The sequence below is a fragment of the Sapajus apella genome, unplaced genomic scaffold (genome assembly GCF_009761245.1).
Source record: "Sapajus apella isolate SASKATOON/1434 unplaced genomic scaffold, GSC_monkey_1.0 scaffold8, whole genome shotgun sequence".
NCBI lineage: Eukaryota > Metazoa > Chordata > Mammalia > Primates > Cebidae > Sapajus > Sapajus apella.
This window is the reverse complement of record NW_022436948.1, coordinates 39,420,115-39,492,203: the sequence shown is the minus strand read 5'-3', so window position 1 is coordinate 39,492,203 and position 72,089 is coordinate 39,420,115. Positions and strand designations below refer to the sequence as shown.

Below are 72,089 nucleotides of genomic sequence, written 5' to 3'. Positions count from 1 at the left end.
AGATGAAAAGAAACAGAGTTGACAAGAGACTGAAATATATGCTGGAAATCCTGAAACAAGGAGTATACCCATACAATTCGAAGAGTGTTAATTCAATAGAGAAATGGAAGATGGTTGCAGTGGAAGAAGTGGCAGGGAAGGCAGTTCAGAAACCAACTGAATGACCTTGTTAACGAAGATGAGATGGTCAGATTAACTTTATAAGTAATGAGTAGTTACTAATGATGTTTAGTAGAAACACAATATAAGGCAAATATTGTTTTTTAAATTTCATCTAATATCACAAATACATAGTCCAAGCTAGAAGATTATAGATTCAAAATTATAAAACTAATTAAACATTTAGTACAATACAATTAGTGTGTGTAGGTAAAAGTAAGATTTACAGATTTAGTTTTTTGAGAATGGTAGTAGAAAGAAAATCCAATGAAAATAAGAATGAAAGGAGCAAAGAAGAAGTTAGAAAAAAAAAAAAAAAGTCATATACCAAGTTAAAGGGACTAAAGAAAGAAGTTCAAGGAACCAGGCTTCAAATGACACATGAAGTTAAACGGAGTAGAAAGGAGCTTCCAAAGTTCATCGATCAGCTTTGGCTAGGTTACGGTGAGTAACAAACTCAAAGGCTCGGTTTCATACAGTGGCAGATGTTTGTTTCTCACTCAGGTTACATGGAGGCTGTGGGTTAATTGTGGCTCTGCTTCATCTGTCATCTTCATTCCTAGATCCAGGATGAAAGAGAAACTTGATGAGGGACCTGTGGTTCTCTCAGTAGAGAAAAAAGCATGAGGAAGAATCATGCATTATTTTTACCTTGCTTTGTTTTTGGTTTTTGATTTTAATAGACTTTATTCTTTAGAACAATTGTAGCACCACAGCAAAATTGAGAGCAAAGTACAGAGACTTCCCATGTATCCCCTTCCTTTTATGTGCATAACCTCCTCCATTATCAACATCATCCACATAATGGTATATTTCTTACAATTGTTGAACCTACAATGGCACATCGTATTCGTCAATGTCCATAGTTTACATCAGGGTACACTTCCGGTGTTGTGCAATCTCCACGTTTGGACAAATTTATAATAGCATTTATGCACCATTGTAGTATCATACAGAGTATTTTCTCTGCCATAAAAATCCTCTATGGTCTGTCTATTCATCCTCTGCCCCTGTATTCCCCCCAGACCCTGGCAACAACTGATCTTCTTCTGTCTCTGTATTTTTCCCATTTTCAGAATGTCATGAAGTTGGGATCATACGGTATGTAGGGTTTTCAGACTAACTTCTTTCACTTAGCATATGCACATAAGTTTTCTCCAAGTATTTTGATGGCTTGATAGCTCATATCTTTTTAGGGCTGATGGTATTTTCTTCTCTGGATGTATCACAGTTTATTTATTCATTTCTACTAAAGGACGTTTTGGTTGCTTCAAAGTTTTGGCAACATAATTAAAGCTGCCGTTAACATCTATTTGTAGGTTTCCGTGTGGACGTACGTTTTTAACTCAGTATATACCAAATAATAGGATTGTTGGATCACATGCTAAGAGTATATTTAGTTTTATAATAAACTCTCAACATGTCTTTGAAAGTGGCTGTACCATTGTGCATTCCCACCAGCAATGATTGACAGTTCCTGTTGCTCTACATCCTTGCCAGTATTTGGTGTCGTCAGTTCTTCAGATTTCTGCCCTTCTAACAGCTGCAGTTGTGCAGTGGTTTCTCACTGTTGTTTTAATTTGCATTTCTGATGATATGTGATGTGAAGCATCTTTTCATATGCTTATTTGTCACCTGCATATCTCCTTTGGTGAGGTATCTTTTAAGGTATCTTCCTATTCAGGTTGTTTGTATTTTTTATTGTTGAATTTTAAGAGTTCCTTGTATATTTTGGGTAACCGATTTTATCTAAAATAAAATAATTCTGCTCTGTGAAAGATGCTGTCAAGAAAATAAGACAAACCACAGACTAGTAAAAGATATTTGCCAAAGACACATGCTTTGTTTCTTAAAGCTTTTACTCTGAAGCTGCACAGATATATTTACTCACATTTTATTCACTGAAGCAAGTTACATGAAAACCCTTAATATCAAAGGAAGAATTATACAATCCTCTTGAAGGGTAATACAGTAAGTAAAGTTAAATATATGCAAATAATTATGACTCAGCAATCCCACTCTTACATATTTGCCTCACGTGAAAGAAAACAGGCTACACTAAACCCATATGCTAATGTTTACAGCAGCTTTATACAGAAACCAGCTGAATGTGTATCACGTAGAGAGTAGAAAAGCAAATTGTGGCACATTCAAAAAATGAAATACTATTTAGTCACAGAAAGCAGCAAACTATTAATGATACATGTAAAAACATGGATGAATTACAAAAGCATTATGCTAAGTGAAAGACCAGACTTAAATCGTGACATAATTTATTATTCCATTTGTATTACATTCTGGAAAAGAGGGACATATAGATAGAAAACAGACCTGTGGCTGGTGGAAGATGGTGGTTGGGGAGGGCATTGACTATAAGTGGGAACAAGGGAATTTTGGGAGGATGGTGGAAATATTCTATAACAACTGTGATGGTGGCTACAAAACTGTATTTATTTGTCGAAACTCATAAAACTGTACTCCAAAAGGGGCAAATTTACTATATGCAAATTAACCTCAATATGCATTATTTTAAAATACAAAATTATATTTACTGCCATAAATAGTTCATACTTTAAAATTTTAATTCATATTATTAAAACAAAAAAAACCCACTATGTACCAACAAATTGGAAAACACAGAAGATAATTTCTGGACATATACAACCTACCAAGAGTGAACCAGGAAGAAACAGAAAACCTGAACAGATCAATAGCAAGTAATAAGATTAAAGCAGTAGTAAAATGTCTCCCATCAAAGAAAAATCAGGACCTGATGGCTTCACTGCTAAATTCTACCAACTGTTTAAAGGTGAACTATTACCATTATATTCAAATTATTCCAAAAAATTAAAGGGGAGAGAATACTTCCAAACTCATTATATGAGTCCAGCATTACTCTGATATCAAAACCAAAGATACAACAACAACAACAAACTATAGACCAATATCCCTGATTAACACAGATGCAAAAATTCTTAAGAAAATACCAGCAAATTGAATTCAGCAACACATTTAAAAGATCATTCACCATAATCAAGTGATATTTATTCCAGAGATTTAAGGATACATATACAACATATAAAAATCAATAAGCACGATACATCACATCAACAGAATCAAGTTCGGAACCATACAATCATTTCAATTGATGCTGAAAATGTAGTTGATATAATACAACATCCCTTCATGATAAAAATTCTGAACAAACTGAGCATAGGAGGAGCATTCCTCAAAACAACAGGTCGTATATGACAAAGCCACAACTAATATCATACTGAACAAAAAAGAAAATATGAAAACCTTTCTACTAAGACCTGGAATAAGACAAAGATGCTAGCTTTCATCACTTTATTTAACATAGTTCTGGAAATCCAAGCTAGAGCAATTAGGCAACAGAAAGCAATAGAGGTATACAAATTGGAAAGAAAGAAGTTGAATTGGCCGGGCGCGGTGGCTCAAGCCTGTAATCCCAGCACTTTGGGAGGCCGAGGCGGGTGGATCACGAGGTCAAGAGATCGAGACCATCCTGGTCAACATGGTGAAACCCCGTCTCTACTAAAAATACAAAAAATTAGCTGGGCATGGTGGCGTGTGCCTGTAATCCCAGCTACTCAGGAGGTTGAGGCAGGAGAATTGCCTGAACCCAGGAGGCGGAGGTTGCGGTGAGCCGAGATCGCGCCATTGCACTCCAGCCTGGGTAACAAGAGCAAAACTCCGTCTCAAAAAAAAAAAAAAAAAAAAAAGAAGTTGAATTATTCCTGTTTGCAGACAAGACATAATCTTATATTCAGAAAATCCTAAAGATGCCAACAAAAACTCATACAACTGATAAATTCAGTAAAGTTTCAGAATCCATTATCAACATGCAAAAATCAGTAGTGTTTCTGTTCACTAATAGCAATCAACCTGAAAACAAAATCAAGAAAGAAATCCCATTTACAATAGCTACAAAAAAAAAAAAAAATCTAGGAATAAATTTAACCAAAGAAATGAAAGATTTCCACAAGGAAAACTGTAAAACACTTATAAAAGAAACTGAAGAACACACAAAAATGAAAAATATATCTTATGCTTATGGATTAGAAGAATTAATATTGTAAAAATTTCCACACTACCCAATGCAATCTACAGATTCAATGTAACCCCTATCAAAATGCCAATGACGTTATTCACAGAGTTAGAAAAAACAATCCTGAACTCTGTATGGAAATTTAAAAGACCCTAAGTGGCTAAAGTAATCCTGACCCAAGAAACAAAGCTGGAGGCATTGTACTACCTAACTTCACATTATGCTACAAAACCTATAGTAATCAAAACATCATAGGACTGGCGTAATAACAGATGTGTAGACCAGTGAAACAGAATACATAAATTCATACATTTACAGCCAACTCTTTTTTAACAAAAGCCCAAAGAACATACACTGAGCAAAGGACAGTCCCTTTAATAAATGGTACTGGGAAAACTGTATGTCCATATGCAGAAAAATTAAGCTAGATCCTATCTTTCACCATATCAAAAATAGTTTAAAAGCGATAAAGACTTAAATGTAAGGCCTAAAACTATGAAACTACTAGTAAACCACTTTGAGGAAACATTACAGATTTTTTTGGATAAGACCTCAAAAGCCCAGGTAACAACAGCAAAAAATAGACAAATGATTACATAAAGCTGAAAATCTTCTCCACAGCAAAAGAAACAATCAACAATGTGAAGAGATGGCTTACAGAATGGGAGAGAATATTTGCAAGCCACCTATCTGACAAAGAATTGATATGTAGAGTATATATATAATGTGCTCAAATAACTCAATATCAGTAAAACCAAATAATCCCATTTAAAAATGGTCAAAGGATCTGAACAGACATTTCTCAAAAGAAGACATACAAATAGTCAATGAGTTAAAAAAAAAAAATCAACACCGCTAATAATCAGGGACATACAAATCAAAATCACAATGAGATACTCTAACACCCAGTTAACATGGCTATGATCAAAAGGACAAAAAATACAAAAAGAAAATAAAAATAATAGGTGAGTGAGAGGGGGAGAAAGGAGAATGCTCTCATACACTCTTGGTACAAATTTAAAGTAGTATAGCCACTTGGAAGAACAGTATGGAGGTCCTCAAAAAACTAAAAGTAGAACTGCTATATGATTCAGCAATTTTACTGCTGGGTGTATGTCCCCAAAAAAGGAAACCAGTACATTGAAGAGATATCTGCATGCTCATGTTTATTGTAGCACTAGTCACAATAGCTAAGATACGGAATCAGCCTTCATGTCTATCAATGGATAAATGGATACAGAAAATGTGATATATATACCAAATCGAAGACTATTCTGCTGTAAAAAAGAATGCAATTCTGTCATTTGCAGCAACATGGATAGAACTGGAAATCATTATGTTAAATAAAATTAGTCAGGCACGGGAAGACACATACTGCATATTTTTGCTCGTACGTGGGAGCTAAACAAGTAGATTTCATGTAAGTAGAGATGAGAAGAATGGTTACCAGCGATAGGGTAGAGAGGAGTGGTGATGAAGAGAAGTTGGTTAATAGGTACAAAATCACAGTTAGAAAGAAGAAATAAATTCTAGTATTCAGTAGTATAGTAGGGAGATTAATGGTTAAACATTTATTGTATTTTTCAAAATAGCTAGAAGAGAAGGATTGCAATGTTCCCAACAGGAAGGAAAGAGATGGTAGATATCCCAGTTACCCTGATTTGATCATTATACATTATATACATGTATCAAAGTATCACATGTACCTCAAAGATATATACAATTGTTATACATCAATTAAAAACAAGTAAAAAAACCTAATAGATTCTTTAAAATATGTAACCAAACTAATAAAGACAAAGCAAAGTATTCATTTATATATTGTTTTGGAGAAGCAGTAATTTATGAATCTAAATATAGCCTCTGATAACTACCACCTAGACATGAAATTTTACAATTAAAAATTAATTTTTATTTTCTTTTTAAAGAAATAATATTTAGCATTTAATACCGATTATAGATTTTATGGCCTGCATGTTTTACAAAAGTAGGCCTCAGTAAATAATTACAAAATGCTTTTGAATCATTTCCATTCCTTAAGAAATATTGCATAACCTAAATAAGGAATGCTACACTTCAATAGGCATAATATTTTAATTTTGTGGTTTTACAAAACTGTGTTCTGGCAGTTTATAAATTATATGAGCATATGCAAATTCAACTGGCATGAATTATTCAAGAACAAATAACTGTCCATAAATATGAGTGGAGAAAAAAATGAAATATAACCTGTCTCCCTCGCTCTCTAAGATAGTATAGTAAATGTGAAAAAAATGGGGAAATATTATTGATTTATTTCAACTAGCAATCCAGTAAACAATAAAAATAAGCATTAACAAACAATTGAGGAAAAATAATTCAGATCTTCATTTATGTTTAAAGTAGAACCATAAAGTGTCTTAGTCCATTCTGATTACTATAACAAAATACCACAAACTGGGTGGCTTGGAAACAACAAACATTTATTTCTCACAGTTCTGGAGGCTGGGAAGTCCAAGATCAAAGTGCTGGCAAAGTCATGGTCTGGTGAGGGCCTGCTCTGGTTCACAGATGGCATTGTCTAGCTTTGTCCTAATGTGGTTGAAGGGGCAAGGAAGCTTTCTGGGGCCCCTTCCGTATTGGCACTGATCCCATTCACAAGGGCTCCACCATCTAACTACTAATTACACCCCCCACAAAGCCCTCACCTCCCAACACCAGTACATTGGTGATTAAATTACAACATATGGATTTTGGCGGCATACAAACACTTAGACTCTAACATGGAGTAAGCAAATTTGTTTCCCAAAATGATTGAAATAATATCAGAGCAAGTCACTGATTCCAATCATCTGAAGCCTAAAATGAGAGCAGGGTAGAGACATATTTCCATTATGTAATGACTGGAGAGTTGACTGAAATTGAGTTTCTTTTGTCCAGCACAGCTCCTGGACATTAGAATAGTGCTTTTTACAAGGGCTTTATCACCACTTCCTTGCCCAAGGCATTTCAGATGGGTAGCTTCACTACAGGACTACATTTAGAAGCATTTGACATCTGGTTTCTACACTCCTCTAACTAGTTTTCCAACTTCCAGTTTCCAATAATTTTCACTTACACCCTTTTGCCTCCTTATAAATATAAAGATTATTTTTCTACCTTTTTTTCTACCATATTAAGATGGACAGATTCTTAGAATTAGAGAGGAGCATAATCACCTGTTAGAATAAAGCCCAAATCCATTAGCGATTTAAAACAAGTATTTATTCTTCCTTAAAGATAGAGAGAACCTTGTTTTGAGAAAATTGATTCCCATGCTTAGCTCAAGTCCTTACAGGAAAAAAAAAAAAAAATAGATGCTTCATTTTATCAAAGTTGAGACTGAATGGCTCCTTCTAGTGGAATACAAGGAAAACTGGAAATTTTATATGGAAAATACATGTTGAAGTTTTGTATATTATTAGGAGAAAGTCTGAATTTATTCAATTTACTTTAAAATTGTTGCTTCATTCTTCTTTTTCTTTTTTCTCTTTTTCCTTTCTATTGCATATTTTCATGAAGTGTGTCCACAAAGCAGTTTAGAAAGATTATTGAGATTCCAGGTGAAAATGAAAAATACAATTAAAAAAGAGCATCTACTGATATCCTCTTTCCTTCAAAAACCTGAAAAAGCTGAGTTTTTGAAAGGCCATTATAAAACGTCCAAATGCTCATTAAAGTATAACGGCAGTAAACAAAAGCTGAAAGAATACTGGAATTGAAATATTGTTCTACTTTTATGACTTAGGTCTCTCAGTTTCTTTAATTCTCGGCTTCTCCATTTGAAAATCAAATAAGTATACTAGAAGAGCATATAGTGCTAACAATCTATGAGCCTACCCCATTCCCAGCTTATTCTGATCCTTAATCATTATTATAGTCTGACAATATATAAAATCCCTCCTATTTATTGACTCTAGACAATAAAACATTGCACTAATGAGATTCACGCCTGATCCCTTTACCCAGCCAATTACACACATGCTTACACTTGGACAGATTTTCTTAATGTCAGATAATCTCACACTAGGTATTTCATAGCAACGATGAAACAAGAAGTGGCCTTCATATATACACAAATAAAAATGAACTTGCGGCCAGTCCGGCCCCGTCCCGCCGCGCGCGCCAGCATGAGCTCCACGCAGTTCAACAAGGGCCCCGCGTACGGGCTGTCGGTCGAGGTCAAGAACCGGCTCCTGTCCAAGTATGACCCGCAGAAGGAGGCAGAGCTCCGAAGCTGGATCGAGGGGCTCACCGGCCTCTCCATTGGCCCCGACTTCCAGAAGGGCCTGAAGGACGGGATCATCTTATGCACACTCATGAACAAGCTACAGCCAGGCTCAGTCCCCAAGATCAACCGCTCCATGCAGAACTGGCACCAGCTGGAAAACCTTTCCAACTTCATCAAGGCCATGGTCAGCTACGGCATGAACCCCGTGGACCTGTTCGAGGCCAACGACCTCTTTGAGAGCGGGAACCTGACGCAGGTGCAGATGTCTCTTCTCGCCCTGGCTGGGAAGGCCAAGACTAAGGGGCTGCAGAGCGGGGTGGACATCTGCGTCAAGTACTCGGAGAAGCAGGAGCGGAACTTCGATGATGCCACCATGAAGGCCGGCCAGTGCGTCATCGGGCTGCAGATGGGCACCAACAAATGTGCCAGCCAGTCAGGCATGACCGCGTACGGCACGAGGAGGCATCTCTACGACCCCAAGAACCACATCCTGCCCCCCATGGAACACTCCACCATCAGCCTCCAGATGGGCACCAACAAGTGTGCCAGCCAGGTGGGCATGACGGCTCCCGGGACGCGGCGGCACATCTATGACACCAAACTGGGAACCGACAAGTGTGATGACTCCTCCGTGTCCCTGCAGATGGGCTACACGCAGGGCGCCAACCAGAGCGGCCAGGTCTTCGGTCTGGGCCGGCAGATATACGACCCCAAGTACTGCCCGCAAGGCACCGTGGCCGACGGGGCTCCCTCCGATGCTGGCGACTGCCCGGGTCCCGGGGAGGCCCCTGAATATCCCCCTGACTACCAGGAGGAGGCGGGCTACTGAGGCTCCCAGCGCGCTCTCTCCCCACGCCGTCTGCCCGTCTGGGTTTCTGGGTTTTTCTGTGTTTTCATCTTTTTTTTATTAACCTGTTCAGTGCTGCCAATCAGCTGAGGGTCTGTGAGTGGCTTTCTCCCCCTTGCCTTGGTCCTTTGCAGGACTGAGCCACCAGGCTGGGGGGGGGGAGGGGTCAAGGCCGTATCCTGATGCCTGTAGGGTCAGGGTCCCTGCTGCCCATCCAGGCTGTGGGCCGGGCTGTGCTGGGGAGAAGAGGCCTGGGCTTGGAGGGAACGGGTCCCTGAAGACTTCCGGTTGCCTCGTCTCTTCTCATTTTGTCACCCGATCAGTTTGTGGTTTCTGTACCCACAAAAGTTTCAGGAAGTAGTAACAAAAGAAAAATACTTCCCCCCCGACAAGGAATGGGGCGGGGACAGTGGAGATGGTGCTGGGCAATGAGTCCCCTGGAAAGGGGGCCTGGCCACGATGCTGAGTGTCTCAGGCTCCCAAGTGGCTGGGTTTCCCTCCGACCCTCAGACCTGCCCCGGGGCCTGGTGGGGAAAGCGAGGCCTGCACAAGGAAGCGGAATTCTGAGTTGCTGGGGCCAAGCCTGACCCTGTCTCCATGCGACCCCGCCCTCCCCGTAGCCTCAGTGGGTTTTTTTTTAGTGTTGCTGTTGCACAGGCTGGAGTGCCGCCGGGCAATCTTTGCTCACTGCACCTCCACCTCCCAAGCTCAACGGATTCCCCGGCCTCAGCCTCCCAAGCAGCTGGGACTGCAGGTGCTCCACCACGCTGGCTAATTTTTGTATTTTTGGTAGAGACAGGGTTTCACCATGGTGGCCAGGCTGGTCTCAAACTCCTGGCCTCAGGCGATCCCCGCCCCCCCCCCACCTCGGCCTCCCCAAGTGCTAGGATTACAGGCGTGAGCCACCGCGCCCGGCCCTTCAGTAGGTTTTCAGGAGCCCCAGCCCTCCTCCTCCCCTTCTGGGCCTGACCAGCTATACTGCTCCATCTCGGGGAACACGCCCCACCAAGTACTGCAAGGAACCCTCACCCGGGGGCCCTGCTCCATGAGATAATGTGAAACCCAACTGTGGACCAAACGCAATAAAACCTCTGTTTGTAGGAAGAAAAAAAAAAAAAAAAATGAACTTGCCTGAATCTTATTCATGGGGCAAAATGGGCACCATTGGCCTTTTGCTTTCTTCTTCTGCCCTATCAAATTTGCTCCTTCTTTTTTGTTCTTATAAATGCATAGATGATTGTAACAAAGCTAATTTTTAGTATTGCAGTAGTATGCACATTTCGAAAGAGGATAAATGTGAAACTCTAAACTTAAAATTTCAAAACTCGACCATGGATAAAAAAAATCCCAGGAGAATCATTCTTTGGTACCTCTGGAATTATTCAATGACAATTCTGCTGATAGAGAGTTCGATGTGTTAACATTTGGGCTCTGTAATGTGACTATTGCCCAAAAAGAGAAGAGCATCTAGAGGCAGCATGCACAGGTCCAGAGGAAACGTGAGCTGAAAGAACACACTTGCATGAAATACAGAGAAAAAAGCAGTCTGACAATATGTTCATTATCAGGCCATTTGCTAAAAATTATTCTTAAATAAAAAAAGAAGGAAAGAAGGAAGGAAAGAAGAAAAGGAGATGGAAAACAACAAATCTGACAACCATAAAAAAGTTGTTGAAATCATGGGCTATTTTGTTAAGATCATGCCATTTTTAAAAATGATGGTTATGAAAACCAGAGAGTAACCTGGGAAAGTAATTAAAAGTTTAAAAGGTAGTATTCAAAATTTTATACAATATATGCGGAAAAGCTCTCTCTACAATATATGCGAATATTTCTTTCATTTTATATACTGCTATTTGCCCAGCACCTTCAACAGTATCTGACATATAGTAGGTTCTTCTTAAATATGTGTTGTGTGAATTTGTTGATGAATTCCTTAAATATTGGAGGAAACTATACAAATTAATGTGATAGTGATTCTACATTGGGATGTGGAATTGTGTGTACGTTTATTTAATTTCCTGATTTTCTGAACCCTTTACTCTCTTTTCCCACCTTTCTCTTCATTATATTGCTGCTGATATGCAGTAATATATATTTTCCAGCCTCCTTCTACTCAATTGCATGTCACTATATATTTACAACCTGGAAAAAAGAGATCATTCTATGAAAAGGGAGACTAGAAATGAACAGATTGCAATTCCTGAAAAACAAAAATCTAGACATAGAGCAGTATATACTTTGTGTAGCTGTAGTCATGTCTATATCCAGGGACAGCTACATAGCACAGAAATGACTTCTCTCTATTTTAGTCATGAGCTGGTTTTTCCATTGTACATTTATTCCACAGCTAATAAAACAGAGCCATTCTTCTTGTTTTTTAATGTTCTGCCAATAGACACACTACTAAGAACAATCAGTATGAAATAAATTCTCATATTTTTAAGATAGAATTAGTCTTTCACCATGAAGTTTGGCCAAATCAGACAAATTAAACCTAGACACTAAAACTTCCATTAGATATGTCACAGCACAGGCATCCTTGTAGATTCCCTGAGTAGACTGTAGTTACAGAAATCAACAAATAGTAAAACAATATGCATTAGCCTCTGGTTTTAGTCTGTTTTTAGTAGTATGTGAGGTCGAGAGACAGAACTGTACTGTTAAAACTCATAATTGCAGCTTCATACATAGCTTGATGCATACAATCACAGAGACTTCTGTTTCATAGTTTTTTAGCCATCTATTAATCCAATTTACTTCTTCTAGAAATATATAATTAGGTTCCAACACTTGTTAGTTGTTTCTAAATTCTTTTGACATAAGTTTTCTCAGGTGCTAAATAAAGATAGTATTTGTAACTATATGATAGTAGTTAGAATTGAGTTCATATACACAGTGTTTGAAAAGTCATGACATATGATAAGACCTCAGTAAGTCTTAGCTCCTTATGCTGTGGACTAGGCACTAGGGAAGGAATTGAATATTGTGATGAAGAAGATAAGATCTGGTTTATGGTAGCTTGAAATCTAGTATGCATCATTATTGCAAGACAATTTAATGGATCTCTAGCATTTCTGTGTATTTTGACAATGGAAGTACTGACAGCCTTGTGTTCTATCTTTTCAGGTAAGTTTCAGGTTTGTATAGAAGACACCCTTGGAAGACAGAGAGTGTCTTCTTTGAGGACAGAGACCAGGCTTGTTTGCTGTCCATTATGAAAACAAGTAATGTCTTCCTCTGGGACAATGTTTGGGCAGGCTTGCCTGCAGCCCATTCTAAAAGCCCGAGATTTCCTAAATGTGGTATTTCTTCCTTGTAATCTAATGCAACCCTTTGCATGTGCAGGGGCCACTTCACCCTCATCACGTAGGTTTATAAGGATTGGGACTCAGGCAACTAATGTAGATGCTGATATTTTGGTTACTGCTATTGATGTAAGCGATAAACTGTCCTTTGTTTCTGATTCGGGAGTCTTTTGCCTTCTCTTAGCATCCACGAAACTAGGACAAACTAACTTGTTAACATACAAGTAGGGTAAAAGTCTCAGGTTCTTCACGATGCTTAAAAATCATTAGGCAGGGTCGGGCGTAGTGGCTCACGCCTGTAATCCCAGCATTTTGGGAGCCTGAGGCGTGTGGATCATGAGGTCAAGAGATCAAGACCATCCTGGTCAACATGGTGAAACCCCGTCTCTACTAAAAATACAAAAATTAGCTGGGCATGGTGGCGCGTGCCTGTAATCCCATCTACTCCAGAGGCTGAGGCAGGAGAATTGCTTGAACCTAGGAGGCAGAGGTTGTGGTGAGCCGAGATCATGCCATTGCACTCCAGCCTGGGTAATAAGAGCGAAACTCCGTCAAAAAAAAAAAAAAAAAAACATTACGCAAATTATCAGAAGTCTAAAACTGTCTACATAAATAAAAATGCATAAATACGCATATACCCTAATGTATATGGAAAAAATAAGATGGCTGAATTTTATAGAAACTTTAATGTGCAGTAGGATGTAGGAGTAGTAGTATCCTATTAAATTATTAAATTGACCCTAAAACGTCAAAAAATCAGAAGCAAACATAAAAATCACCTAATCAAAACAACCATTCAATTTTGAGAGACTCTGCCGATCCTGCCTACCAATTTTTCTTCATTGCATGCAAGGATACCTGGCACATTTGTACTCAATGAAAATACATATTTTAAGAAATCTAAAAATAAATTTAAGGAAACATTTATTGAACAGGTGTATTCTTTTTACTGCTCAATAATTTTCATAATAGAATAGGTAATTCTGCATGGGGAATCCAGTTCATTGCTAAATATCTGTCCCAGGAAATTTTTCCTTACTATATGATTCAAAGTAGGAGAATATGCTGTGATAAAATAAAAATCACAAATATTAGTGATGGCATTACATAATAAAAATTTTATTTCTCCCTCATATAACCATTTGATATGTGTCAAAATGCCTGCTTTCCTCATGGCTTTTCCCTTCAAATTGTGTCTCAGGAATTGGGCTTTTCTATAATGTTGCTGTATCCAGAAATAAAATGAAAATGGCAATGTTTTCTCTGCCATACTTAATTTGAAGTAAAGTTAGATTTCTTAAATTTAATTCACTGATTCTCATTCATTCTGCTCTTGGAACAAGCAACAACAATAGCAAAATCTTACTTACTTTTCCCCATAATATGATAGATGTTTAAATATTTATTTCCTCTTAGTCTATTTTTTTCCTTCTAGGCTAAATAATCATACTTCATATAATCAGACCTCACAGGAAATCATCCCCAGATGCCTTTCCATTTTGATTCTTTGCCTAAGCCCATCCCTTAAGTTGACAATGACACTTAGAGAGTACTAAGAACTGAATTCAGCATCTCATATATTCTCAGACGAACAGATTAGATGAGCTTACGTTTCCATGGCTTAAACCCTAGAAAGTCCAGTGCCTCTAGACTTTCATATTATCTCATAAGAATTGTAGGACACCAGAAAGGACATTTTTAAAAATATGAACCGATGCTTGCCATACCTCATTCCATTTCACCCTGTTACCTCTCCTCCATTTAGGTCATCAGAGAGACCCCAGGCAGGCGTTGCCTTAAGGGGAAGTGGCAGCTATGGAAACTGGAAAACAAAACCATGCAACTCCTGACTTTTAAGTTGTAAATTAAAAGCCACATAAGAATACTCGAAGATCTTGTTTTTCTTGCCTTTGAAGAGATAAGAACTCTCTAAGCTAGAAGAAATAGGGAAGAGTTGTAAGGAAACGGAAAAGTATAGATATTGGTGAAGACATAGCAGAGGGGGTACCTCTGGCCTGTCCACTCTTCTCCTGTCCCCACCCTTGGAGATGGATCCTAAAATGGAAGAGGAGAAATAGAAATCTGTCATAAGAGCAATTTTAAAGGATGGAATGCCTATGCTTCTGCTCTCTGCCTAGCATGCCAAGAGGCAGCAACCTCCCAAGAATGTCACCATGGCAACAGGAAAGAGTAGAGATGGCAATGTGGTTGTCAGGACTCACAACCTGTGGCAACCACAGCATCTCCTCCATATCACGGCCCCACGCATGCAATTCCCTTCACCCACATCAAATATCCTAATCACATTACAGGCAGGAGGAGAAGGGAAACATCTGAAATGTCTAGTTTAACCTCAAATCGTATGTTTATCCAGAAAAAGTCAAGAAAATCTTAGAGTGACATAGTTTACTTATGCTTGACTAAGTCACGTTTTCTACCTTCATGAAGACTGGGAATTGTATTGGGAAAACGTTGTGTCTTAGAAAAATTGGCTGTCAATCCTTCAGCATTTCCAGGACAGGACTTAATAATGTTCTGACAACTATAGATGCTTGTCTTGGGAGTGGAAAAGGTCTCACTATGTCTCAAAGGTGAGGGTGTTAAAATGGATTTGGACACTGAATTTGAACTTAGTATATAACAGTTTAAACGACCACCTCTATGTATTTGTCTTCCTGATAGTTTCTCTCTTAGCAACAATTTATCATTAAAAACATGTACATATCCTGAATTTCTCAAAGGCAGAATAAGGATTTTACATGAAGTAAATGCCTGGGAAAGGGCTTTGTATATTTAATTGCCATACATACATCACAACGAGTCTATTTTTTTAAGGTGGCTGTGGTCTAAAAATGAGGCTAAAAGGTAATGTAAGTGAAGTGATGTTACATTTTGATACTGGGTATAGAGAGACACTTAAGTCCAGTGAATCTCAAATTTTAGTGTGTGTGGGAATCCCTTGGAAGATCTTATCAAAATGCAGATTCGGATTCAGCAGATTTGGGCTGGAGCCCTGAGATTATTCATTTCTAACTCAGTTAATAACAATCTTGCTGGACCATAGACCACACCTTGAGTAGCGGCACTCTAGTTAATGACTGATTTTTGCACATTTCCTGAGCTTGATGTAATAATTAACATTTAACATCGTGTCTCACATTGTCCAAGAACAGCTCCCACATTTCTTTATCTCTCCCTTTTGTTCACAGTGAGTTCCTCATATTCTCATCATATCTGAAGTTGATGATGTCATGACCTGATTATCAAATGCTCTGAAATTACTTTTAGGTTTTCTTTTTAAATTGTTGTTATCCACATAGAACACGGTGTGCTCCCAGGGAAAATATAAACAAGCAGTTCAGTCTTTGAGAATTTATAAGATTTAATTCCACAAAATTGGCAGCAGGCATACCATTATTTCGGTTATTCACTTTTACGAAATAGCAAAATTTATATTTGGATACTATAAATAAGAAAGCTGGGCGAGGATTATATTAAGGCATTAGGTGCTATTTTATTTTAGTTGGTTTGTTTACTTTCACTCTCCCTGTCCCCTTGAGATTCCAAGAAGGTGGTGCATGTAGGGGACAGGTTAGTATCACCCACAGTTTTTCCTTCTAGTGAAGACCATTGTTGTCTAGAGTACAGAACGTCATCTTAGACTTCAGAGATTATGTTGTCTGTTCAGTTTCTAAGAACAACTTGTAGACAAGAGACTATGACTTCTTATAATAGAATGGCTAAAATTATCTAGAACTGGCAAAATTACATACCAACTTTCTTCAACACCCTCACCTTTGAGACACAGTTGTACACCCGTCAATAGCTGAACTGTGGAAACAGATTGCCTGGATGGATAACGTTGAGAAAAGTACTTAATCACTTCGTGCCTCAGTTTCCTAATTTGTATAATGGGGAAAATTATTGTTCTTACCTCATGAGGCTGTCTTGAGGAATAAATGAGTTAGTAGGTGCAAAGCACTTAAGACCTGCCTACAATATTGTTGGCATTCTAAAGATTAAATATTATAATTACTATTCCTATTATTACTGTTACTTTATCTTCATCAAGTTTATGTCATGGTTAGATAATTTCAGGAAGTCTGCCACTTCCTATACCACCAAGATGAATTTGATTTTGCAATGTCTCAAGATACAAACATATGAAGATAAGCTACTAATATTTATAGTTACTAAAGATGATGCATATCTTCTGAAATGATTGATTTTATATTTTTCAGTTGCACTATAATTGTACTATACTAAAGAAACTGCTGTAGTTAAAATCCTTAGAAAATAAAAAAAAAAAACTTTAAAAGTATTGCCCATCACATTCAACATTTGACATTATTCTGTACATAATTTTTTTCAAAAGAGACATCTACTTGAAGACATAGTTTACACATAAATTAGGTAATCAAGCTAAAACATAATGCAACATATATTTCTTGTATAATATTCACATAAAAGTTCTTAGCATCTCTGTTCTTCTGATTTGGTGTTGAAAGAAACCAAGCAAGAATATTTGCAGATTAACAATCCCACAATATTCAAAGATCACAGGAATAATTGTTAAATTCAAATTAAATTCAGCGGGTATAAACTTTGTGCCTACCTTTTGTGCTGTGTGAGCCATCAAAGAGGTATCTAACTCTGCCTTTTCCCTTAAGAAATTTGTCTTTTCATTAGGGAGACAATTATGATAATGGAATTGATTGGAGCACAATAAAGAGTAATAATAAGAATTACATACAATCAAGTCTCCAAATATAAGGTGCAGGCAACACAAATTTTAACAGTATAAAGGAAGTCAATTTTCAAATGTTAAGATACACTTCCTAAAAGAGGTGCTACTTATAATGGGCTTTGGAAATAGATAGGATTTTGAATACCTTCCAGGAATGAAAATCCACAGGGACAATAATGTTAAGATACCCTCTCCAGTGACCTATTTATACAATGAGAATAAACTGGGCAGTTGGGATGCAACTAAGTTACTTTTAAGATGTGAAGATACATGCCTAACTCAATTTTGGATCAAACACAAAACTGAAAATCTGGAAACAGCAACAGAACAGAAAAATTTGGTTTTCTTAACAAACATTTTTTTTTTCGTAAAAGTTATTGACCTTCAAAGCGGTTCAAAAAAGGTTTCCTTAAATACAAAGCCTCTTTTGTGCTTCTTAAACATAAATTACTTAAAATATTTGTGATTTTTCTCTCAATATTCTCAGCTGCCACCTCTCATACAAAGTGAGAGCACATCACATAGTTTGACTTTGTACTGGGAATTTGTGTGAGATAGCTTTTCCTCCCTGCTTTCTCTCTTATGAATGACACTGATATTGCCTTTGGCTTCATTTCTTCCAAAGTTTTTTTTTTTTCTCTTTTTCTTTTTTTATCTCTTATTTAAAAATATTTAGATCAAATTATAAAAATAATGTATTAAAAATGAGATATAAATGCAAACCAGATACTTCCGGCCTCTGTGATTTATTAGTCCAATTGGTCTTTGACTGTGGCCAGTTAGCCTGGTTGTTAGAACACAGTGCTAATGACGCCAAGATCAAGGGTTTAATCCCCCTGGCCTACTTAGCTTAGTTCCATTCCATGGACAGAACTTTACTCATACCCAGCCCAAACTTGGTGTGAATGTATTCCTCTTGTCAGAGGCTGACGGAGACAATGTCATTAACATTGGCCCAGATTTGTCACTACCTTGAGGAAAACTAGTAAAGAAACAACAACAAACTCAAGGTACGCATTGAACTCATGGTATGTCATTTGTGAAGACAGGTAACCCTATTATATAATTAAGTACATATTCTTTGCTGATATTTTGAAAAATAATTACAGTTTTAACAGCACATAGTTAAATGATGAAGTCATGTTATCTGAAAATTTGTTAGACTAACCTATAGTTTTTAAATTTCATCTTAATTGACAAATAATAATGGTATACACTTAATGGTGTGCAATGTGATGTTGTGATATATTGTAGAACATAGAATGTGCATATATTGTGGAATGATTAAATCAGGTTAATTACCATATCCATCACCTCACTCTGCTGATAGAGCCTAAGTGTCTCGACATCTTTTCATCTCACCTCACTATTTCTTATCTTGGATTCTTCTATGTTTAAGTATCTATAAAATATACGAGTAATATAGTATCATACATGTTTATTTGCATATGTGTGTGTGTATACATTCTAGTGAAATCCTGTAACTAGCTAAATTCATAAAAAATTTTATTATAAAATTATGAAAAGAAATATTTAACAGAAAGAGTGTGCTGACTCTTTCAGGAATACGTGCTATTGGTAGACAGAGGTGCTAAGAGAGGGTCCTGGCCAACCCTGGCTGGGTTCCCAGCAAATAAAAACCTTGTGTGAAGCAGATGCTACCATTTGCTGTGTGTCTCTGCTGAGTCAACCAGAAATATATAAAGCCTCACTTTTCATTACATAAATCAAACCATGAAGATTGAAAATAGTCCATTATTACTTGCTACAGTTGAAACCCCAGCCTCAGGTCTTTGTATGTGGTGTACTCTAACAACCTCATAAGAGTCGTTAATAAGAGAAGGGAGTACTTCACTAGATGTTGTAAACTCATCAGGAAAAAAAAAAAACCACCACCTTGAATTAGAATACGAATAAAATCTCTTCAAGAGAAGTATTGCCTATGGACCAGGAAAGGGCACAGGAGCAAACACTGAGACACTCAGTGTTTAACGGTTAGGTAGAGGAGGATGTAGCAAACCAAAGAGGAAGAACAGCCAACTTATAAAGAAACAGATTAAGACAGGAGGATACCGTGTAAGGAGGTCAATAGAAGAGAAGGGATGTATTCCCAATGGCAAAATTAATAAAGAGTCAATTAGGGTGAGGTTTAAACAGTTACCTTTGAATTGAGCAACGTGTTAATTACTGCTGACCTTAATACATTTTGGGAGTTGATGGAGCAGAATAGAGAATAGAAACGGAGAGGGCGGATACAATGGAATAGGAGAGATTTGAGGATGGTGGACAAGACAGGAAGCAATAGTTGCAAGAGGACATGAGTAAGCACATTTAGAGAAACACAGTAAAGCTGCAGGGCCATTGAGGAGGGCAGGTCATCCTGAAGGACAACTGGTTAAAATGATCTTCATGCTTACCTGCGAGTTTTGATCTGTTTTTACTTCTGGCCCATGGCTCTATTGGTATCACTCTGTGATCCAGGCGACTAGAGTTCCTCCCCGGCCCTGAGCTTTAGAGTACCCCTCACTGGCCCTCTTCCTCCTGTGCCTTTCCCCATAGGAAATCATAGGGCAAAGGGGACTTGCTCACCTAAAATCTCTTCTAGCACCCCCTTCCCCATCATACCATTGTATTTGTGTTCTATTATTGCCATAACCAATTAGCACAAACTTAATGGTTTAAAGTAAGGTAAATTTATTTTCTTATGGTTCTGGAAATCAGAAGTACAAAAACAGGGCTCACATGTATCAGCAGGGCTGTGTTCTTTCTGGAGACTTTAGGAAAACCCATTTTCTCGCCTTTCTCGGCTTCTAAAGGCTGCCTGCATTCCTTGGCTCATGATTTGATTCCCTTCCGTCTTCAAAACTAGCAATGGCCTGTAGAGTCTTTTTTCTTTCTTTGCATCACTATGAGAGACTCTTCTCTGTCCCTTGCTTCTCTCATATGAGGAGGCCCACCTCATAATTATTACATTGGGCCCATCAGAGAATCAGGTTTATCTTCTTAAAACCCACTAATTAGCAAGCCTTAATTCCATCTGCAATCTTAACTCTCCTTTTCTAAGTAACAGAACACATTCAAGAGTTCCAGGAATTAGAATGTGGACATCTTTCGGGAGGGGCATAATTCTGCCTAGAACAACTATGCTTCTTTAGTCAGGACCTGACAATTTCCTGCACAGATGACGCAGGCCCATTTCCTCAGAGCCATGGTTCCTACAGCAGGCTGCATGATCAATGGGCTCAGCTTAGGGTGAAGGGCTGGTCAAAACTCAGCTGTTTGGTAGCTGTGGGCAGGTAGGGAAGAGATTTAAACACACAGGTTGAGATATCGACATGTGTGTACTGCAGGACCCAGGGGGTTTCTTACATTGGGACCTCAAGTTAAAGGCAGGCATGGCTGTCACCACTCAAAAAATAAGCTGCCCCTACTTTTTTACCCTATCTTTTCCAAAAATATATTAGGAAAACCCACTTCCAGTTATCCCTCCAAATAAAACTAGTTTAGTGGGCCCACCTCACTAAATTCCACCTGGATAATTTGGAAACAAACGTTTTGAGAAATCTATTGCTGGCGGGAGGAGGAAATGTAGTGACTGAAGACCCATGATTCAGAAGAATTGGGAATGTTTAAGTTCATTCAGCTCAGGTTCCACATCAGAATTGAACTAGAAAAGTGTGAAAGGAGAAAACATAGAAGGGTAAACTTTGAGGAACTTTAGCTCAGAACTACATAGAATTAAATTCCATACCCTTGCTGCTTTTCCAAGTAATTGTGACACCCTTACATAGTAGAGATGACAATGAGTACACCAGCGGTCAGATCACATTCCCTGATCTGAGTGACTCACTCTTGCTGAATGGAATTGACCTGCATCCCCACCCCATATACACAATCCTCTTCTGCAACTCCAGCTTGGCTTGAGGATAATATGATCAAAAACTTCTTTTGTGTATGTATATATATGCATAAGTAAACATCTAGGAATATGTACACATATGTATAATGTATGTATGCATATCCATATGCATATGTATTTGTTTATATATCCTTACTGCGGGTTTAAGAAAGAGAACTAAATCAAGAGTCAAGATAAATGGGACTTTGGTTGTACTTCTGCCACAGTTCCCAAGAAGACATCAATCAGACTACATATTTACTTATTTATGAAAGAAGATGTTTTAAACTAGATGATCCTTTCCATTATTTTCCATTCTAAAACCCTAAATCGCTACCTACGGAAAGTGAGATACATCTACTTTCCAACTAGAACTCAAATGTAGATTTTGTTAACATGAATTATTTGAATTTGTATTAATGACCTCACTAAGACTGCAGCCTTTGACAAGCTATTTTCTCTCTGTGTCCATTTTTCTAGATTCTAAGCCTAGGTAGAATAAATCTTTACTCTCTTATTTTCTTCCGTCAGTACAATACAGAAACAAAGAGAGGTATCCAAAAAAAATACTACATTGTGGGAGATTTTGCCAAACACCTACAGACTTTCATGTCTATGACTTATTAGTACCAAAGGACTTTTCTTTGTCATGGAATAAATATTCGCAACACCCCAGAGGCCATGTGTGGCCTGGAAGATGCAGAAATGAGGGGTATGGACATGTTGAACCATGCTTTGGCTTTATTTTATCATTCAGAAAATGTATATAGAATGTTTTCTAAGTGTTAGATATGGAGATGAACAAGATATAAGTGACGTCTGCCAAAGTCTAGCTAAAGAGACAGATGTTGAACTCACAATTGCACAAAAAATAATCAATTACAGATATAAGTTATTTGAAAAAAAGTTGGAGCAATTAAACGTTTGAACAGGGGTTCTTGTATTGAGAAGTGGCTGTCCTCACACACTTGCTCTGTGGCCTAATTCAGTCACTTTATATTCTATTTATATTCTATCTTTTTTAACATCATAAGGATTTTCTCAATCTAACATACAACAGAAAGCTGAAAACAGAGTTTGAAATGATATTCTGCATTATAGCCTTCACTGATTTCATATGTGTTCAGATCCCCCCCATAAATTTGTAAGCTTTTCTAATAATTTTTGCTTCTCCTCCTATTATACTTTATTTATTCAGAGAATGTTTATTAAGCCAGGCATAATGTGATTGAAATTTAGAGATAAAAGTCATAGCCTCTCCTCTCAAGCAGCCATGGTCGTATAGGGGTGACAGGCAAATAAGCAACTGCAAATCAAGTAGTTATTATTAGTATGATGCGAGCAGTATTCATAAAAGTATGAGAGCTGATGAAAAGAGGGGCATTAAAGCTGATCCTCATCGGATGTTTTGGAAGACAATTACCTGAAGAGCAAGAAGGAGTTAACAAGTGAAGAAGGTGGGGGATGTGTCGGTGTAGACGTCCTGCGCATATGTAAAATGACATGCTGGTAGAAAGTACCACAGCTTCTTTGCAGAATGCAGATCTCCATTGAGATAACTGGTAAACATTCGCAGGAAGTAGTGACATAGGCAGGGGCCAGAATCTGAAGCTTTAAATTGTTGTTTCTACAGACTGTGGGATGTGACTGTGAAATTTTAAAAAGAAGAATGAATCATCATTGCACAGTTGGATTTGCAGTGGCTGGGACATTAAAGAGTAGTAGCATAAACTATGAAGAATGGGGAGAAGGCCGACCTTGGGGCCTGGAAATCACTAGGGGTCTCTTGTAGGAGTCTGAGTGAGAGACGACCAGTGATAAGGAGTCAGTAAAAATGTAAAATTTTGGGTCAACTTGACTCCAAGACCAGGTGTGGGGACTGTGAGGAGACGGAAGGAGTGCCAGAAGATTCCCACACTTGTAGCTGAGGCAACTTGTAGGTGGAGAGTTTCAGTAGAGATGAAGATTAAAAAAGAGGATCAAACTGGGGACATGAGATGATCGGTGCTATTGGGATCAAGGTCCTGATGTGACACCTATGCGGAGCTACCTAGGAAGAACTGAATAGATAAGTCTGAAACATAGGAAAGGGGTCTGATCAAAGGATGTCAATTTGGGAAAAGATAATAATAAACATTTAAAGTAAATCATGAAACATATTATTGCTAGAAATACTCTTGCACTATAAAGAGCACAATTTAAAGTCCAAACTGTGCAAGCCCTTAATAAATATGCTTTTAATTTTCAGTGGATAAAATAATGAGTGAATAGAAACTGTTATGGTGTAGCAAAAAGTTTCTATCCAATTTTTTTTTTTTTTTTTTGAGACAGAATCTCACTCTGTCACCCAGGCTGGAGTACAGTAGCTCAATCTCGGCTTACTGAAACCTCTACCTCCTGGGTTCAAGCAATACTCCTGCCTCAGCCTCCCGAGTTGCTAGGACTACAGGCGTGTGCCACCATGCCCTGCTAATTGTTTGTATTTTTAGTAGAGATGGGGTTTCACCATGTTAGCCAGGATAGTCTCGATCTCCTGACCTCGTGATCCACCCACCTTGTGGATCCCAAGATGCTGGGATTACAGGCGTGAGCCACCGCACCCGGTATCCTATCCAGTTTTTATAGTGTGAATGTGCGTATGTTCATGTGTATATATACATGTGTATGTATCTGTGTAGTTAGACATACACACCGACACTTACATAAACATTAACAATATGAGAACTGTAGATCTATATTAGTCTTCTAGGGCTGCCACAAATACCACCAACTAGGTGGCACCCCCCAAAATTAATTTTTTCATGGAAGGCTAGAAGCACAAGATAAGGTGTGGTCAGTGTTGGTTTCAAGGTGAGACCTTTCTTCCTGGCTTGTAGCAGCTGCCTTCTCACTAGGACTTCAGATGACCTTTCCTCCGTGACAGAGCAAAGAGAGAGGGAATGGGATTTGACGGATAGATAGATATCTCTGGTGTGTTTTTCTCTTCTTATAAGGACCCTAGTCCTATTAGATTAGGGCCCTGCCTTTAAAATGTCATTTAACCTTAAAACCTCCTTATATGTCCTATTTTCAAATACAGCTGTAATGTAAGTTAGGGCTTCATTATATAAACTTTTGGAAAGACATAATTCAAACTATTCAACATTAGTACATTTGACTTCCAAACTGACTTTTTCTCTGAGAAAGGATAGCCTGTGAAAATGACAGATTGCTTTGAGTCATAAAAGAGGATGTCTACAATAAGGAGAGGCAGGTTTGCTGAATCTCAGAGCTAGAGGTTGCTCATTTATAAAATGAGGCCCAGTGCAGCCTGACGCCTGTTATTCTAGCACTTTGGGAGACCGAGGCAGGAGGATCACTTGAGCTCAGGAGTTAGAGACCGGAATAGGCAACATAGCAGGACCCCTTCTCTACAAGAAATTTTTTGTTTGTTTGTTTGTTTGTTTGTTTTAATTACCTGGGCGTGGTAATGCAGGCCTGTAGTCGCAGCTACTCCAAAAGGTGAGATGGGAGGTTCTCTGGAGTGTGGGGGTGGCAGCTGCCATGAGCTGTGCTCATGCCACTGCACTCCAGCCTGGGTGACAGAGGGAGACTCTGTCTCAAAATAAATTTTTAAAAGTGAGCATAATTCTTTCTGATGATTATGTCAGGATACAAGCATATTCTCACATATTTATTTTTCCTCATTTTGGGGAGGGATAGATCCACTTGCAAATAGATAAATCTTTAGTAGCTGAAAGGGCTTAATCAATTACCCTCTATTGCTCTATGAAAACCAGACTGCAAAAGCCAGAAACGGTGGACGTCCCACAGGAGTGTCATATAGTGAAGATGTAAACTTAAAGCAGAGATTGCTTGTGGGAAACGGCGCTGCATTCTTGGCATGTGCGCACTTGCAGTGATTTTAACTTTCACTTGTGATTATTTTTAACGTAGGAGCGAATCCCCGCGTATTCTGCTGTGCCTTGTTTTATCCCTTTGTACACTTGGCTTTCGTTTGGCCCCAGCCTCTGAGTTGGTGTTCCCTGTAAAAGCTCCTTGGAGTCGGGAAGCCCTCGCCCTGGCGGCCAGGTGACACACACAGGGTGGGAACCTGCCGAGCCTTGAGGGCGCGGAGCCTCTGCATACCATTCTCCTCCCACCACCGTCCCGTGCTGGAGGCGGAGAGGGCTGCAAACTTCGCTCCAATCCGCAGCCGGCCTTCCCCGGGGTCCCCCTGCAGGGTGACCCGCCCGCTGCTAAGCGAGTTAGAGAAACTTTGCAGAGCTCCGCGTCAGAGCCTGGGGAGGCAAGGCCCCCCTCCTCCCTGGCGTTCCCCTCCCCCTGGCCCCCGCCTCCCGGGCCTCGCACCGCCGGGGGCACCCGTGATAGGACGAGCCCGGGGCGCGCATTGTGTACATGCAAAGCGCAGCCCGGACTCCGCACGGCCGCCCGACCCGGCCTGGGCTGTGGCTGTGACTGGCGCTGCCGTGGGCGCCGCACCTCGCGCGAGCGGGACGCCGTCATGTCCCAGCGGCGCAGCGGGCGGCCGCGTCCCCGAGCCGCTATATAAGCGCGGCAGGGGACACCCGGAGGGGCTGAAGATGAAGCTGCCCGCGCGCGGGCCCCCGCCGATTGCCAGTCCCTCCGGAGCCCGCGCCCCGCGCGGAGCCCGCGGCCGCGCACGACCCGCCTGCGCCGCAGCAGCGGCTGGAGCAGCGACACAGGCGGCAGCTCGGGGGCCGCCACTGCCCCGGCTGCCATGAGCTGTGCGGAGGTGATGTATCACCCGCAGCCGTATGGAGCGTCCCAGTACCTGCCCAACCCCAGGGCAGCGACAACCGGCCCCACAGCCTGCTACCAGCCGGCGCCCCAACCTGGCCAGCAGGTGAGTCACCGGCCGGGCAGCCTGCCGGGGGCGGGGGCGACGGGCTCCGCGGGGATCGGCCTGGGGCTCGGCGGCGTCCCGCAGGCACGCGTGGCGCGGAGGATGCTCTGGGACCTGCGGGAGCGTCCTCGAGCAGAAACCCGGACCGAGAGGGCCGGAGGAGAGGCTGTGGCTCCGGGAAGGGAGCGCGGCGGGCTGGGCGGGCGGGCGAGGCAGGACCCGGCTGGGGCTTCATTGAGCTGTGCCCGCCGGAGCTCAGAGCCACCCTAGCTCTTAGGACTCAGTTCTCTGAAGCTCACCAAGGGCATCTGTCTTAGGACTATGTGAGTAAACTTCCTTTAAACCAACTATTTTATTTGTTTGGAAAGGTGGAGTGTTTTAGGGTTTTCTGGATGAGGAAGATGAAGTGTGCTGACGGAGTTCACAAAGCGATCTGGGACTTTAACGGGGGAACATTGGTCTAGCATAATGTCTATGGGGTGTTACTAGAACTTCTCCATAGTCCTTCTCCCTGTGACTGTGACTTAGAGGACAGGGATGGATTAAGGTTGTGCGTTCATTTTCTCATCCCAGCAAAGCGCAGAGCTTTCGTGTTGTCTGTTGACAGTGTGTCCCTCAGCCAAGAGGCTGTTACCTTGGATCTCTGGATGCTGGATCTCCACTCTTCCAAGAGTAACTGAGGATGCCCATAATAAGGGGACGTGAACTGAGAAGATGCTATAGTTACTTTGGAAGGAACAGCAGAGTGCATGAGGTGCCCTGCCACGTTACTCTCTGGATTCAACAGAGAGTGTGCCAAGGCTTAGTTAGTACTACATTAAAACAAAAAGTGTGTGTGGCAAGGGCTGTGCCAAAATAGAGTCCACCTCAGACTATGGGAGTTAGGGTTGGTGGATTTGGAGAAACTGAAAAAATATAACTAGATTTCATTAGGAAATTACCATCCATAGAATGCATTGGTTTATTTCTTTCCACTTTGTTAGGAACCACATGTTTTATTGCAAACCTTTATAGGTTTGGCCCATTACTTCATCTGGCCTTTTACTTTCTGTGTTTCCTCTACCTCTGTCTCTTTTCTAGAATTACAGTGCCACTCTCTAGAAAGAAATCTAACTTTCTGTTTAGAATTTAGGAACTGTGAAGTTCAGCTGATTTTGGAAGAGTTCATGTCCCAGATTCATCTGCTAAACAGTACCAGCTTAACCGGGACCAATTAGGGCAAAAGAGGAAGGAGTCCTACTTTCTTGCCTTTTTTTTTGTTTAATATTTAGCAACTCCAGCATTTCAAAGCACCTCTGATATTATAGAGGCCTTCAATTATCATTTGGAATGTGGATGAGCAACAAACTAAAACTTCTCTAAATATTCAGAAAGTTACTTTCCTCCCTTAAAAAATAACAACTAGTAGTTGTTGTTTCAAATACGGTTTCATTTTTTGGGTTGTGAAATCAATGAGTCTGAGGCGGCGTTAATATTAACTTCTTTTTTGAGCTAGAAAATAACATTGAGTATCAGAGAAAATGACAAATTACCAATCATAAGAGTTTTCAATAAGAAATGACTCCAAATACTTCATCTAATGTTTGCAATAGCCTTGAGACTCAGTCCCCAAATTAAATTCTTTTGCTAAACTCATCAACATACTGAAGACCAAAATTTTAAAAAGTAAAAAATAAGATAAAAATTAGAAAAACTCTGACCAATGATCTTCTTAAAAAAAAATCAGACTATCTACATTGATTAGTTAACGTAATGATCAACTTCTATATTTGGGGCTTTTGTAGACATTGCTTAAGTAGATGTTAGGCTGAGTCAATCATAAGAATGTAGGTGAGAGGTGTGCTTGGAAATTTTCATGTTGCTTTTACTAAAATGGCTTGTCCAAGATTTCTTTCTTTCTTCATCTTCTTCTTCTTCTTTTTTTTTTTTTCCTTTGGTCAAGTAAAGGAACTATTTGACCATAACTGGCTAGCTAAATAACAAGAGACTTGACAGTGTAACTACTGTTCTTTTACTGTCAGAAGTTTATTTTGATGACCTACATTTTCTATTGGAAAAAAGAGTAAAGGAAATTCTTATCAGGCTGACAGCATTTTTAGACTATGCGTTGTGTGGGCGTAGTGGGACTAATATTGACTTGGCCCTAATGCAGTCATCCGAGAATACATATTTTGGTTGTTTTTGCATTCCATAAGGTTTTATCATTATTATCCATGAAGATTGTTTTTTCCGTACATGGGAAGTGACCCCTAATAGCATCTTGCCTGGGAGACAGAAATAAGGCTACAACTCCTACTGAATTTCAAAAATTGATTTCTCGAGAAGAACAAAAAGGAAAAGGAGCAAGGAAAAGTAACAGTCATCAAGAAATGTTAACGGTCATTTTAAAAATGCTAGAAGAGACAGCATTAAAGTTTTGTATTGCTTCTGTATTCAGTCGTAGTAGTGTATCTGTCAACGGATTTTCCCCTCAAACTGTATTGCTCTGAAGTCCTTATTAGTATATCAAAATGACTCATTATGATGGATTGTAAACACAGGTATATTTTCCCTGCAATGTAACAAATGATCACGTAACATTAAGAATTATTTTAGAAGTAACAGAACTTCATTATCCAGGCATGTGTACTCGAATGTTTTCCCTATAAGCACAGATGTGCACTTGCAAATTTCAGTTTAGGTTTTTGTTGAACATATTTTATGTTGTAGGTGGGTAATCAGTGAATGTCTTAAAAACCTAGTTAACTGCATATATATTAGCCTGCACGGCAGTGTGTTACTTAGGTATACAGTGCTAAAATATATCCAAAGTATACCTTTTATAGTCCCTGACATTAATTCCTAGAAATTGCATGGCTGGGTATAAATCCTAACAGTGTGGTTTATAAAGCCCAAATTGCTGAGGGCTACTGGGTGACCTGTTTCCCATGCCCACCATCTCTTCCTGGCTTTAGTATGTGTCTCTAACACCTCCTCAGGGGACCTCTTCACTCAGCTTCTCAGCACACGCTCTCAAAGGTTTCGGGATTATGCAGTTTATAGATGAGACACAGAGCAGTCACCAGTTTTCTAATTGTGTGTGGGGATTTTTAACGATCACACTTTGGGCTTCTTATACAATGGAGTATATTTACTCTGTCCTCTTCTGGGGTAACAGCTGGATAAATCTGCATGCATGCTTTCACTTGAAAAAATTAAGTGCCCTTGGAGGCAGAACTTCATTTATAAGTCTTGTAAGGTGTTTTTTCAAACTGTCTCTGGTCTCTGCTACCCTGATTGAGTCATAAAATTGTTGTAAGATTCAGTTTGTCAGAGAAGAAAAGCCCTGGAAAAACATAACTTCAACTCTTCCTTTTACATGTGAGAAAATGGATTTTTATAGGACTGAAATGCCTGGCTAAAGATTTCAAAGTTGATTGGTGACAAAAGCAGGACCACCGTATCTCCCTTTCTTCTGTGTAGCATCTTTGCACAATGCCATGAAGTTTCCTAAAGCTTTTTTTAAATTTATTTTTTCATGTTTTAGTATTACACAATATGCTTATTTTTGTATTTAGGTCTCCAATCAATTTTTTTTTTATAATGAAGATTAATGTGCAGTAGATTCTTTGGCCTTGGAGTGCAGGATTCTTTCCAAGTCCATGGTAGTGTATTTTTTTAAGTTTAGGCATTCCAAAGGCCTTTAGCAAGCATTTGGATTATGCTAATGACTTGTGCTATCCATGTTGCATCCTTGTTGATGAAACAGAATATCCACTTAACAAATGAATATTTATTTATCTAAAATAAAATACAGAAAGTGGTATTAGCAGTTAATTTTAAGTGCCTCATCTGTCATTGCTATTTCAACGTAAGTTTAGATTCATTAAGAGAAAGAATACAATTATAACCAAAATAGTTTCAATTCGCAGACAACTTATTTGAGGCAGAGGATCTATTTTTCTTGAAACTGTAAGGACTTAAGTGGATTTATAAAAATTCATACAGGACTTATTTGAGAAAGAACAGCCCCTGTAACTCCACACCACACAAATTAACTTCACTGCAGAGACTTAGAGGCTTAAAGCACCCCACGGCTTCATGCTCCCAATAACTTCCCAGCCAGAAAATTCAAAGCCAGAGGAAAAATTAAATGTTAGAATAAACTGAACTGTTGTCTCTGGCAGTCAACCAGAATGGAGATTACAATAATGATGGTAAGGGCAAGATTGAGATCCATAAAATCATGCATAGTGAGGATGTGTTCACCAAGAAACCAAGGTGACACTTGGCTAAATGCAAGAAAGTCCTACCTTATCTAGCTCTTAGTAAATTTTCACATCTCACAAAGCTGGAGATGGTAAGGACATGACTATAAGATGGGAAAAGAGGTGTTTAGAGTGTAAAGTCTTGTTCTCCTATGTACTGTCTCTTTAGGCTACTGCAAAAGAGGCTGGGCTGTGTGTATATGTGTGTGTGTATGTCTGTGTGTATATACATGTATATATATTTGTCATATCTATCTGTGCAAAGGGAATTTTCAATATGAATAAAACTATTATGCTTATGATGTCTAAGGCAGATCTTAAAGCAAATTTGGAAGCTAGGTGACTGTCATTCTAAAACCTGGGTGCTTAGCTTGAATCTCATTCTTGTAGGCTTTGTGTGCAGTTAAGTTTTTAAAAATCTGACAATGAATACACCCAGTAATAGATAATATATTAAGGTATTACCTCCCAGAAAACATTTTTATTCAAGAAGCAAAGGCTCTCTAAGAGTCGAATTTCAGTCTCTGTCAGGGACAGTGACGGCAAAAATTTTGAGCTAAGCTCTGCTCTGAACCTTTCAAAACACATCTCCTTAAGCAGCTGGTTTTCTGCTCTGACTACTCATTTAGGAAGAACCTAAGAGTGCCTTGAACCATTAGACCCAAACAGCTGCTGCTAGAACAACTCATAAATCCATAATTACTGATAGTTCAGTGGATACCAGATTTATGCCAGTAATTTACAAGTGTGGTCTGAACTGGGGTAACTGAATCGTTTTTCACTTGTCTCCTTCTTTAGTAGAAAAAGAAAAAAAGAATGACCTAAATTCAACAGGTGTCGTTTCTCCTTAAAACTATATCATTTCAGTGTGCCAAAACACTTGTCATTGGAGGATGGAGCAGGGGGACTCTAAAAATGTATCCTTTCTTGTTAACATGAAGATAGATAAAGGAAGCACTGTAACTAATTCCTAGGAATTGGACTAGATGACCCATGTCTGAAAATAAATTATTCTTCAGTGGTCTGTAGGGTTGTTTTTTTTTTTTTTTTCTTTTTTTTGGCTAAATATTAGAAGAGGCAGCCAATGTAGGAAAGAAAATTAAGTGTGAATTTGTCTAGAACTCCAGCATATTGCTTATTAAGATATAGAATTGGATGAGAGACCACTGAGACAATGAAATCAAAGCTTCTTGTTTTCAAAAGAGGAAGCTAAGGGCCAGGAGGTTCAGTGACCTGCTCAGACTCATGAAAATAGTTTTGGTCATTCTCTTTCCCATTTCAGTTCTCTTTCTTTGTATTCCCTTCCCATCTGTGCTGCTTTAGAAACAAGAAAACTATTTGTAATTAATCTAATGTTAGCTTTTGAATTTTCTTACTTTTAAATTTTGGAATATTAGCTACTTAGAGAATACAATGCAATCAGCCATATAATAAACCATGAGGCTCTTTATTTATTATTGCCATTACCATACTCTTCTGACTAATTATAGGAAGTCTGAGTTTAGGAACAGGCTATGACTTTCATCTTTGTGACTTCAAGTCTTTGCGTAATTTCTGACAAAAAGAAGGAATTAATTGACAATTAGATAAGTTAATGAATAATGGATAAATTATCTTAAAAATGTAATTATACCCTTAGTCTAGTAATAGAATTATACATATGAACTAGAAATTTATATCTTGGAAGCTGTTGTCTCCTTCAAAGTAGTTGGTTTGAGAGAGAGCACATCCCTTTATGATATGATCATTGCTGAAAACATTTTGGGAATGTAAATTTTGAAATCACCTCTAAGCCCCTGGCACATTTTTTTGAACATCATCAAACCTGGAAATTTTTCTTCCTTGGGGGGGTTAGGTTTGATTTTTTGATAATGACCAGAATCATTTAGAGGCAAATGCACTCAAAAGTAACTCATCATGTTAAGTCATATTATTTTTGGTTGGTTCCCCTCTACTGTTAAGATAACAAACAAGCAAACACACAGAATCGTGAGGTGTGATTTTGTCTCACAAATTGACTCTGGACACATTTCCCAAATAGGACTTCCAGAAAATTGTAGAAAATGGTTTCATGTATCTTATTTGTCAAGGAGATAATCTATTTTTAGATATAGAAGCTCAGTTTCATCTAGAATTATATATATATATATATATATATATATATATATATATATATATATGTATATTTAAAAGCATGGCATTATTTAAATCTCTAATTTTTTAATGTCATGAATTTTAGACTGTCCATGTGATGCCATGCTGACTGATATTTTCTGTTTATTCAGTTAAAATAAATATCCTATCGGGAAACATAGTCTTTAGTCTATTTTATGAATACATGCATTGTAAACAGACAGAATTAGGTTCTAATCCCATCTCTACCTCTTACTGTTATAGTTAGACCATCCTGACCCAGTAATTTGCCCATTAACTTGTTACCTGGGGAATACGTATTCTGACAAAATATTCATGTGTGAGAGGACAGTTACGTGAAATAAAATATATAAAAGGCTTGTGACATATGTTCCTTAGCAGGACCCAACCTTATGTAACCCGACCTATCCTTCTCCAAATAGGCTAAGAACCAAAACCTGTTATCCAAGTAAAGAAAGAAATATGGGGCCAGGCACGGTGGCTCATGCCTGTAATCCCAACACTTCTGGGAGGCTGAGGCAGGAGTATCATTTAAGGCCAGGAGTTCAAGACCAACCCTGGCAACATAGTGAGATCCTGTCAACTCCAAAAACAATAAGAACAAAAAATAAGTCCGGCATGGTGGCACACACCTGTAATCCCAGTTGAGGTGGGATAGTCATTTGAGCCTGAGAGGTAAAGACTGCAGTGAGCCGTGGTCACGCCACTGTGCTCCAGCCTGGGTGACAGAGCAAGAACCTGTTTCAAAAGAAAAAAAAAAAAAAAAATATATATATATATATATATATATATATATATGGAGAGAGAGAGAGAGAGAGAAAGAGAGAGAGTCAACTAGCAATGTCCTGTTATTTTGGCCTCTAGGATTTTGAAATATTTACCCTGGGATAGTGATTTCTTATAGCTCCAATCATGTTTTTGAACATAAAAAAAATCATTGTATTATACAAAGGTAGCCAGTAGATTTTCTTCTTAAAGCTGTTTCTAAATATCCAAAGACTCCAGTGATTCATTAAAATACTTTTGTTTCCCTAGGAAAAAAAGTTTCCACAAATGCACGGTAATCATTTGGCATTTTGTAGGCTTAAGCCTTGGGGAGTTAGTGGTATTTGGTTCCTGACATGGAAGCCTTTCTCTTGTCAGACAAATCCTTCCCCTGCACATTCCTGCTAAAAAGTTTGTTGCTGTTGTGCCTAATGGCAGGCAGTGTGGTGTACTGCCCAAGCAAACTCTCCACGCTGATACTTTAGCCTCTCTGTGAGTTAGCTTTAACTTTACAGCTAGTCATCCATTTGTTGTTTCATCTTACTCCAGAGTCATTAGACCTGGGGGAAAATTGTCATAACTATGTAGTGGTGAAGAGACATAAATGTGCATTAAAAAATGCAACAACTTGTAGTCTTTAAATTCTCTTTAGATGACTTTATTTTTGTTAACATTTATGCAGGGATTTGTAAGAAAAACATAAGTATTTCTGAGAAATCTGGATATTTTTAGGAAGTGATTGTGCATTTTGAGAAAAATACAAATTAGATTATGTTTGACCTTGATTTAGGAAATCTTTGTTCTGATGATTTGATATTTAGTCTCAATGTTTTGAATTTTGTAAATTATTCCCATGAAAGAATGTAATACTAGGAAAGTTTCACTGAAGGAGCAAACACCAAGTGAATACAGCATACGGCAGCAGCACTCATGAGCAAAATATTTAGTTTAAAAAAAAAATACATTGATTTAAAGCCACCAAAGCACAGACATCAGAAAGTAGTTGAGGCACCAGAGTCTATGGAGAAGGAAATTAAGATGGGATGAATGGCAGCATTTGAATCAATTGCTGTTTAAATACTTTTTCTGTTTTCTTCATGATCACATGTAATGTTAAAAAATGTATGCAAATTCAACCTTGGCACATTAGGTAGTTATCAGGCCATTTGGATGTTTTGAGATTCTTATTTTAACCAGTACTGTTGATTGTGAGGCTACAAATGTCTGTGTATGTGAGTGAGTGTGTGTGTGTGTGTGTGTGTGTGTGTGTGTGTGTGTGTTGTAAATGTAAATATTTAAATTGGTTTAGTATAATCTGCAAAAATTAACCTAACTTTATATGAAAAAAAGTGCAAGTGGCAATGGTAGACGTTCCTATGTCCTGTCTATTGGCAGATATATTATAAGCCTTTTTTTTCATTTTATGTCTTTGATAGTTTTCTAGCAAATTTATTTAATTAGTGAAAGAATTGGCTTAAAGAACCGAGAGAGAGAGAGAGAGAGAGAGAGAGAAAGGAAAAAGAAAGCATATTATATAATCATTCCAAAAAATGTATTTAATTAGAGGAATCAGTACAGCTATTTTAAAGAACCATTTATGTTTGCTATATCAAAAAGGAATATTTCAGTGTACATATTTATATCAATATAGATACGTCACACATATGAAATAAAAAGAATATAAAGAATGCATACATTGAGATAATTCTTTTTCTGAAATAAACTGATGACAGGGATTTTAACACAGGGGCAGCCTTGCTTACTATTTCCTACTGGATATTGAAAAATATAATTTTTAGGTTAGTTTATTTCTATCCAACCACTCAAAAATTGGTAGGACAAGTAACACAGTATTATGAAGCATTTAGAAAATTGTGATATCTTAAATAGATTGAATTTCTGTAGTTTAAATATAATAGTTTAATTGATTTTAAAATGTCAATTTAAAAATTGATATTTTCTAATTGCTGCTATTGATCAGAATAGTATTTGACATTTGTATCAGGATTCATGGCTTTCAAATCCTTTACATATACATAAATTCAGTTATATTTCATCTAAGAATTAATTGCTGTCAATTAAGGGTAAACTAAAACATTGGCTTTATTTGGGTTATTAATAGCCAGCCTCTTTTATTTAAAGGATGAATGCTACAATTAAACAAATAAGGCAATTATATGCAAACCTCACTCTCACAAACTGATGCTGAGCTGGACATTAACAGAAAAAAGAAATTAGTTTCACAGATAATAATGAAAAAATGTAGACAATGATGCCACCATGTAGATAGGTTTCAGTTTTTTTTTTCATACAAAAAGAGTGCTACTTTCTAATGTGCCAGAATATCCAACAGAGAGCGTGTGCATATGGCTTAAACAGTACATGTTTTAGGTAAATACACATGCACACTAAGAAGCGGTACTGTGATCTGACCAATACATCATAATATTCATTTAATTTTATAATGGAATTTAAAACTAGCAGTAGCTTTAGAGGTTGTTTAGTTCAGTTCTCTCATTTTACACATGCCATATGTTTCTATGGTGTTTTTACTATTGAAGTTAAATATAAACATGTTCAAATCTGTGCTGAAGTAGCTTATGAGAAATAAAAACCCTCAGTCATTCCAATCACCTATTCATCAGCAAGGCACATTCATTACAAAGAATGAATTATCTAGCCATCAATGAATGTTAACTATATTGACACAAATTTTAAGTAAAATCAAAATATATATTTATAAATAACATCCTGAAATGAGAACTAGCAGCCATAGTATTTCCGAATATTGCAGGACTCACCTTATACAGGAACAATGTATTCACTGCTAGGGGAAAGGGGTTAATTTATTGAATGGTGCATTTATAATCTATAGCTATACCTTTTGAAGCTATTAATGTCATTAGAAACTTAGAGTCTGGGATATGCATTTTGCTAACAATTGCACGATTACCGAGTATTCTGGAGTGACTTATCTGTTTCTATTCATACTCATTTTCCAGCAAGCTTTTTTTTCAAAGTAAGAAAAATGGAATGATCAAGGATCAGGTTTTGCAGACATAAAGATGACAGAGAAAGCTCATTTGGTCACTAGAATAACACATTTCAAAATCTTTAGCGTTATCTTCTCATGTAATTCATATTGAAGTTGATAATAAATGTAATATGTGCTCAGTGAAAAATGTTTGGAAATACTGAAAGGAGGAATAAGAAAATGACAATTAACTACAAACGTATTAGCGAGGAAAACAATACAAAATACGTTTTTGTAAATCTTTTCACTCTACGCATCCCTCCCTGCCTTTCCCCACCACATACATGCACATGCATATCCATACGCTAGACATCCCTCGCTCCCGCCATTTCCCAGCATATATGTATGCACACGCATGTCTACACCTGTATGTTTTCCTTATGCATCTGGCTCTGCAGCTTATATGATTTCTGACTTTTGGCAAGTTACTTAACTTTTCTGTGCCTTAGCTTTTTAATCTTTACAATATGGATAGCATTAATATCCATGTTATAGAACTTTACAAATTAAATGAGAGGATAAATATAAAGTTTTAGAAGCATGTCTGACAATGCATATTATTATTAGAGTTATAATATACTTTTAAACATTTTAAATAAATGAATCTTTCTCATTTTTATTTGAAAGATTAGCCCATTACTAGTATTTTATAAAATTTTCATAAGCCATAATAAAACTTGTTCCCCTCCTGATAATGGTAGTTAAGTGGAACATCTGAAAAATATGTTCCATGCAAAATGGATCTTCACACAAACTTATTTTGTCATTTTAGTTTGATTTTTGAGAAATGAGTTCGGCACATCTGCCAAATCCTTTTATAAGATGCCACATTCCTGTTTTTATTTTAGTTTATTTTATTTATGAAAAGTTCGTTTCTCCTCCACCCCACCCCCAGACAGTCATTCCTTTTTGTGCTAAACCATAACATTGCTGTACATTACATTTTTAAAAGTAAACCAAAACTGGAAAGAAAAACTAGAAGGAATATGCCACTATTTTTTAAAAGTCATTCTCCTATTGGCCTAGCTAGAGGGGAAAAAAATCCTGTTTTGAAAATATACTGTTTGATAATGGACGTTTATGTTTGTTTGCCAAATGTAGAATCACAGACGTTTTTTTGTTTTTGGTGTGGGAAGGAGGCAACTGGTTTGGGGAGGAAAAAATGGAGTAAAGCAGATGAAGAAGAATCAGTTTGCAAGCATATGTTAATATTTAGATTCTTTTTTTTAAAAAAATGAAAACTTAACTAGTTAATGCTCTTTTACAAACTGTCTTTGATACTGTGTTTTGTTTATTCCATCCCAGAAGAAGTTAGCGGTATTCAGCAAGATGCAGGACTCTCTGGAAGTCACCCTTCCCAGCAAACAAGAGGAGGAGGATGAGGAGGAGGAGGAGGAGGAGGAGGAGAAAGACCAGCCTGCCGAGATGGAGTACCTTAACTCTCGCTGTGTCCTTTTCACTTATTTCCAGGGAGACATTGGGTCAGTAGTGGATGAACACTTCTCAAGAGCTTTGGGCCAAGCCATCACCCTCCATCCAGAATCTGCCATTTCAAAAAGCAAGATGGGGCTAACCCCCCTATGGCGAGGTAAGAATTCAAAAGCAGATGCTCTCCAGGGCACTGTCTCTGTTTTGCAACTGCCTGAACCAGGTTCCAGCTGGAGACTTGCCCCTGAGGATGGATATCCACTTGCTTTTTAATACTTAAGGACAGCGAGGAATTTCTTTCAAACAAACAGCTGGATTGGTTTTGTCGCATGTGGAATGCAGGATTGGAAAGGATGCAGTCACACCCCTTAAATTCCTCATGAAAAGTAGTGATACAACCGGCTTGAGTTTATAGTGGCTGGATGGAGCTGTGAAGCACCATTCCTAAAGCCCCAGTGGCCCAGTTTGGTTCTGTAAATAATAGGCGTGCCTAAATCAGCTTTTAAAAAATTAGCTGTTGCTCATTCCAATAGGTGCTGTGTGGCGACACAGAAGAGACCCGAGTCTGACCCAGGAATACAGACCTTGGGAGCTGCCTGTGTTCTTTTGATAGACTTCTCTGTCCTAATTTGTTGCAGTATCAACTCTTTGTGGTATACAATCTAGCCACTCTTGGCAGCGTCTACATGGTTTAAACTAGTGTTTTTACCTTGATAAAGAAAGAGGAGTACATTGGGCTTCTTTATTTCTTCCTCTATCGAGGTCACAGAGATGTGTTTGAAACTGATTTCTGACTCACAGAAAATTATTGGTGACATCTAAATCAGGGTAATTACAGGGTTACAGAAAAACATAATACGTCATTCCAATGACAGCTTCAGAGAAATCTGTTACAGCAGTGATTTCTTCCAAACTCACCTGGTTACAGGAATGACCTACTAAAATGGTTCTCAAGGTATGATTTTCCTGACCGGGAGCATCAGTGCCACACGGGAGCTTGTTAGAAGCACAAATTCTCCACCCTAGAACTGCACAGTCATAAACTCTGAGGTGGGGCAATCTGTGTCTTAATCAGCCCTCCCAGTGACTCAGTTGCAGGCTCGAGTTTGATAATCATTCATCTAGTGCTGTTAGACAGTTTGCAGGCCCCCCCTTATCTTGAATCTCTTGACCTGGAATCTTCATAGGAAGGTGTGGGAATCACACTTTAACAAGGGTAGGGGTGACTCCTATCACGAGGAAAAGCTGGCCACCTGTGGACAGGGCCAGGTGAGCAGTGAGCAGTGACTAGTGATCCCCTCTCAGCAGCCCAGGACTGGTTCTGCTCTACTGTAAAAGTCCTGGCCACATTGAATTGCTGGGCCTGATTTTTCTTATCTGCTTTACGTTTCTTTTCTTCTCTCCCTCCTTCCCTTCTTACTCTCTCTCCTTCCTTCCCTCCCTGCTTGCTCTCCTCTCATCTCCTTTCCTTTTTTTTTCTTTACTTCCTTATTTTTCCTTTTAGTAAACATAAACAACACTAAACAGTGACTCTAAAGGGGAAGGTGAATTACAAATAAAACATCCAAGTTCTTAATAGAAATGAATTGAAATACATACTATTTATTAGATTAGTAAATATTACGGACCTACTACGAGAACTGAGACTTAGTCCTTGGAAGCCCAAGATGCTTATGTAATCAACTAATGTCCTATTTAACAGGACATGATGAATACGTTTAATAATTTGTAGAGGAGGAAAATAGGAAAACATTAGTGAATTAGATGGCTTTAATAAATAATTTGCTATATCAATAATAAATCCTATCATGAAAATCAGTCCCAGGAGAGTAGCAAACATAATGTCTACTTCTTTTAGCACATGGGCATATGCAACCTTGCTATCATTTAACCTGAAAGGTCAGAATTAAAGTCCCCAATTTTTTCTTGGTGCGAGAGTGATTGTCTATAGTATCATATTCAAAATAATTTTAAGTGTGATGTTGTGAATGTGCAGAAACCCTGCGATACATCAGTGTTTTCTCTGTAATCTGCATAACACAATATACAAGGTCCTTTAGCAGATGTTAAATTTTAGCATAGAAAGGGTTTATAAAGGTATTATTAGAATTTTCTTGGAATCGTCTTCAATTTGATTTTCAAGTATGTCTCCTGTTTGATTTATTTACTTACTCAGCAAACATTTCTCAACCTCCTGCTGTGTGTTAGGCAATGTGCTGATTCCTGAGACTCTATCAGTGAAGGAGACAGCCCAAGGCTCTATCCTCATGAACTTTGCCACAGTTGTTTTTAGTTGTGAATTAGTCAGATTTAGATAAACATATAAAACATGGCGCTGACGTTATGGGGTAGAATCTGAAAACAAACAATTGTTACCAAAGGTGCTATTTTACATAAGGTGATAACAAAAGCCCTGTCTGACACAGTTGTGTTTGAGCAGATAGCTGAAGGAAATAAGAATACTCATCATATGGTTATCTAGGGAAAAATATTCTACACAGCGGGGACACACAGTACAAAGGCCCTGAAGATGGATTGAACTTAGACTAATACTCCATAAGAAGCAAAAATACTGGTGTGAGGGGAACAAAAGGAAAAGTGATAGGTGGAGAACAGATATTTTAGAGCTTTGTGTGTGTGTGTGTGTGTGTGTGTGTGTGTGTGTGTGTGTGTCGGAGTTTTGTTCTTGTCACCCAGGCTGCAGTGCAACGGCGCAATCTCAGCTCACTGCAACCTTTGTCTCCTGGGTTCATATGATTCTCCTGCCTTAGCCTCCCGAGTAGCCGGGATTACAGGTGCCCGCCACCACGCTCAGCTAATTTTTGTTTCTTTATTTGTTTTTTAGTAGAGACGGAGTTTCACCATGTTGGCCAGGCTGGTCTCGAAGTCCTGACTTTAGGTGATCCACCCACCTCAGCCTCCCAAAATGCTGGGATTACTGGTGTGAGCCACCACGCCTGGCTGTTTTAAAGCTTTTTACATCAGTTTATCAGAGTATACCAGGAACACAGCATGCACTTCAATTTTCATCTCCTATTCTCCCACTAAGTCTACAAACACCACATCTGCTTATCATTCCTCATTTTTTCTGATGCTCACAGCAATGTGTTTCTATGTGGAAAATCTGAAATAAATATGAATTGATTAAGTGACTGAATTAAATGAACAAATTTCATACCATGTATCCAGAATTAGAAAACAAAAAGCCCTTAATAGAAAATTTCTTGGTAATAAGTTATATGAAATCTTTGGGTACAGTTTTCTTATTTATAAAACAAGGTGGTTGAATTCAATAATTGGTAAAAATCTTTTCTTCTGTAAAGTTCTGTGATTTCAAATGTATTACTTGCTTTTCTTAGAACTTTGCCATAGTTGTCTTTAGTTGCGAATTAATCAGATTTAGATAAACGTATAAAACTTGCATAGGATTTACAGGAGAGCCACAAACGGAAATTAAAGATATAGAAAATGTCTTAAAGAAGAGGTCCAATAAAATGAGATTCACATTTTCATTCTCATAAAATAAGAGAGTTAGTGACAATTTAATTTTAATTGGCAAAGCTACACAGGATTGGAAGAATGCAGTCTTTGGAATCCATTTGTTTTAGATTCATGTCCCAGCCATTACCTTCTGCTTGCAATGTGATCTTGGATTACTAAATTAAAATCTCTTACATCAGCTTCCTCAACTGTAATATATGTTTAAGGATACCCATCTCCTAGAGTGATTGTAAAGATTTTTTAATAATGTATACGAATCATTTAGCACAGAGCTTGACTCAAGGTGTTAAATGAAAGTCAGATGCCTTTTCTCTTTTCCTTAAGTAAGTTTTCACTCATTTGGCACATAGAAAACAAACCCTGAATCTTTATCCAGGAACATTGTTTTCTGGAACTTTGTGTTTTTGGTACAAAACACAGAGTCCTAGATAATAGTAGATAGTAAAGGCTATTGATAATGTTAGTCCATGGTAATGATGCTTAGAAAGGAACTGCTGACCAAGTGTTAAAGGTCTAGTTTCCAGCATCAAGTTATTACAGTGCCACAGAAGTGGTACCGTGCTAAAAACAAATTTAATAACTGAATCATGTTTGACTGCAGTTCCATGGTAAATCTTTAGACAAAGAATAGTGTGTGTGGCTAATTATGAAATAATGGTTATAGTTTGAATGTGTATCTTCTTGATGAAGCTGGGAAAGTATTTTTAGGTAAGGCAAACAGTGACGGAAAACATATGTATTTTATTTGGCTCCATGTCTCACCAGTTACCTCTAATCCTGCTATATATTCTAACGGGGTTGAGAGAATTTCATTTCTCCATTAAAAAAACCTAACAAGCTCACGCCTGTAATCCCAGCACTTTGGGAGACTAAGGCGGGTGGATCACCTGAAGTCAGGAGTTCGAGACCAGCCTGGCCAACATGGTGAAATCCAGTCTCTACTAAAAATATAAAAAATTAGCCAGGTGTGGTGGAAGGCGCCTATGATTCCAACTGCTTGGGAGGCTGAGGCAGAAGAATCGCTTGAGCCCAGGAGGCGGAGGTTGCAGTGAGTCGAGATTGTGCTATTGCATTCCAGTTTGGATGACAGAGTGAGATTCCATCTCAAAAAAAAAAAGACAAAGAAAGAAGGAAGGAAGGAAAGAAGGAAGGAAGGAAGGAAGGAAGGAAGGAAGGAAGGAAGGAAAAGAATGAATGAAAGAAGGAAGGAAGGGAAAAAGAAAATCTAATGAATATGAGTGTTCCCTTATCTCCATGTAAATATGTGTTTATTGATACCCTTTTCCTAGAGTTATTATGAAGATTTTAAAATATGACTAATTTAGCACAGAGCTAAACATTAGCTTCAAATTTGTCTATGCACTGATCTTTGCAGAATGTGTGTGTGTGTGTGTGTGTGTGTGTGTGTGTGTGTGTCGTAGAAAAGGGAGGGAGTTATGTCAAGCCACAGCAGAGTAGATCACTGACTTAAAACCATACCGAATGCTAATCTGATATTGTAGTTGCAAAGAAAATGATCTGTTGGCTCATTGATGTACATAGGGCCTTCTGGGGCAATTCATTCTCATAGGAAAGAACCCTCAAAATAAGTACAAAACCTAAATGGTCAAATGGAGAAAGGAAAAGGAGGGCCTGTCTGATGAGCTGGCTGATACTGGAAATGAACAGAATGTCCACAGGACCAAGACATGGGGAAAAAAGTGAGGTATGACTTATCTCACCCTGCTGCCTCCAAGGAGTATCGGCATCTGACATCACCCGTTGAAACTCATTGTAGTCACAAGGTCCATTTTGAGCAGCTCTAGAAGAAAGTAACTAGAGGGCAATCTTTGGACATAATGTTAATGCATAATTACTGAATGACAGAAAACATTGGAACACAAGTCATTTTACCTCTGACCCAGTCATTTATTTTCATGGGAAGAACAAGAGAATGACAATGAAATTACAGCAAGAACACTTTAGGTTAGGGATTGAGAAGAATTTTGTTTTTTAACTGATATTAATAAAAAACATAAAAATGTTACCTTTTAACATGATAATAATGTTTTTAATCAGTAAGTGATTTGAATAATGTGCTTTCTGGACGGTTTTAAGATGACTTGGAGGTTCTGCGACACTTCGTTGTGCCATTTTCTTTCTAATTTAGTTATTATTTTTAAAATTAAGTAATAAGGTGTATCATTCTTTAAATTTTGAATCTTATCTTTCCTACATTTTGTGTGTGTGTGTGTGTGTGTGTGTGTGTGTGTGTGTGTGTGTGTTTAAAAAAGAGACATTTAGAATCAATCCAAAAAGTATCCCGGCTATTATGTAATTGAAAGAAATATCTGGTATTCTATGTGGAACTCTTTCATGTCTTTAAAATGTATTTCTGACCTAAATCAGATAGTGAGATTACTAGGTTTGCTTCGAGTGGATTGTATTGGACAATGAATCAATATTATCAATTTCTTTTTTGTCTAGAAATAAACCTCTATTTATGTATGTTTGAGTGTGTAATATTTTTAACCCCAAATGCAAATTGAAACAAAATTATAGTTAGGCTTTTTGTATACATTAGAGTGTCCGTGTTAGACTCATTCAAATATTGAGGTTAACATCATCTATATATCAGGTAATATTGAATACAAAGTCACCAAATAGTGTTAATAGCATACAGTACTGTATTGCCTCCACTAACCTGAAATGTAATATTGCATAGAAATGGCTCATGCCGTTTTTCACATGTTTTCTTCATCCAACAAATGTGGCTGTGATTAAGTACTCATAAGCAAAGAGTCATGTAATGAAAAAAATTTGCATACATATGAAATAAGCACACTGATTCTCAGGCATGACACAAAGCATATCATCTTTTCCTTTGTATCGAGATTCTTTAAACAAGCAAGACACCAAATAGTGATTTTGAAGTATAAACTTCTTCATAAACATATTTTCAATTCAATATTGTTTCACTTGTAAATGCAACAGGCTTTTATTTTTTTAAAAGGGCTGCATAGATCTTTGCAAACTTTATATTAATCTCAAGAGACATATTAACTGGGAAAATATTAAGTTCCTTTTAATTTTATTTTTCCCTGGAGCATTTTAAAACTTTGTTCAATCTTTATGGAGTGCATTTTCGGAAATAGATTTCTACTTTTCTTAATAATGTCTTCACTAATCACAGTCCAATACTTCATAAATAGACCAAAAATATTTTTGGTAAGGAATTCATTCATTATTTACATTTTTGTGTGCATATTGAAAATGCGTATGCATCTATAAAATAAGATTGGCTCCATGTACATATAAATGAAACTAAAAGCATACAGGGAAATGTTATATACTCTCTGTACTTTTGACATCTTAATGGGGGATTTTAATAAAGGGAACTCTGTATCTCTGGCTAGTACTTGTGGTCGGGGTTCAACAGTTTTCATAACAGGATTCTAGCCCCTCCAGGATGTGGAATTTAGAAGCAGAATGAAGGATTTGATACCAAAGATGGGAGTTGTGAGAGCAAAGTAGCAGATGTGTGGTAGCAAAGATGACCTATGCAGAATAAGGAGCCTCTATAAACTTGGGTTTTTAAGCTTTAAACATTGATGGCTTTCATTGTAGATATGACAGAAATATTCTACAAATGACCATAATCTAAGGTAAATTGAATTTTCTTCTTACAAGTTATATGAATTTCCTTCTCGTCATTAATAGTATTTTTCACATTTTGCAAAGTGACAATCGTTAAAGAAAACATTTACCTCAAGACCAGTAAGTGTGAGTTTAGGTGGTATTTTTGGATAAATTGTGATTTTGACCAAACAAAGTCATTCGATTAAGTTTTCTGAGGTGGTTTGAAGACTTAAAGAGCACACTTCCATTCTTTGCCCTTTGATGAACATCATTTCCTAGTTTTCCCCCAAGTGTTTTGAGATCCATGGAGATGTAGTGAAGGAAGGAACTGACTGTGAGTAATTGTTTGATCTCAAAGTGGATGGGATGAATGATCATAGCTCTGGTGTCCGGATGAAGGGGAAGAGCTTGCAGTGCTGCTGCCACAGCCTTTAGGGGAGTGAAAATGTTCAAACACCATAGTAATAGCCTAATCATGTTAACCAAGTGACATACGTGGTGCTTGATTGAAGTTTTTTAAGCTATCCTTCATTCATACCCTTCATTCAATGGAAAGATCTAGCAAGGTTCTTTTATGTGGAAACCAGTATAAAAATACTCTCTTAAAGGTGCATGACTAATGTCTTTAGAAAATAGCTTCTTCTATAGATAAGAATACTCCATAGGGCACTTCACAGACTGTTAGCAGTATTAAGCCAGTAGATAATTTGAATTAATGAATTCAAAGACTTCATTTTTGCAGTGAAATAAAGTAAGCCATGGAAAGATCAGTGGGTCCATCTGGGTTGATAAAATGAGATAGGGTAAAACCTAGGATCAAAGCTGGGCTCCTTGGTCTCCTGGCCCAGTGCTTGTTCAGTTACACAACATTGTAGGCAACAGGCTACAGGTGGAGGCACTGATCTTTCTATAAACAGATTTGACTATGTCACTTTCTAGATTAAAACCCTTCAAAGCCTTGAGACCCTACTGCCTCAGCATACAATCCACCTTCAGTACCATGGCCAGCAAGTCTACACCCATCTGGGTCCTTATTTTAATAGTCCCCTTTTTTCTTTTGTTATCTCTGCCTGCTGAACTCCTTTTGTCTTTCAAATGCTGCTCCTGTTCTGTCTCTCTCTCTCTCTCTCTCTCTCTCTCTCTGTGTGTGTGTGTGTGTGTGTGTGTGTGTGTGTGTGTGTGTAATATATGGCCTTTTCTTACATGCTGGTCCATTTGCTGAAAGCTCTCTTCCCAGTGCTAACCCCCACTCAGCCTGTCAGCTTCCACTTCTCATTTTCTAAGCTGGGTCGGTGCTCCCTGTGCTTCCTGTTGGGGGAATACCAACCATGTCACCTTGCACATGTCTGCTTTTACTTATCTATCCTTCTGCAGATTGTGACTAAAAATAATGTCCGTTTGGTCATCCCTGACGCCTGTGTTTGATACATACTAGGTCATATATAAATGTGTTATGATGGAGTAGGAAATTGAATTGATGAAGAGTTAGGGGATGGTTTTTTCTCTTTCTTGTTTGTCTCTAAGTGCTATTTTTTGATATTTCCACTCTTCCTCAAATACTTCCTCAAACACATGACCTCTACTTGAATTTCCTTCACCCATCGTTTTCCACAGGATCTTCACCAAATTCTAAATGTTGATAGTTACAATTGTGCCCCCTTGTGGCACTTTGTGGAGAGTACCAGCCATTGGCCATTTAGGCCGCCTAGCTTCAAAGCCTAGTCCCATTCTTGCCTTCTTAAGCCTCAGGCGACTTCTCTGTTGGGATTTTCTCATCATGGGGATAATAACAATAATTATCCCATAGGCCTGGAATAAAACTCTTATCAGATTATCCATGGAAAACTCCTGACATAGTGTTGGACATTTGATACTGTCATTAAATGTTAACCACTTTTGTTCTTGGCCTAGAGACTCCCAGATCGCCACAGAAAATAAATAAATAAACAAATAAACAAACAAATAAATAAATAAATAAATAAGGCTGGAATACACTCTACCTAATGGAAAATGAGTGTTAGCATAAGAAATTATAATCTTATTTCCATTTGTACTTTTGGCATTAACATGTTTCATTTAAATGAAAATTATATTTACACTTAGAAGTTGATAAAAATGATCATTTCCAACTTATAGAAACCTCACTTATGACATAAGCTTTCTTTAACAGTGAAGTGGGTAGCTATGACCTCCTCTTAGACCTAATGGCTGCAAGGTACTTAGAAGGAAATGAAACTTTTCAATCCCCAAATCGCAAACGTTAGCACAGACTGTAGCAGCATAAACCAAGCAAAGCAAATGGAGGGAGGCTCATTCAACACTTTGAATCCTGCAATGGACCCATTGGCTTGCGAGCCCAGAGGCCAACCTGGAATCAATTCACCCCTGTTTGAGGAGAATATGAGTGTATGCTAATTTGACTGCTTGTTAAATATTATTGGACAATTAAAGGCAACTCCATCCCAAAACTGAGTCTTATGTTAACCATGTTTTTCATTTTCTGTCTTCTCAGACAGCTCAGCTCTCTCAAGCCAACGGAATAGTTTCTCAACGTCCTTTTGGACCAGCTCTTACCAGCCCCCACCTGCACCCTGTCTGGGGGGAGTTCATCCTGACTTCCAGGTCACTGGACCCCCTGGCACCTTTTCTGCAGCTGACCCCAGTCCCTGGCCAGGACACAGCCTGCATCAGACTGGCCCAGCCCCTCCCCCTCCTGTGTCTGAGTCCTGGCCTTACCCTTTGACATCTCAGGTGAGCCCATCCTACAGCCATATGCATGACGTGTACATGCGGCACCACCACCCTCATGCCCACATGCACCACCGCCACCACCACCACCATCACCACCATCACCACTCTCCTGCTGGCTCTACCCTGGATCCATCCTATGGGCCTCTGCTGATGCCTTCAGTGCATGCGGCCAGGATTCCTGCTCCTCAGTGTGACATCACAAAGACAGAACCTTCTACAGTCACCACTGCTACCTCAGCATGGGCTGGAGCCTTTCATGGAACGGTAGACATAGTGCCAAGTGTGGGATTTGATACAGGTGAGCTGGTGGGTTTCCTTCTTTCTCTAACAAGAAAAAGTTAATTTAAGAAGGGGTGGGTCTTTTTGGAAATTTGTTTTGAAATTATTTTTTCTTATCTGTAAAGTGAAACTTTACCAACATGTTTATGGAACCTAGCCATTTTGCAATAATTTCTGCATTCCTGGAGAAACTGGTATGACTAGCTCATGAAATACAGCCGGAGAAAGGCCTAGAGCTTTTCGCTCATCTCTTCAGCTAGTAGTCTGGTTTTCTTTAAATGGAATCTCTGGTACCTTCTGTTTACAAAGAACTGAGCCCAGTTTTCAAATTTCCCATGTCTCTGTGCATTATACCATGTGTTAGGTCTAATAGAATTCAGAAATAGTACACTTGGGTAATTTTTCTTCCTCTCCTTTTTTGTTAGGCCTTATGTATGACTTATAAAAACTGCTTTGTGAAACATAGTCTATAATGTAGCCCTTTGAAAAAGGATTAGTGAACATGTTTTAAATGAATGAATTGTTCTTTCTTCCTCCCCTCCCTCCCCTTCCCTTCCTTCCCAGGCTTTACCCTCTTTTGCTTTTCCTTCTTTTCCCTTTCTTATTCCTCCTCTTTTGTTCCTCTCCTGTCTCCCTGTCTCTGATTTAAATAACACAAGGCTTAAAAAACTACTATGAAACTTATATCCAACAGCTTTAGAAACAAACACTAAGAAAACAATTTCTTCACAGAGCACTCATGTCCTCTCTGAAATTCACTGGTTCTGAAGGTTATGGTGTTACATGTCTGAACTTGATTTTTGGACCAGACTAGTCATATTAATAGTATTCATAGTTCTGAGCTCAGGAATTCACAGGCATCAGAGTCCAAAAAGACAAATTGATCATTGCATCCCTGGAGTCTACATTCCAAAGTGGTGGGTCTCAGGTCCTTTTGCTAGAACATTTTGTGGTATAGTGGAACTCTCTTTCCAAAAGTAAAAGATATTCTTTCCTTCCTTAGTTTTTCTATAGTATGGAGAACCCTTAATCATGTGCTAGTTCACAACAAATAATTCCCCAGAGTCACAAATGCTCAGCTTTATTTTACCTCTCCTGTGACCTGAGTGGAACATTCTTATTTTGGTTAACCATTCTCCACTGAGCTTTTCATTGCTGATCATTGCACCATCTAACCCATTTCAGCTTCCTATGGAGGCTGGGTTCAAGCTGCTTTTCTAAACAAAGTATCAGGACTTGGTACTCCCTCCGCAGAAGAGTATGTGGTGAGACCAGCCAGCACAGGCTTCCCTTCTTTCTTTGCCACATATCAACAGAATAAAGACAACTTGGGAGTCATTTGATGCCTGGGGCCAGATCTTTATTAGAGTTCCCAATTTGGCAGCTGCCTTCATGGGCAGCAAGTCTCAGGAGACTCTTCTCTGTCTTACATGATACCTACGTGGCGAGGGTAACAATGCTCTTAGCAGGCAAAGGATGTGTTCTTCCCTCTGTGAAGTCTACCAGTAAGGGGGAAATGGATGTGACTGTTGCTCTTTCATTTTGATGGCCTATATTTGTGCTTGTTCACTTTGCTGTGAACTTGATTCATTGGCTTGTTACAGGATTTCAGCTTGAAATAATCTCATCAAGATGAAAAGCCATTCTCACACCTTTTGGGAGAAGAAAAGTGAGTTTTTGTTCTCTGAAAATTCTTGAGAGGACTCAGTTGGATATAATTTATAATAATTATTCATACTTACAGAGTTATGAATGAGCATTTATTACTCACAATATAAGGCATTACCTGAGGTACTTTATACACACGCACACACACACACACACACACACACACACACATCCATACACAGACACTATTACTTTAAATTCTTAAACCAAATCTGAGATAGATCTTGTTAGTTTCATTTATGAATAAGGAACCTGAGGCTCAGAAAACTACTTGCTTGAATTGCATTTGTATGTGTCCAAGCTGAAGTTTGAACTAAGATGTGTCCCTTTCTAAGGGACTGCAGGGATAACATCACCTTGTATAAATAAATCAGGTAAAATCGGGTGAATTAGACTACTAAAATGGATAATAGTGAAAGATGAAGGTTTTCCTATTGGATGTGTGGAATGCTGCCCTTTGTCAGTGTGGGTTTAGGGCAGTGATCAGGATTCATTCATGTTTCATAAATTTTGACCCAATTGAGAAAACAAAGGAATCTTGAAAATAAAGATAAAATTATTAGCATAATCATTGATGAGGCAGAATTGGAAATTCTAGATTAGACTTACTGCCACAATTAGACTTCCTACTGCCTTCAGCTAAATTTAGATTCGAGGGAAATCTGGACTTCAGAGATTCCCATAGACACCTTTCTTGTTATACAGTTTAGAGCTCCATTACTGTGAAGAGATTGATGATTGCTCAGATTTTTCTCTGAAAAACATAATCTGAGGCCTAACTCTTGTGCAGTTTCCCTACAAAAGGCACAAGCAGGAGGACAGTGCACCATCATGCATGGGGGCTGGCCCAAAAGAGACAAAGAGACTGAGCCGTATGTGGTCATTTTATTCTGCTAAACTTGGATATAATAACAAATATTACATCTCACTTTCTTAGAGAGGGCAGGAGTTAGAGAGGGGTGTTGTAGGTTAATTTTTCTAGAAAACAGACTCAGGCTCATATTTGCCTGTAGACAATTCATGGGATAATGCTATCAGGGAAACATCTTTGTAGGAAGAGAGGTTTGGGCAGAAGTCTCACTGATAAAGTTAATAGAGGCCTGGATTCTACAGGGAGCTCTGGAGTGAGACAGCTCTTCATAACTGTTCTGCCTAGGGTCAAGGGGGTTGGGCTTTTACATTCCTGAATTGACCACTTAAAAGCTGTGATCTGCCTCTGGGAAGGGGACGTGATACTGGGCAAGGGGGGTTCAACTGAAGGCAATTCCCAAAGAGGGAAACAACTGAGAGTCAGGAATTGCCAGCAGCAGCAGAATAAATGCCTCAGTCCTACAGGGAGAGGGATCTGGTTGCACACCACAGTGTCCACTAAAGACGGACAGCAAAAGGGTGGTAGCTACTCTACCACTTTTCCAAATACTTTCAAATGAACAGAAGTTTCTGCATAATAGGACCAAGCTAGAAAAAGGTAGTGGAGCAGTTGGGAACAGTGACAGTTGAGTCCCTCTGTATAACTTGTGTCACATTGGCCTGACCATGCAGCCTGAACCAGTGACTCAGCTGAGAACTCAGCATCAATATTGGGTAGCTACCGAGCAGCCAAGGGAAGAAGCTTCATACATCACAAAACTTTCCAAAGTCCAGGCCACCTTGACTATTAAAATATAGGTCATTTTCATATCCATTGGAAAGTAAATACGTTAATCCAATTATTTTGAGAACAACTTGGTAAAAACATGAAATTTTCTTTCTTTCTTTCTTTCTTCTTTTTGACAGAGTCTTGCCCTGTTGCCCAGGCTGGAGTGCAATGGTGCCATGTTGGCTCACCACAACCTCTGCCTCCTGGGTTCAAGCTATTCTCTTGCCTCAACCTCCCAAGTAGCTGGGACTACAGATACATGCTACCATGCCTGGTGATATTTTGTATTTTTAGTGGAGACAGGTTTTCACTATGTTAGCCAGGCTGGTTTTGAACTCCTGACCTCAGGTGATCTGCCCGCCTTGGCCACCCAAAATGCTGGGATTATAAGCATGAGCCACTGCGCCCAGCCTAAAAAGATGAAATTTTCATCAGTAGAGAAATGATGTCTTAGTGCTTTCAAGCTGTTATAATAAAATACCATACACTGGGTAGCTTATAAACAACAGATATTATCGTCATAGTTTTGGACTCTGGGAAATCCAAGACCAAGGTTCTAAAATATTTGGTGTCTTATAAGGGCCTGTTGTTTAGATGCCCATCTTTTCATTGTAACCTCGTAAGGTGAAAGGGGCAAATTAACTTTAAGGATCTCTTTCATAAGGGCAATAATACCATTCAGAAGGGCTCCACCCTCATAACCTAATTACCTTCTAAGGCTCACTTTCTAAAACCATCATCTTGGGGGTTAGGATTTCAACATCTGAATTTATTTGGAGGGGAGTCATAAACATTCCATTCATTGCAAACAGTTTAATAATTTTAGGTGCATATTTTTCTTTGTAGTTATTTAAAGAAACTAAGGAAATCTTGAAATCTAGAAGGTTGAACATAATATAATGTTTAGTGACAAAAAAGTTTTATAGTATCATGTATAGCATAATCCAGGGGTTAGCAAAATTTTTCTGTAAAGAAACAGATAAAAATACTTTATGCTTTGCCGTTCCATACAGGTCTCTGTTACCACTATCTAATTCTGCTCTGCTCATGTAGTGTAGAAACAACTATAGACAAAACTTATATGAAGATGGTTGCGTTCCAATAAAACTGTTGATTGGTGCTGAAATTTGAGATATATATATTTCTCACATGTCATGAAATGCTACTCTGCTTTTTATTCTTCTTTTCTTCCAATCACTGAAAAATTCACTCTTGAATTCTTAGCTCATGGGTATACATAAACAGGTGATGCCGGATTTGGCCAGTGGGTAATTTCTGACCCCCAGTATTATTCCTGAGTTTTATCTTCTATACACATTCATGAATGTGGGCACATGCTCTCCCTCAAAGACAATTATCTAGAAGGGTATATCCCAACTTTTAATGGTAGTGACTCCTGGTAAGTTAGTGTATGGCATAAGCTTTGAAGCCAGACTGCTTGATTTTATAAGCCTAGCTCTGCCCCTTACGAAAGAAACAGACTCTCGACCAATGACTTTACCCTCCTGCTGCTTCAACTTCTTTATCTGTGAAGGATACCTAATAGGATTGTTTTGAGAATTAAATTAGTTCATGTAGTAAAGCATTTACAAATATACCAAGCCTAAAACAAGTACTCTGTAAATTCTAGCTATGGAAGAGAAGATGGACAGGCTTCCATTTTTTTAACTTCTAAAAATGTATTATTTAGACATATTTCACAATAGCGTATGCTTCCCATTTTAACAAGTATAACTGATTGGTCTTATAGCATATTCACAGTATTGTGCAGCCACCCCCGCTAATTACTGAATATTCCATCATCTCAACAAGAACTACTATATTTTTTTAGAAATCACTCCCAATTTTCCCTATCCCCTATGCCTGGCAAATATTAACCTGCTTTCTACCTCTATGGATTTTCTTACTGGGGACATTTCATACAAATGGAATTGTATGGTATGTGGCTTTTCGTGTCTTTTTTTCACTTAGTACAATGTTTTCAAGTTTCATGCATGTTGTAGCATCTATCATAAATACATTCTTTTTGGGGGCTAGGTATTTCATTGTGTGGATAATACCACATTTTGCTTATGCATCTGATGTATAAGAAAATGCATATGGATATTTGGTTCATTTCTACTTTTCAGCTAATAGGAATAATGCTGCGATGAACACTCATGTACAAGTTTTTACATAAATGTGTATTTAGTTCTCTTGGAAATATATCTAGGAGTACAACGGTGGGATTGAGAGAACCTCACTTTTTATTTTACGTATTTATATCATTTTGGATTTTTTTCAAAGAGCATACGTTTGCAATTTTTAAAAATATTTAAGTCTAAATTTTAATTTAAATTTTTTTTTTGTATTTAAATTGTTAAAACCCATTACAACATACTATAGTAGAGCTTTGAGGTTCTATAGGCAACACTACCATGTGAATGAAGTAAAGTAGTCCATTTTTTCTGAAGGCCTGAGTGGTGGTGAGGAGAGTGAGGTGCCTCTGGCACAAAATGGAAAGGGACCCATGCTGTCAGGGGTGTGCAAGTGCATGCCATCCCACACTTTGCAGCCAGGGCTCCTTATTCCTCTAATCTTTGTTCTGGCGTTGCTTTGCTGTCATGCTAGCTAACTCTCACATTTTGCTCCCTCTGTTGAACAGGTATTATATACAGGTACCTTGGAATGATCAGTATGGTATGATCATAAGTCATTTGTATTTGCCCTCCATGTGAAAAATGCCCATCTTTACCAAGAGGCTGTTGACACAAATCTCACATTAGGCTTTTTCCCTTTCCTTTAGTAGTCTTTAAACCGAATCTCATGGGTTCCATAGAAAAAGTACTCAGAACGTGACAATATGGTCTTGACTGGAACAACAAAAAATCTATTCTCAAATGAATTTATTGACATTACCTACCATATTCCTCTTAGAGATTGCAGTTTCCCATAGCATATAAAATGTTTTGTATATTCTTCAGGAAAAAAGCAAGTTTAAATTGTGTTTAGCAGGAGATTTTTCCACTCTTCTTTTCTTATGAACACATTTTTGGGGTGTGCACTTATTAACTTTTCATTTAGCTTCCTTTCTTCCCTATAATAGAAGCCATGGTTTTCAACTTTTATGAGTGACTTTCGCCTTACATTAAGCTGTGGGTAATGCAGGTTAACAAGGGTAGGTGGGGTCAGAGATAACACCTAGAATAGTACAATTAATAAAGGATGGTCACAGGATGTGGAGGACGGACCAGCTCTCTTAGAGTATTATACTGGGCCCCTTTGGATGTGAGGAAGAGGAGAGTTAGACACGGAAATATTTGTGATCATGTACAATATATTACCAGACATCCATATGGGAATGAAAGAATATGCCTCCTCTCATCCTCCTCAGATTTTTTAGTGATGACATTAAGTAAATTCTGACCTAGAAGTCCTCTTTCAGTGGTCATAATCATTCCATGCATTTTACAGAAATGCTGTCATTCTTATTTCCTGTTATTGCCAATTATTTACCTAATGTAAGGCATACAATCTTGTACATTCCAGCCAAGTTTAAATTAATTTTTCAAGTGAAGATTTATTAACAAGGGCTTTTTATTGTTAACAAGTTTAAAATGAAATTTAATCTTAACTTTTATAATTTCCACTTTATCCACTTTGTTTAAATGTACCAAAAACAAAAGTAGTCGTGCTTTGTGGTGTGACTTCTTCTTTATAAACACAAGCTGCTCATGGCAAGAGATTGTATTCATCTGTAGATCCACAGATTTATTTTTCTTGGGATCCCTCATGTTATTTTAGCTACAATTTTGTTATAAATATCTATTTTTACTTTGAGGAATGTCACAATAATGCAATATACAGTATACATGAACAACTTAAAATTGAGGTGTTCATATACATTTTGCTAGGATACATTTAGGTAACCTAACATTAAACAAACAAAATAACATCATATGCTAATACACACAGACACGCGCACACACACAAACACACCACACACACACACACACACACACACCCCACACACATATATATATTTCACAATTGCTTTTGCATAACCTAATATTTCACAGTTTCATGAAATCTAGAGCTTAGAAGGAGTAAACATATGCTGATGTACCTTTTGCCTCTCAAAAAAAACATCCTAATCACTAGCCATTAATTTTCTTAAGTAGCGCCTAATAGTGGATTCTCTGAGTGAGTCATTATATGAGCTGGCCCCAAACTGTGATTATATCCAGATATTGAACACTATCTTGTTCATCTCTCACTTAGTAAGATATCTTTAGATATCAAGTGAAATCAAGACTGTGGATCACAGACTGTCACAATGATTTTTTTTGACATACACAGGAAACAAAACTACAATAGCTACTAGTCCACAAATTACTTGCAACATACAGACTGAAAAGCTTGCCATAAGTACAGAAAGCTGTTTCTAGTATCTACTCTCAAGAGACTTTTGTAGCAGTAAGCTTTGCTCTCTAACCTGTCAATGAAGTTCATCTGTTAAGAAAACTGAAAATAATTCTTTGAGGGTCTCCATTTTGATACTAGATAGGAAACACTGGGTACTTCAGGAGAAGTTAGGAGTAGATAAATGTCCTAATCTATTCTTTTCTCTTGTGCCTGATGATATCATAAAAGTAGAATCACATTAAATGATACTCTGAATTATTTATGGTTTAAGACCAGTAAGCTATATTTTAAAACAAAATTCTGATTAAATCTGAATATTCTGTGAAAGGGACATTATTCACAAGTGACAAAAATTGTATTTTAATGGGTTTAAGTTTTAATCATTATTGCTCAAAATTGTTATATAGTATTCACTTTGGAACAGACTAAACTACTTTAGTGTTTAATTATGGCGGTTGGCACTATAATGATGCTTTACAATGAAATCTATTAATTAAAAACATAGGTATCTTTATTTTGTTAAGTACAGGAAATACAAAAAGCAGGGTGAAAATAGCAAATATAGAGAAGCAAATGGAGAGGCAGTTTCTCTTCATGAAAGAGAGATCTAATTCCTTCTTACTTTTCCATCTCACCTATAAATTTGCCACAACCTACTCACATCTCAAGACCCCTGATTTCTTTTAGGTGGTCTGGTACTAACCCACCTGGGTAAAAATCACTGATGCATGAAAGTTCTACAAATAACCTTGCTAAATAACGCTCTTTAAAATGTTACTGAGATGTTAATTTCATTGGGGTACTAATGTTATTAAAATTATGGAGATTTATACCCAGTAGCCTCTTAGAAATAATTTCTTTTTCTAAACATTTACATTTACAAAAAGGACTAAAGTAAATCTAGATTTACCAATTCAAGATCGTTGAATATTTACTTGATATTGTAATGCTCCAATTCCAGGCTTTACGAAGAAAACAGGATGCAGTAAATTTGGAGAAGAATCATTAGATAGCCACAATAATATTAAACAGAATCGTTTGATTTATATTAAAATACTAAAGCACTTGGTATTTTTCACCCTAGAGATGAGAGGGCATCAAAGGATCTTATATTGTAGATGCTCAGCTAAAAATAGTTTCCCTCCTTTCCACTTCACTTTTTTTCAGGGAGCATACATTAGCCATCTGAATTCTGAAGTTTATGGCATTGAGGATTCATTGAAGCCTTTCTTGACAGTATTAGTAATTTGTATAAATGATTAGGAAATTATGAAGGTTTTGAAAACTGGTATTAAAATATAAAGGCATAAAAGTTTATGTATAATCATTTGATCTCAGAATGTAGACAGATAAAATGACATTTCTATATGGAACCCAGGCCTAAGAGCATATGATTTTTTTCAATGTCATTAGTATGGTTCCAAAATATTTATAAAATTTTGTATACCTACCTTGAAGGTATTATCTCAGTTAGGATAGTTAAAACACCACAAGGCAATAGATGTACACGATTTTTTAGAATGCCAGGCAGAATGTTTATGAATAATGAAAATATTTTTTCTGGACTTTGTTGTCACGTCGAGTTTACGATGATTTGATAACAATACAAATTTTGCTAATCAACACCCGACTGCTTCACACTTTCTACAAAACTTTTTCTTTTTCTTTGGCATATGTCCTAAGCCTATTTTCCACTGAGGACAAAAAGCATCAGAGTTATGTTAAAATATTTACAAACTCTTGATTGGTGTTAGTTGTGTAGGGCACGTGTCCAGAATGACAATTTCATGACCAGGAGGGTAATGGAAACCATCTTTGAGATGCATACAAAATGCCAGGAGATCACAGCCAGATAGTGAGATCTGCATGAAAAGTAACTGGATGGTGAATCAGAGGGGAGAAATGCATTCCAGAGCATTGCTGTCAGTTTCAAGTATTCAAGGCTGGATGCTGCACGACCTTAATGAAATTCCCCTGCTGTCTGGGAGCCATGTAAATATCATGCCCATGCTCTTCTGTGGACTTTCATCCATAAAATGGTGCCACAACGTCACAATACCTAAAGTATGGGGATTTGCCTCACAGATTCTTCTCCTACCTGGCAGAACAGGTGCAGGAGCCTTCTGAAGGTGTTATGTTTTAGGCTGTGTTTGCATAATAATACAAATAGTTGTGTGTGTGTAAATTTGAATCATTGTAAAAGACGTCTTGGCAAGAGAAAATGCTGTTTTTTATATATTGCTGGTATAAAAATTGACTTTCCTTTTTTAAAGAAGACTGGAAAAAGCAGTAACAGTAATAATATTCATAAAAGCTGGCTTAGCATTCCTACTGCTAAGAGTCTACCCCCCATAAATACAAGCCACAGCATATGAGGCTGTATGTACAAAAATGTTTACTGGGACAATGTTCCTAGGAAGGATAAAAACTGGAATTGAGTGACTGCCAAAAGACGGGGGATCTGTGAGTGAATTGTGTTTCATATGGTATTGCTGTCTGAAGAAGAAAAGATGAAGAAAAGCACATATATGTCTTTTTGGAAAATAATTACAAAAAATTATGTATATATGTCTGTATGGTATGTGCATGTACATGTCATCCAATGAAAGCAGAGAAGACTAGTTTGTCAAATTGTGTTTCCTTTCCTTTTGGGGCTACAGGTGTTGAGGTCACTAATATGAGTTTGAAGAGGAAAGAATGAGAAGGACTTTAGAAGAAGAATAGATATACATGTTTTCATGTGCATATCTGTATGAATGCATTGAGAGAGAGAGAGAGGCAGGCAGGGAAAAAGAGAAAAGAGATTATATTAATTATATTAGTAATTTATTCACCCCTCCCAAATTCACTTAAGGGCTCATAAAAATCTTGGTCAATGTAGTGTTCTTTAATATTTGCAGAGATATAGTAATGTCTGTCCAGATATGTGTAGGGAAAAATGGGATTGAAAAACAGATTCTGGACACACATCACCACTTATTAGCTGCATCATGTTGAGTAAGCCTCTAACAACCCCTGAACTCCTCCTCTTCCTTAGATGCAAAATGGAGAGGACACTTCCTGCCCTGACACAGCTGGGAGAGTCCAATGAGCTAATGAGCGTGTTTGTGTTTTCTAGATGGTGATGCATGATACAGAATGAAAACTCTCATTATTCTGAACCTGAGATATATTTCATTGTAACAAAAAGTTAATTCACATTGGAGGTTTGAGGCATCCTGAAAAATTGAGGTGCAAGCTGTGAATGCATCTGTCCTTTTTATTTTGTCTGTGTCTGACTTAATTCTTTCCTATTATTGAAGATTAGCTGTGATATCTGTTAGTTAAATTTCCTGATGGTGTGTGCTGATACTGGCCATATAGTGCAAACTGGGTGTTTTTGTATTGGCCGTACAGTGAAAACTGGGTGCAGACAATAAAAAAGAAAATAAAAATATTGAGGAATTAGCATTTTGAAGACATTTTAAAACAGTTTTCTCTATCTAGAACAACCTGCCATGTGGATTGAGAGAGCACTTAAAAAAAACCCTATCCCATTATGCTTTATAATTGTTGCGCTATTCATCCTTGTCACTCATTTAAATCAAAAGGAAATTTTAAGTACGAAAAAGGAAGTTAGACTCTGAATTAGGCTCTGCAAACTCCAATAATAAATGCTAACCCTTAAAAGTTGCAAATCTAAACCAATCGATTTTTTATTTTAGCATTAATTTTGTAAAGGAGTTTTAAAGCTCCTTTATCATATAAATTACTATGTAAATTGACTAGTTTCTCTTTGTGTCTTAAGTATTTTCTTAAAAACAGGAAGCAAGTTAAGAATCACTGTCATATTTGACAGTTTTTTTTAAAGGTATTGTCATCAACTAGCTGTGGTTGGGAGGTGGAGACTTTTTCAAACTACAGCTTGTCTTCCCCAAGGAAACTGATGTACTCGCTGTAGAAGGAAGCCATCGGTGTCAAGAAAACTCCCAGGTTGTCCTGATATGACTCTCAATAGAGAACTATACAAAGCATTGAAAAGCCTGTTTCAGTGGCCGTGCTGTTGTCAGCAAACCGTCTTTTCAGCTTTGCTGTTTCTCATCTCTCATATAGGGGTGCATCTCAAAGAACAGCTCAAATGAAGAAATCTGTTTCAAAACTTGTTCCCCGACAATTTTACATCCATTTTCAAACAGTCTGCAAAGATTATGCACAAAAATACTATGTGGCCTGAGGAATTTATAGATACTCTTTATTCCTTTTCAGGCTGCCTAACTATTCTTTTCTTGTTGTATTTATCAATAATATAATGTTTCAGAAACAGTTGTCTGCAGCCAACATGTTCTGAATTTCTTGGCAAAAAGAACTGATGAGAAGCAAAATATGCTGGGTGTTTTTAATTTTTTTTTTGTTTTTGGGATACAGTCTGATATACTGGAGATTTCACTTCATAATTTTTTTTTTTTTTTTACCACAAGTATGTGTTGTAATGTTTATTTTCATGCCTGTTTTACTTGTCCTCTATAAGATGACGCTTAGCATCTTCAAAATCATTGAAGTCCTATTTATGTTTGCTTGGACTGAACAGTTTCTTCTGGAAAATGTCAGAGAGTGAGCCTCTGTTCATGTCACATAAAAGTGAGATGAGGCTGGGCACGGTGGCTTATGCCTATAATCCCAGCACTTTGGGAGGTCGAGGAGGGTGGATCACCCGAGGTCAGGAGTTTGAGACCAGCCTGGTCCACATAGTGAAACTCTGTCTCTACTAAAAATACAAAAAAATTAGCCAGGCTTGGTGTTTTGCATCTGTAGTCCCATCTACTCGGGAGACAGAGGCATGAGAATTGCTTGAACTTGGGAGGCAGAGGTTGCAGTGAACTAAGATCATGCCACTGCATTCCAGCCTGGGCGACAGTGTGACACTTCATCTCAAAAAAAAAAAAAAAAAAAAAAAAAAAGATGAAAAGTTTCTGATGTCAATTCAAGAATTGATGTAGATGCAACATATCTCATTCTAATGGAAAACTTTCCAATATATCTTGCATTAAAGGAGGGAATGATTTCTTACACCAAACAGGCATTAAAATGCAAATATATTTCAGCAGTTTTTAAGCATCTTTTAAAATTTTTGGTGTATTAAGTATTCTAATTCATACTCCTACATATTATGTTTCCTATGTTGGTGTTATGTCCTTAAGTATGTTTTAGGGGGTAAGAAATGGATCCAGATTAGCCCTTCTTCTGATTGGATTATTTGTTTTCTGGACTATAAAGCTGTCACTGCATAACCTAGAAACCTCTTTAAAGATGCATGTTTGGCTACATTTGTTATCCAACAGATGTCTGGATAGTTAGAATCTCTTGAGAGTATTATAACTTGTGGTTTTGGTTACAATAAGTGATCCAAGCTCTTTTCTTTTTTCTTTTTTTTTTTTTTTTTTTTGGACTTGCTCCTCTCCAGTTCTGGGAGAAAGTCTGTAGAAGTAATTACAAAGAGTATTCCATTTCATTTTCCCCATCCCTTCTTCCTTCCCTTTATTCTTTGTCTCTGATTTCAAAGTTTCTCTATATCTGCTTTTGAAATTGAAGTCACTGAATTGGTAAGCAGTGTCTAACTTCCACATCGTTCCATATAGTCCCCGGCTTCTATCACCCAAGAGGTTACTGGCCACATTGACATTCAAATTTTGAGACTGGTAAATTGCCACTATGATCAAAAACTACCTAACTCTATGATTGATATTTTACATATATCCATAAGGTCATTTTTAAAACAACTGGTTCAGATTTGTAACTTTATATCCTGATGCTTTAAGTATTTGCCAGTTTACCCTTCAGCTATGCATTTTAATATGCACACGTCTGAGGAAGTAGATGTCACGAAAGGCAAAGGCCAGCGATTCTGTGCACAGAAGAGTTTGTGGTTTTAGAGGGAGACAGGTACTGAGAGAGCAAACAGAATAAAGTGGCTTGCTATCTGTGTCTGGGAAACACCGGCGAGGAGAAACACCTGGGTGGCTGAACTCTTGTCACCTGCAATGTTTGCCTCAGGTGAGCAGGTGCTGTACTTCTTAAAATAACATAGTTAATTATGGTCTTCTAGTAACATCAGGTTCGGTGGGTTTTACATTTCTACCCTCTTTTGAATCTGAGCTTAAAGACATTTTGACAAGTTCAGACAGTTTTTTAACCTCGTTGTTTTCTGACAGTATTACTATGTGGAGATTTTAAGTGAATTCTAAATGTGCCTGGAGAAAACACCTCTATGCACAGAAAAATCTCCTTCTACCAGAAAATTGTTATGTGGCCATACTAGGTATCTTGTGTAATGATTGCAGTGTGCACGAATTGTAATCATAAGAGAATAATTGCAATTAATATATCATAATAAATTTAAACTTTGGCTTGGTTTAAGAAAATGCATCTAATTTGTGCTGACTTTAAAAAGAATTATTGTCCAAAAGTTACATACTTAATATTGAGAGAAGTCATTAAACTGGCAAGAATATTGTAATGCATTGGGAAAAAATGTCAGTGTACCTAAAAGTATATTAAATGCTTGTTCACAGAAAGCATTTAAAAGCCAATGAGAAAATTACTTTTTAAAAAGCATAAACATTTGACCAGAGTTAAAACATAGAGAAATAAATGCCATAATCACAAAATATTCAGCCTCACTAACAGTGAAAGAAACTTAGGTAGAAGCAATTAGATACTTTTAAGCTATAACATTAATCATAAATAGTAAAAAAATAAAATAAAATAAATATCGGTACAAACTTCCTGAGCACATTTAGCCACCACAATCAAATATGTAAATATAAATGTTCATATGCTTGGATTCAGCAATTATACATATGTATATTTTTCTAAGAAGTTTAACTCCTAAATATTCGCACAAGTAACAGTACCTTTGTACACCCGTGTGTGTGTGTGTGTGTGTGTATCTAAATGATGTATGTCTATAGAGATTGGGTAATGGTATACTGTTGAATAAATATTGTGCAGCCGTCCAAAAGGTTGGGGTCAGTCTACACATACTGACATGGAATGGTTTTCCGAGACAATATTGCTGGTGAAATAGGCAAGTAGTGTGTGTGTGTATGTAGACTGGGTACACTTAGCAAGTTGTCTGATAATAGGGGATATTTCGCAGGCTTTTAATTTCAAAATACTATTTAACTTGATTTTTAAAGCAAGAATTCCATGATGTTTCAAGATTTTTAAAAATGTTTTAAAACATGATGCCTATATATTATTAATCTTGATATTCACCTGAAATGAAATCATAGTTTGCAAATTGGGTAGCCTTCTCTCTTACAGTTTTCTCCTGCAAGTGTTAAGGTGCTACCCCTACATAGATCTTATTTAGAAATTTTCAACTAGTATTTAAAGTGATTGTCCCAGGACTCAGACAAACAAATGCAATTATATGAGCATCAACAATGATAATTTCATAAAGTAATAGAAAATAATACGACTGTCTCTTGCACCTTTTTGTGATAATATGTCAATGTGTCAATGTTAGCTGTCAAGTTGCTCCTGAAGTTTAGGTATTTTGATGTAACATCTGACACAGCGGTGTATACATCTAACTCTGTAGTAAGTATTTCTTATCTTTATTAAAGGGTGAGTGAAAAGGGAGATTTATTTTTTAAATATAGAAATGTTATTGGGTTCTTATAGCCTAATAGTAAGCATTTTAGTCCACATGGCTTCTTGACTCTTAATCAAGAAAAGTTTCTTAAGAAACTTTGGAAACAAAAAGTTTACATTTACACATATAAATGCTGTCTTTACTTTCAGGTCTTCAAAGTTTCTACAGATACTTTCAGGCTTTATGTTCCTATTTATGTTCTTTTTTTTAAACCAACAGCGTGTTTACCACTGTATGGTTACCTCTTTTATCTCCAGCAATAAAATTAATTGAAAGCATATTCAACTTACTTAAAGAGCGGGTCAGTAGTATTGTCAAATGAGTATGCTTTTTCAGAAGTAGCACATTTTTTTTAGTGGGATGTGACTCTGACAATGAAACAGTACCTAAAACTCAGCTGTATGTTAGTGTAACTTTTCTTGTTACCAAATTTTTATTTATTGTATCTATCTAATGGGAGAAGTCCCTCATCAATTCTGTTTATTCTTAGTGCAGTCCACTGGCAGCTCCATTATTCTGGGTTTTAAACAAAATCCCATTTGAGTTGAAAGCTCGTCTCAGATGCTTTCCTCATTTTATTTCCTTGGGGGTTCCCTCTGTTACTAAAAGTTATTCACATCACAAACATTGTCCAGTTGATAAGTTGTTGCCTGCTTTTTGGTTCTGTCTTTTCATTCTTATCTTAGACTGTTGTTTCTAACATACCCTCCTCCTTTAATGTCTTTCTTCAGGCATCCTCTATACAGTATTCTTTCTAATAATGGCCTATTCAACTTGGTCTGTTTGAATTCAGTTCCTAGTGTTTGTGATCTCTCTAAGATGCTCATCCAGGGTGGCTCCCGCCATTTCTTCTGCTGTGGGATACCCACATCACAGCTAATACTGATAGGACCCTAGAATTCCCATTGAACTATCTCCTGTATCATTTGTGGGGAGCTTAGGTGAACTTTAAGTCTTCTTGAAAAAAACAAAACAAAACAGGGTTTGAGGGAAGCTAGGAGGAGGGAAGTCTCTAGGCCATTCACAGTCAAACCTGTCATGTTGCCATTTCTATTTTCTTATTTCTATAACATTTACAAGAGGTAGGTCTGTGAAGCTGCTGCCTCTCGAATCTCAGTTAGAAAATGAGTCATAATGCCTTGTTACATACAGTCAGTGCTATGATTTGAATAACTACATCTCCCCCAGATTCATATGTTGAAATCCTGGCTTTCAGGTACTGATATTAGAAGGCCGGGCCTTTGGGAGGTGATGAGGTCACACGGGCAGAACTTTCATGAATGTAAATCAATGCCCTTATAAAAGAGATATGAGAGAGATCTCAGGTGATCACACAGCAGAAGGCACCCTCTATGAACCAGAAAGCAGGCCCTCACCAGACAACAAATCGGCTGGCACCTTGATCTTAGATGCCCCAGCCTTCAGACCTGTGATAAATGCAATTTTGTTGTTTAGAGGGCACCTAGTTTATGGTGTCTTGGTATAGCAGCCCACATGGACTAAGACTGTTTAAAATCTTCAAATTTTAAAAATAAATAATGTTCTCATCCTCTTCCTTGACCAAGACTTCTCACTTGCCCCATCCAAAGGTTTTTTTTTTGTTGTTGTTGCTGTTGTTCTTGTGGTGGTGGTTTTTGTTTTTTGTATATTCATATTACCTTTGGTCTCATCTTTGCTCTGAATTTTTTTTATTCCTTTTCTTTTGGTGATCAGGAAGTAGTGGTCTTGGAATTGAAATAAGGAAATGGATCTATGGCCTCTGTTTCTTTCGGGCTTTTATCATAACTGAATTTCAAACTCAAACTCTGCAGTCAACGATTGATATCTTTGTTTCTTAGTTCATTTTTGACAACCACATGATGAGCCAAATGACCACCCTGTGATTTTAAAGTTCACACTGGAGAAGTCTGGCAGGGGGTGTGGTGATTAAATTAAAGATTCATATAGAGATACACATCAGTTAAATATGGCACATCTTGTTGTAAGATTGAAGTGATCTTCATTAAAAGCATAACAGACTAATATGTCATCTTAGAAAAAATGTGACAAATGCAGACTTTAAAAAAATCACTGATCGCTATTTTGTTAATCTTCATATGAGTTCTGTTAAATCAGGGTGTTTCCAAGCAGTGCAAAAAGGAATATAAAAACCTATTCAGTTTTTCTTGAAATGATTTTGTGAGATAATTTTGACTTAGGCTACAGCTAATATAACTCATATAAGGCGAACATATATGTTGTGGCTAAGACCATCGACTGATGTCAGACTACCTCTTTTGAAATCCTGGTTCTATCACTTAATAATTGCATAAACTCTCTTAGCTTGAATTTTCTCATTTGTAAAATGAATATTAAGATAGCATGATTAGGAGGATGAAATATATTTCATATAAAGCACTTAGCAGCATGCCTAACATAAAGGAAGGAAGCAGAAATCTTTGAATAGGAACAGAACATGCAGCAGACAGAGTGCCTTATGTTCAGGCAAGAAAAATCTTGAGAAATCCCAAATAAATATAGACCACATAAGATGTATGAGTTAACAATTTTGCCCCCTCCGTCCTCACTGGGAAAAACTAAATGTACTTATTGACTCTTAATTATTCCAATGTACCATTACCAGTTGTCTTAACTAAAAAAAAATTGTAACCCTGCTTTTCTCTTGCAACTTATTAGTAGGGTCTTTTGTTTGTAGTTGCTCATTTTCTTGTGCTTTACATATGCCTATTTTGAGGTTTACAAATATGAATGCCTGGTAATTAAAGCAAAGTTTTTTATAGTCCATCACTGAGAAGAAGTTTAACCACAGGGATACATTAGATATTTGATATATTTCAGGCCACAGAGGAACTGACTTTTTAAGATTCGCATTGTAGAAATGCAGAGACGTGGAAAGAAGAAATTGAATAGATGAATTCATAATGAGAGAGCGACTTCTGTTATTCTGCTTGGAAAATTTGGGGCGATCTTAAGTAATGCAGTACTTGTCCACAGCAAAAGGCTCATGTGATTTTGAAGGAGTCATATGTCTTTGCAAAGCAAATAAGGAATTGCATTTATTTAAAAGCAAAAATAAGACAGGCAAACCACTTGATGATTACCACAGTATTCATGACTTGCAGTGCTGACATTCTATAGATTGATGCAGTCTTCAAGTGTGGAAATACTGAGTCATACAGAAGATGAGATGTTTTAAAAATGAAAAAAATATTTATATAGTCAGCAGATTGTCAGTAAAGGTGGTTTAGATTACAAGAGTTACCCAACAGAGACTATGCCAGGTTGCAAATTATTCTAACCAGAAAATGATTTGAAAATGAGGAAAGCAAACTTAGAGTGGATTGACATACCCCAGAACCTTTCATTTTATTTTTTCTCTCCCTCATTGTTCTCTTTTATCCTTCTCCCCCTCTTCTTTCGAAATGGCAAAGGAAAACTATTGCCATTTTATCAAACATAATACCAGTATGCTTGAGGAAAAGAGAAAAGGTGGAGCCGATCTTTTGGCATTCAGGAAGTGTTATGTGCTCCCGGTACACAAATGCTACATAGCACGCAGATTGTGACTTGTAATTTTATGCGGCGCTTCTTTATCTTCTTCCATTTGTTCTTTTGCCCTTTGTGCAGTCCCTTTTGGAGATGGTCTTAATGTCTCCAAACACTAATTGTGTCCAATTTTGGAATGACGTTTACATTTTACAGAATTCTTTGACTAGTTGAGGGACAAAAAATGTTGTTTCATAATGGAATAAAATTAAGCCAGATTGGCTCAATTAGCTATTCAATTTCTGACATCCATCCTGGATTTACAACAGTTTTACATTAAAGCTCAAGAAGACAACCGGAGACCCTTGCAACCACGCAACAGCAGCCTGGCTGCATTTCTACCCACGTATTTAAAGAGTTTTGCTTCATGTTTTGGTATTTAGTTTTAAACAACATAAAATCACCTATTATGCTCTGTTCTTACTCTTCCAAACAATTATACTTCAGGTACAAAATCAAAGGGAACTAAAACAGGTGAAAGATGTATTAGCTAATTTTATCGAGTCAATCATTTCACAATATATAAGTTCATCAAAGCATCTTGTTCCACATCTTAAATATATACAATTTAAATTTTCAATTACTCTTCAATGAAGCTTGAAAGACAAAAACAAAATGAAAGTAACTTCAAGTAGGTGCAAACTGAAGGTGATATGTGAATTGCCCATAACAGAGATCAGTCAATTAACTGTATAAGGCACAGATAAGGGTCATATTTCCTGTTTTCTCTTTGATAAACTTCTTACTGATTTTAGCTTTTAGTTGGAATTAATCTATGTCCCATTAATTTGTGTTTACCTTCCTTTTGTCACTATTTTTAACTTCGAAGTTTTATTTTTTTGCTATGTAGTATGATTTTTAAAATCCATTTTAAATACTCTTTGGAGGAAGATAAACAAGTAAATTAATAAATAGAATATACGTCTGGACTCATAGTTATGAACCAACTATATTTATTTTACCGACAATAGTAGACTCAGTTTTTAGCCATCTAATTGGTTGCCCTAGTTTATAGTAATCCCATTGTGGAATACATTTCAAAATAACAACAGAATTTATTTATCACATTGGTCTAAAAGAGTAATTTTGATCGTTACTGAAAGTATTAATTGAAGCACTGAAAAAATGCTTGAAAGATGGTTTATGTCTTTTTCTCTCCCAACATCACCTCCTTTTGAAATTAAAAATAAAATGTTTCATTCATTCTATTTACTACTCCCTCATATTTCAAGCAAAAAAAAAAAAAAAAAAAAAAACACAGCAAAGAATTTGCGTTATATCAGTAGCACTGTTTTAGTCTTGTGTTTTTACCACATATTGTGTTAGCTGGCTTTTTGAAAATTGTGACCTCCTGCACAGAATTTGCTTAGAGATCAGATTGTCTTCAGCTCAGACATCACTGTTGCCTGGATTATTTTTTCGGTTTCTACATCCAATGCATTGCAGATTATGCTAATTTTTGGTGCTAAATGTATTAATGTTCTTTGTTTTTTCCCCACTGTTATTTTTTTACAGGTCTACAGCATCAAGATAAGAATAAGGAATCACCATGGTACTGAAACATACCATCTTACTGAGTTAGGTCGCAGCATGAAGCCAAGGGCCCACTGGGAAAAGATGGCATCAGGGTTTTCCATTCAGCAAAAGGACATGAAACATATGGAAGGAGAAGACAGTGTCATGCGGTTGACTTTGGTTTTTGGCCTTTCTTTGAGAAAGCAGGGTGGGTCCTAGACATTGAAGAAAAGCATTTTTACCTGTGTTTTTTTTTTTTCCTCATCTGAGCCTTTGCCACTGTGCAACTCTCTCTTTTTGTTATCTTGCTTTTATCAATATATAGCTAAGTTTTGTTACATTGTGATTTTTTTCAACCAACCGCCTTGTCAGGAAAGGATGAACCATAAATTAAAAGGCTCATTCTTTCAGGAATACAAGTTTGTAGCTCTATGTGCATCTATTTTTGTAGAAATACAAAAAGTTTGGTTTAGAATGGATGGGCTATTTTTGAGGGATGTATTTTTTTTAATTTTGTAAAAATTGTTGAGTTCTGTTTAAAGAACTTGCTCTCAGAGAAGCACTGGCAAAAATGTTCAAAATGCTTATCTCTAAGATGTCTATGATATGCTCTGTCTGTGCTTTCTAGGTTACCTCAAATGTTTTATGTACTTTTCTTTTTACAGAAGTAGCTATACCGTAGTCAAACCAATGCAGTATTGTTTTTATATTGAATCTCAGTAAAGATTTAATTCCATGCTAGCTCAATTCGTTTTGAATTATATGTTTAGCTTGAAAAGTGTTTTTTTAATGGCCACACTAAAGAAATGATATTTTATTACTTTGATTTCTCCCAAAGAGTAACTTGGAGGTTGACTAATAAGAAAGTTTGCATAAACTTTCAAACACCTGAGGAGTTTGTCTAGAGGATACTTCTCTTTCTAGCGCATTCAAATTTGATAAATGAAACCAGAGGTTATATACAACTACTAGGGGAAAAAACTGCATTTAACCATGCTCCCTGCGAGTGCCTGTGGCTCATTTTGCTTGTTTCTAATTATTCATTCATGGCAACTTAAAAAGTCATATTTTAAGTGGAATTTGTTTTTTCTGAAGAGCAGTTGAAGGAACAATATCTGGGAAGGTACTAGAGAAATTACAAGCTAGCTCTTTGCCATAATGCCACCTATCCCTGTAATGTGTAGTTTAAACGCAAAACTTAACAAGTCTTTTTTTGTTTGTTTGTTTGTTTAAATCTGGTTTTTACTTGACTCGATTCTTTTTTAGAAATTTAGAGCAAAATAAAGTGTATATTAGGATTTAAATTTATGACGCAATTTAAAAATAAAACCAGAGGTTATATACAACTGAAATTGGGCTAAAATTAAAAATCTGAGGATTTAGCCTGATATGGCTCTCATAATTTAAATAAAGTGAAGTTGAAATTATCATTAAGACACTGCTAGGAGAAGATTCAGATTATGAAAGTGGCAGTTATTGATAAATAGGACTTCAAAGGCAAAGTTCATTTCTTCCTTCAACTGCTTCCAGAGATGTCATGTAAAAAAATTAGTGGAATATGGAAGTGTTTTAGTTTTATAAAGTGGTTTTTTCAAATTTCTCTCATCTTTCTCCCTACCCACATAAAATAGTACGTTCAGTGAAATGCCACGTTCTCTCTTTAATTGTCTGTATCATATATGTCAACTTTTTAAACATGAACATGGCATGTTCCACTAGGCAGAGTTCTCATAGGTAATTTTCAAATATATTTCTTGGCTGTAATTTACGCATTTGTTAATATTCTATCCACCTTTTGAGTTTTCGGTCTGCACACTCTCTTGCACTCTCGTGACTCCGCATTTTGCTGTTTCTTATCTAGACTCTCTTTTACACAACATGCACATTTTGACCAATGTCGGGTCCAAACTTAAGATACCTTCCACTCACTAATAATATGAACTTAAATTTCCTAGGAGTAGCCAGTTAAATTTTCTATGCTTTGGTCAATAATTTGATTTGATAGAATGGTTTAATTATAATTTGCCCAAATACGTGGAGCACAGAATTTAGTGAACCTATAAATCTGATTTTTTCTTGTGTCCTTCTGAGTTTTCAAAGAAGAGTATTTGACAATTCCCATGTGATGACTCACAGGGTTATTTGCTTCATCTACCTTTGGAATACATTAACTTTCTTTGCAATTTCTTGGAAAGTTGTGTTGTACTCAAACTCATTCAGATCATTCCATTGGATTTTCCCAATGAAGAGGAGAAGGAAAGTAATTACTCCTTGCTCCATTTCTTATTTTCCACCAAATTTAATTGAAAGGCAGACAGCAGACAATTAGATGTCTTCACTCTGAGTGTAGACTTTGTTCTGTGTCTCTCCCGGTAACTGTCAGATAAAAAATATCTTGGCTCTGAGGATCTGAGGAATGTTGGGAACCTGATTTCTGCTGTACAGAGGAAAGGTTTATAAGTGAGCTCTCTCTTTGAAAACAGGATCCAGGCTGGGTGTGGTGGCTCATGCCTGTAATCCTAGCACTATGGAAGACAGAGGCTCAGGAGGATTGCTTGAGCCCAGGAGTTGAGGATCAGTCTGGGCAAAATAGGGAGACCCTATCCCTACGAAAAATGTCTTAAAAATTACCTGGGCATTTTGGTGCACACCTGTTGTCCCAGCCACTCTGGGGGCTGAGTTGGGAGGACAGTTTGAGTTTGCAGTTTGTAGTGAGATGTGACTGAGTCACTGTACTCAAGCCTGGGCAACAGAGAAGGATCCTGTTTCAAAAAGAAAAAGGAAAAAGAAAACAGGATCTCGGTGTTTAGCATTGATTGCTACTCAGGGAGTGGATCAAAAATATAAATAGAAAGAGAATGAGAACATCTCTATAATTGTCTGGCATCCCCTTGCTAGGACCATATTGCTATTACCACCAAAAGTCCTAAAAGAGAATGGGTTACAATTTAGCATAATATTCTGAATTCATTCCAAGTTTAAAATTCTGTCATTCTCTGGCTCTTCTTTTTTCACATTAAAATGATGCTGTTGGACTTAGAGGCTTCTGAACTGCTTTATTGAGGGCTACCAACTGCCTCCCCAATTTTATATAAAACCACTCCACCTTTAGACAAAGGTGGCTTTGTCGGATTTTACAAATCAGATTTTATTCAAGTTTTCTAAATGTCTGTGAACTAGATTCTAGAAAATCATCTCATTTATTCTAAATAGAATCTATGCTTCTACCAATAAACCATCAGGAGCTGAAAACAACATAATACTGACAAATCAGGAACCTAACATATTAGGTCTCGCATAGTTCATTTGAAAGAGCTTCTAAACTTTTGAGAAATCCATGTTTCTTCTCAAGAAAGTTAAGCACCCTCTCTTAACTTTCCCCTCCATTTGTTCTCCTTTCTCTTTCCTCTTAAGAATATTTATATTATTTTGTTAAGCAAAAAATGGACAAGATTGCTCTAAAATTTGCAGAATGAGAACTAGTGGATTGCAAATAATTGAGGGATTTATTTCTTTAACTTTATAAGACTTAAAAAAACCCCACAAAATTCTAGGAACTGACATGGAAGTTGCCTTTGAGAAACTTGTTATTCATTATGCAAAAAAGTATTTGCCAATTCCTATTCTAAGATTTGCAGACTATGTCACACTATCTAGCTTTTGAGTTTGCTATCTGGTTTAATGTTGTATTTATAATTTGAAGTGGCAATCAGAAACTATATTTCAAGAACCTGTGTTCTATCCCTTACTGAGTGTTCCT

General features: G+C 37.5%; 2 protein-coding genes and 1 long non-coding RNA gene across 4 annotated transcripts; 2 read left to right on the top strand and 1 right to left on the bottom strand.

Moving 5' to 3' along the window:
* The first annotated feature begins 8,345 nt into the window (after positions 1–8,345).
* LOC116550984 (calponin-2) lies at positions 8,346–9,964 on the top strand. The gene has a single exon (XM_032277186.1). It carries the CDS (start codon positions 8,377–8,379, stop codon positions 9,304–9,306), a length of 930 nt encoding a protein of 309 aa, XP_032133077.1. The 5' UTR covers positions 8,346–8,376; the 3' UTR covers positions 9,307–9,964.
* Positions 9,965–13,579: 3,615 nt separating this feature from the next.
* Positions 13,580–20,280, bottom strand: LOC116550711. Its single transcript, XR_004268542.1, has 3 exons — positions 20,122–20,280; positions 14,360–14,454; positions 13,580–13,697 (listed from the first exon to the last, which is right to left on the bottom strand). It is a non-coding gene; the product is annotated as an uncharacterized LOC116550711 (long non-coding RNA).
* A 5,427-nt stretch (positions 20,281–25,707) lies between these two features.
* Positions 25,708–69,527, top strand: VGLL3 (vestigial like family member 3). Of its 2 annotated transcripts, none has more exons than XM_032277185.1 (4): positions 25,708–26,144; positions 37,650–37,932; positions 47,404–47,642; positions 68,330–69,527. In XM_032277185.1, the coding sequence occupies exons 1-4, from the start codon at positions 26,019–26,021 to the stop codon at positions 68,546–68,548; spliced, it is 867 nt and encodes a 288-aa protein (XP_032133076.1). In that variant the 5' UTR covers positions 25,708–26,018; the 3' UTR covers positions 68,549–69,527. The 2 variants fall into 2 exon arrangements, with proteins under 2 accessions (XP_032133076.1, XP_032133075.1); XM_032277184.1 differs by having other exon boundaries at positions 47,404–47,940.
* Positions 69,528–72,089: the final 2,562 nt, after the last annotated feature.

What these genes read in the sequence shown, in the direction of transcription:
- VGLL3 (XM_032277184.1), top strand. Translation starts at nt 26,019, where the DNA reads ATGAGCTGTGCGGAGGTGATGTATCACCCGCAGCCGTATGGAGCGTCC. An exon ending in GCTAACCCCCCTATGGCGAG is followed by an intron (nt 37,933 to 47,403) that starts GTAAGAATTCAA and finishes CTGTCTTCTCAG; the next exon opens with ACAGCTCAGCTCTCTCAAGC. An exon ending in AAGTGTGGGATTTGATACAG is followed by an intron (nt 47,941 to 68,329) that starts GTGAGCTGGTGG and finishes ATTTTTTTACAG; the next exon opens with GTCTACAGCATCAAGATAAG.
- LOC116550984 (XM_032277186.1), top strand. Translation starts at nt 8,377, where the DNA reads ATGAGCTCCACGCAGTTCAACAAGGGCCCCGCGTACGGGCTGTCGGTC.